This window comes from Equus przewalskii, chromosome 1, assembly GCF_037783145.1.
Source record: "Equus przewalskii isolate Varuska chromosome 1, EquPr2, whole genome shotgun sequence".
NCBI lineage: Eukaryota > Metazoa > Chordata > Mammalia > Perissodactyla > Equidae > Equus > Equus przewalskii.
Genome location: NC_091831.1, coordinates 13,954,712 through 14,026,800, shown reverse-complemented (window position 1 = coordinate 14,026,800; position 72,089 = coordinate 13,954,712). Strand labels below are relative to the sequence as shown.

The 72,089-nt window shown below is 39.0% G+C and overlaps 1 protein-coding gene across 6 annotated transcripts; it reads right to left on the bottom strand.

The window, feature by feature from the left end:
• Positions 1-14,330: 14,330 nt before the first annotated feature.
• Positions 14,331-67,976, bottom strand: FAM204A (family with sequence similarity 204 member A). Of its 6 annotated transcripts, XM_070590294.1 has the most exons (11): positions 67,755-67,976; positions 48,083-48,190; positions 47,567-47,705; positions 41,468-41,709; positions 40,832-40,919; positions 40,663-40,693; positions 40,376-40,475; positions 29,537-29,626; positions 15,926-16,084; positions 15,597-15,703; positions 14,331-15,306 (listed from the first exon to the last, which is right to left on the bottom strand). In XM_070590294.1, exons 2-11 carry the CDS (start codon positions 48,083-48,085, stop codon positions 15,255-15,257), a joined length of 1,011 nt encoding a protein of 336 aa, XP_070446395.1. In that variant the 5' UTR covers positions 48,086-48,190; positions 67,755-67,976; the 3' UTR covers positions 14,331-15,254. The 6 variants fall into 6 exon arrangements, with proteins under 6 accessions (XP_070446395.1, XP_070446613.1, XP_008523725.2 ...); XM_070590512.1 differs by lacking the exon at positions 15,926-16,084; XM_008525503.2 differs by lacking the exons at positions 48,083-48,190; positions 67,755-67,976 and adding an exon at positions 47,063-47,338 and having other exon boundaries at positions 47,567-47,617.
• Between the last annotated feature and the right edge of the window lie 4,113 nt (positions 67,977-72,089).

The window sequence follows — 72,089 nt, the reverse complement described above, 5'->3', positions numbered from 1 at the left end:
AAAGTTAGATAGCTCCAGTCTTCAACTTTGCTCTTCTCCTTCAACATTGTATTGGCTATTCTACATCTTTTGCCTCTCCAGACAAACTTGAGAATCAGTTTGTCAATATCCATAAAATAACTTGCTAGGATTGTACAGTGCCTGGCATATACTGGTTTATAATACTAAATGTATGTTGAATGAATAAATAACTGAACAAATTTTCTTCTCATTTGGCTGAATCTGGACACCACATTCCTCTGGTTCTCACTTTCCTACTTCTCTCAATCACAACTCGTTCATCTACCTGTTCTCTACCCTCAGCCAACCACAGAGCTTAAATTTGCATCTCGTGTAAATGTCTCCTGTCATCTGTTAACTCTTGAGCTAATAATTGGAATGATGGAGTGCCTGTTGGTTGCATGGAAATTCAGGGTATATTCATGCTTTTGAATTAGCTGCCATTATTTGTGCTGGCGGGGGCCCCTTTAGTCCTTTACCTCCTAGGCCTATCACAAGAAAATGGGGACCTAAATTCTGTGTGGATGTGTGACTTGCACAGGCCTTCTTTTCTCATCACCAGATGGCCCACCTCCCCGAGACCACGGCTGTGATGTTCATACAGCACTAGCAGAACTTTGGGCCTTGGCTCTGCCATTAATACAAGTTTGGTCTTGGGCAACTTCTGTAACTTCTCTGCACTTAAGCAGAGAAGGATAATAGTATCTACTTCACCAAGTTGTACAATTAAATAAGATAATGCATACGAAGTGCTTAGCACCATGTTAGTCACACAGTAAAAATATGATGGCTAAATCTCAGCCATGTGAGGATGTGCACTGGCCATCAGACTGACACCCATCATGCCAGGGCCCTGCCACCCGGCAGGCCTCACGATACAGGTCCACCTTTGTCCAAAGGTATCAGTTACTCCACAGGCCGGGCATCTGATGGGTATCGCCTTGCCTGGAGTTACTCCCTGTTAAAGGGTCCTGTTAAAGGGTAGGCGTATATATACATTCTTCCAATCCAGGTGAAGTTGCAGTTAGAACACTAAATGCAGCCTGGAAGAATAAAAGATGTCTAAAAGGGACAACCTGAAGTAGTGTTTCGCTACTGCAGGGGAACTGTATTAGGAGCAGAGGTGGTGGTAATCGTGACAATAAAGTAATAATGATAATAATGGTAACTGCCATTTACCATCCATGATATTGTTTAATTCTCGTAACAGCCCTGACTAAGTAAATATTATTACCCATATTTACAGATAAAGAACACAGGAAAGTTGCCCACGGTCCTACAAATAGGGAGTGGGAGAAGCAGACTTGGACCCTATTTGTTCACATATTCCATTCTCCCAGGCCATACACCCACTCCCACCTCCTTTATGTGGGAGTGAGAGAGCTAACTTGATATATGTGGCTTTAAGTGTTTGATCCCCAGTCCACAAAATCAACCCATTTTCTTTCCCTGAATCCCTTCCTAGACAGGTCTTCTGAACCAGACAGTGAACCCACTGGAATTTTAAAAGATATGCTATGTGCATGGTTCATGACAGGCTAGCAGAAACTCTTTCCCAATCCTGATTTTACATCCTTTTGCTGGGTACCTTCTCACCCTCTTGTAAAACTCATAAATGTATCTCTAAAACAAATGTTAATGGGTTTCTGAATAAAGACTTGTATTCTCTCCTTCCAAGTACTTTTCATTTTTATGTCCCAGAAAGTGTTCCTTCCATAAACAGGTGTTCTTTCCATGTTTCTATGCTCAGGTACTCTGAATGATATGCTTTCAGCTGTCTACAAAGCTGATCAGAGACAGAACTCCATTTCACCACCTCTGACAAACATTCTTTGCTGATAGAGAAACTTGCTTCAGGACAAGACCCAGTTTGGGGTAGGTCATAGCAGAGCACTGAGAAGATTATTCAAACTGGATCAATGTCAAAATCTCTGGCCTTAAGTTGCACAACGTTCAGAGATTATCATTATGTCTCCAGCATTGTTATTTTTGGCATCAGGAAACATGAGGTCAAGTGACGAAATGTTTAGGGGAAGAGGCTTCAGTCCACTGGTGCTATCTTTAACATCCTACCCATGAGGGATCCAACCTTTGCAAAGCCTTCACCTTAAATGCATTTTTATTGTCAGGTCACACCGGTAATTCTCTGTTGCATTACCTTTCCTGTTTAAAAAATAAATTAAAACAATCTAAGAAGGCAGATAATGTTTAATGGAAAAGGGCAGCGATGGGCTAATGGTTGCCTAGCAACCACAGGACATTGTTTTGCTGCTTCACTCTGGAGAAGCCAAAATGGCGGCTATAATCCTTCTATAGCCCCCTGGACAGTGTACATCTGAGTGACAGTTCCCTCTGGGCCCAAATCATTTTCTGCTTTGTCTTGGGCAGCAGATCATTCCTTTTTTGGCTTCCAAATGGGGAAAACTCACTGCTTAATTCTTCAATACATTAATGCCTGCACTTTCATCTTCTCAGGAAATCTATGGCTGAACTTTTGAGATTCTTCCTTTGGGCAGTTCTGCTAAAGGGTTTTCATATATTCTCCATTTCCCCCTTTGAGTTCTGCTGTCCATCAATTACCAACCCTGGTTAAGTGTTTTTGAGGTCAAACAAGGCAACTAACATGATTTAGTTCTAGAAAGTCTTCTCCTATTCTCCTCTCTGCTTCCAGAAGGTCTTGAGTGCTCAGTTCCCTAGGGCCCAGGGAAGCTTGGTAATTCTTTGATCATTGGGTCTTCTCACAACTAGAGAATGGAGAGGGAGAAGAAACATGGTTATAGAAAGTACGTTTAGAATCTTTAGGTTTATAAGCATGATCAGTAAGACTGAATGAACCTACTTTTACAAAAAACATTTCCATTAGCTTATCACAAACAAGTCTACTGTAAGGAACTCAAAATACCTGAATTGCTTTAACCCTTTGCCACCCTCAAACCACAAGTAGATTGGAAGAAGGTTTCGTGTGACCTTGACTAGAGGGATTGTCCATGATAGATTGCTAGTTTGGGACGGATAGATGGATGTGATTTCTTAGTCATCTTAGGGGGCTGGGGACCCTAGAACGGGACTGTTTAAGCAGGATCTTCCAGATGGAAGGGTTTAGGAGACCTATGAACCACTGGAATCATGTAAAAATGCAGTGTGTATGTTCACCTGTGTATTTTTTCAGAGAGAGGGTCTGTCTGTAGGCTCCAGAAAGCTAAAAGCCAGTGGCAGAGAGGAAGGTGAGGAAATGAGGAGATTGTCAAGAATCTTTTGGTTTCACAAAAATATACTGAGGACACTTTAGAGCAGAAACGTTCCCAAAGAAGAGATGAAATAAAATAATTTATTAATTAGTTAGAAGGTACTTTTGTTCATTCATTCAGTCAAAAACTTTTTTTTTAAAATATTTTTAAAATTTTTTTCCTTTTTCTCCCCAAAGCCCCCCGGTACATAGTTGTATATTCTTCGTTGTGGGTCCTTCTAGTTGTGGCATGTGGGATGCCGCCTCAGCATGGCTTGATGAGCAGTGCCATGTCCGCGCCCAGGATTTGAACCAACGAAACACTGGGCCGCCTGCAGCGGAGCGCACGAACTTAACCACTTGGCCACAGGGCCAGCCCCCCAGTCAAAAACTTTTATTGAACACCTTCTATGTACCAGTCACTGTGAAAGGTCTTAGGGATACAGCCGTGAAAAAGAATGGTCTATTAAATCATGGCGCTGCAGCCTGGGGGACTGAAGAACATTGCTTGAACATGTATTACGTGCTAGGAGTTTTATGCACATTAATAAAATCCTCACAACCATAAAAAATTCAAATTATTATATTATCATATTAAACTTCAAATTATATATGAACGCAGAGCTTTCTGACTCTAAAGCCAGTCTTTTATCCACCCCACCTATAGGAGCTTAGCTTTGGGGAACTTTTTTGGCAGAATCCAGGGATATACTGAGTTGGGGTTTGGGTGGTTTCAAGAAAAGGGGCTTCTGCCTAGAATATAGTACAGTATTGGGGTCTTACTTCCCTAAAGATCCAGGGAGAGGATAGAAAATGCTCTGGTATATCCTAAGCACATTAATAACTAATGGAAATTGAGTGCTTACTGCATGCCAGTTCTTGTGCTGACCTCACTATGTGCATTATCTTAATGTTCACAACTTCACAAGGTAAGCATTATTATTAACATCCGTTTAAAAATAAAATATTGAGGTTTACAGAGTTCCCATAGCTACTGAGAATCCAGAGCCTAGATTCGAACCCGAGTTTTACTGTCTTTCATGTCATCTTTATGTAGATATTTAACTTTTTCTGGTCATTGGGAAAGTTTTTGAAGGCTGGAGCCACCAGTTACATTTCTGTTTCTTCCAGAAAACTGGCACGTAGTGGGGAGAAATAACAACTGTAGTACTAACACACACATATACAAACACTTAGATAGTATCCTCAAGAACTGTGCAGGATCTGAGATCTCACTCTACTTACAGTCAGCAAGTTCGCCTGCCACTGTTTCCTGGATGCTGGTAGAAGACATTAGACTCTTGGGTCAGACACAAAGGATGATTTATTACTCACAAGCAGTAGCCATTATCTCAGCATTTTTTGCACTGATGCTTACAGTGTGATACTGAGAGGGCAGATGATACCTGTGCACAGCATGGCTTTCATTGAGAGAGGAACCCCGAGCTCAAGGAACTGGATCTCTCTTACAATGGGAGTAAGCATGGCTGCCTTAGCTCCAGAGGGAACGTTTTCTTTACTATACTGGACAGTATGCACGGCTGCTCCTTGCCCCAGGGGGAGACACTGTCTCAATCTTCCAAGGCTGTTTATATACAAACCTCCTTGCAGAGGCAGCTTGGAACAAAAGGGTGGTTGATGCCTTGCTTGCAAGATGTGCGGAAGCGCAAGAGACCCAAGAGAACTGTCTCCCCACAAGGATATTATTTGCTATGTGTCAGGATCTAAGCACTTTCATTTTCATTAATTCCTTTAATCCTCACAGCCGTATCAGATAGGTCCTATTATTACCTCCATTTTTCAGGAAGAGAACCCAAGATACAGAGAGATTAAGTAACTCACTTGAGGTTGTACGATTCATAGTGGCAGAGCTGGGATTTGAATCTGGGTTGCTCCAGAGTCTGGTGTGAAACCACGTCACTACTTGAACAACCTCTGGCAGAGCAACACACCGTCTGGAGCCTCTCTTTTTCTCCGTAGCTTCCCACCATGAGAGCACAGCGGTTCTCAACTTGAGTGTACATCAGAATCCCCTGGAGGGCTTGTTACAAGTTTCCAGCTTGGGTCTGGCCTGGAATTTGAGCATGTGCATTTCTGCATTTCCTGGAGCTGCCGGTCTGGAACCCCATTTTGGGAACCACTGTGATGCTGTATAATTTGTTGATTTTCTGTCTTCCCCACTAGAGGACGAGCTCCAGGGAGTTCAGGATTTTTGTTTTGTTCAGTGCCATATCCTCAGTGCTTACAATAGGGCCTGGCACGTAACAACACATACATATTGAAAGAATCAGGAAAGAAAATGGGGGAAAATTCATTTCTTCCAGGTTCTGTTATCTGCCCTTAACTTTGGAGAACTGCTCTAGTCCGTGAGCCGTCCTTACCACCACGGGCTGGAGGGAGGGGAACCGGGACGCTGAATCCTGAAGGAGGCAGCTTGCCACTGACGAAGCTGTGCGGTTTACAAAGCTTTTGACCTCAAGAATTGTTGGGGCCATTTCTGGTAATATATGAATTTCATAAAAATGCCTTCCAAGGTGCAGAGAAACATCTGAGGACTTTAATTAAACCCTCTGCCGTGGGGAATGGAACTTTTATGCACATGGACTTTGGATTTTCTTTTTTTATTTTTGAGCACTGCTGGCAAGAAAGCAAGTACTAAGTGAGGATTCCAATTGAGTTCTTTGACATGGAACCTTTCCTTTCTTTTCTTTTTGAAAATGAAAGTGGTTTACTGAGTAGAACCAGCCTGTTTGGGAACATGGACATTTATATTGATGGGATTAGACTCAGTATTTATACTACGTGATGTATTCCCTCCCTACAGTTTGTGGTAAGACATGTGCAAGTTACTCTGTCTGGCTTCTCTCTTTCCCAAGCCAGAATCCCTATGTAGGAAGGAGGTGCTACTCCAAGACCATGATTCTTCAATGTTAGAATGCATTACTCAAGAAGAGCTTATTAAAATGCAGAATCCCAGGTCCCACCCCCAGAGAGGGACCCTGGAATTTACGTTTTTACCAAATGATTCTTCTGCTGGCAGGTAGTGCATGGATCACTTGGAGAATTACCAGAATAGGGAGAAAGAGCAAAGACCTGGCCCTTTTATGTGAGGTGCATAGCTTTAGAGTTCTCTCTTAAACCCACCAGCATGGCAGTGTCCTCAGCTATAAAGCACATATAATGCGTATCTGGCTTCCTTAGAGGGACGCGTCCAAGAGCACTGTATGGCAAGCGCAATGAAAACATTTTAGTTTTTCAACCTGCTAGACTTTTATATGATGTATGTAGAATTAAGGTGTCTCTTTAAGGCAGGAGCATATATAACGCTGAATTCTCAAAGTGTTTAAGAAAATTTTCAGTAAAACAATAACAACAGTTCCAAGGTTATGTTCTAAATCAGTCATGAATATTTAATAAGGCCATCAAGACTTCAAATGATGTAACTGGAAGGACCAGGTATGTATATACCCACCCATCCACCATCCCTCCATCCCTCCATCCTTTCATCCACATAAAACGTTGGCCTGCAATCCTGCGCCAGGCTAAGCGCATGAGAATCACCTGGAGCTTTAAAACAAAACCAAGCAGTTCCCAGCCTCATGCTCCGAGACTCCGGAGGTCTAGGTTGGACTCAGAAATCTACATAATGTAAGGGTTCAGGGGATGTGGTTTCCACACTCTGAGGGGAGATGTCAAGGAAAATTTGAGAGTATGAGGATTTAAGATGAGCCTCAAATAAAGCCCGTATTCAGCTAGACAAGGGGAGAGGAAGGGTGCAGCACAAACCCAGCAGGGGGACTGCACAGAGGCCCTCCCCAGACAAGGCACCCTGGAGCAAGAGCAATGTTACACAGTCCACCACGTTACTAGCCCTGTGGATATTGTACAGTTAGATCTGTGTTTCCCAGAGTGTTATGACTAAGTAATAAACGGTAGGTGAAAAAAAGATCATATTCTTGAGCAAATTTGAGGAGCATTTGATAAACAAAGATCAGCAGGGTCCACTGACTTCTCAGAGCCCTTGACGCGCTGACAATGTGCACCACTAAGGTCAGAGTGATGATAACATGCAGTGGGTCAAATGTGCTTGACCACAGAAACTGTTTTCTCAATGGGCCGAGCTTCTGTGGAACGTATTTTGGGAGCTACTCCTATGTTTTTAGCTATATAATAACAAAAATATATATATTTATTTATCTACATATTTAAACATATATCCTATAGTAGTAGATGGTTTCAATTTTCACCCTTTCCCAGTGTCCAAACACTTGTACAGCACCTACTATATGACAGTTGTAGATGCCCAGGAGTTTTTTTAAATCTTTAAACAGCTCATTCGTTTTCAGGCTATCTCAGGGAGGGCTATTAAAGGGTTGCATGTATTCCTGGAATCAATCACCACAAAGCTCAGCATTTCGAATGCAGCAGGCTTCGAACCAGCACCTTCGGTCACGTACTTCTCAATTAATCATGACCCCAGGCGAGGCGCAGACTACTGGAGCCCTCTGACTCCGAGCCCCCACCCACACTGCTTGTCCCGATGATGTCCCCTGGAAGGACCCAGGCCCGAGAGCCATGACCAGGATTGTCTGAGCACGTGCCCGTGCACACACATGCACGCTCCCCACATCTCCTTTACTGAGTTGGCATACCCATCCTCCAGCTGCTGTTTCGGCTGCTAACAGGTCACAGCTGTCCCCCTTTCTGGAGATTGCCCGCCCCTGAGGGAGGCCACCGCTGAGTGAAGCCACCTTGCCCAAGCAGGTGGTGCGTCCAACCCAGGGGCAGCCCACAGCCAGTGACTGACCAAGAGGGCTTGGAGGCTGACGCCCTTGCCGCAAGGGGGGTTTACAGAGCCCAGGCTTTACCATCTCTTTCCTCCCTTGTCAGCTTCAGTCCCTCCCTTACAGGTTTTTCCAGAAGTGCACACCTTTATAAATAACTTTCACAAGACATCTGAGACATCGCTTCTCGGAAACCTGACCTAAGACACCATATATTGCGATCATGACTCAAATCTTTGATTTGGCCAAGAATCTCCATCTCCCCACTGGTAACTCGCTTGACAGCTCAGCGGCATGTGTTGCTCCTGACAGCCCACCTTTTCAAATCTCTTCCTCAACCTGTCTTCTGTAACAGTGCTCTCTTCTAACCTCCAGACTTCTATGTACACTGTCCATCTGACATTTCCAGAAGGAAATTCCACAGGTACCTTGATACAGTGTGTCTAAATATGACCTACATTGCTCAAAATCTTATTACTAAATGTCTGATTTGACATGGCTAAATAAGGCTAAATTACTAAACATGGCCTACATCACCTGCTCTCTACCTTCCTCATCCCACACTGCCATCCACAGGCACCCAACCCCCTCCCCCCCGTGCCCCTCCCTCCACCTCTTTCAGTCACCAAGTCTTGTCGAATCTTGCTGCACCAAACACCTCCAGAATGCAAGCTCTCCTCTCAATCCCCACAGCCTTGCTTTAGGTTCTCGTTTCTTCCCTGGGCTATTGAAATAAACTAACTGGCCTATCTTCCATTTTGCCTTCCAATCACCACTCCTCATATGTGAATCTGCACATTTCCTGCTTGTTTAATATGCGTCACTGTCCCCTCACTCCCCAGACACTCAAGTCCAAACTCCCTAGCATGTCTCACAAGCTGTGTGCAAGTGCGTTCCAGCCATCCTCTCCAGCATCATCATTCTGCTGCTCAACCTCCATAGCCCAAACTACCCCATTGCTCAACTCCTTGCTGCACCTCCAGTGTGTCACACTGCTGCTTCTGCTTGGGAGGTCTTGCTTCCACTGGTCTCCCGGGTGAAGTCCAATTACCCTTCATGACTTATACTAAGCATTGCCTCTGCCATGAAGCCTGGACTGACTTTCTGCAAGTGGCAACTACATTCTCATTTGAGCCTCACTGAACATATAATCCTATGTCAGCACTTACACATCGCAAAGCCCCTTGGGACCTCCACCATGCACATTACCTGATAATACGCGTGGCTATTTTGATCAGCTCTGTCAACATATCCAAGTAAAAATGCCTACAACAGATTGCAAACAGCAGTTCGTGCTATTCCACATCATGCCTCAGTAATGCTTAGTTACTACTTCAGGTCAAGGTCACGTGTGACTGAGGCAATGTGGCAGGCACTGCTAGCTGGTTACTAAAATTTATTTCCTCTTCTTCCTGGGAAACAGCCAGTCTACATTCTCCACCCTCCCTTGCAGTTAGTGAAGTGGACAAAGTGAGCAGAAGTAATGTGTTCCACTTCCAGGCCAAGCCCAGAACTGTCCATGATTGTTCTTCCATGCTTTCTTCCCTTCCGGTTGACTGAGATGGTGACACCCAGGGTTAAGGGGAAAGAAGGTGAGAGTTGCTGTCAGCTTGGGTCCCTGAATGAGTGCATGAAGCAGAGCACCCTGTTGACAGGAACATCCTCCTTTGTCCCATGAGCAAGAAATAAACTTCCTCTGTGTTTGAGTCATTATAGTTTGGGGGGCATATTACCTGCAGTAGTTAACATTACCCTAACACGGGCAGGCACTGTGACATTCCAACAGAAAGGACGTGCTGACAGTCTGAGAAAAACTGTAAGCTTAAAATCACTGAATATTGTGCAAAACAGCTGCATTCATTCCCGAGTCTTACATTATCAATGACCCTCACCTCTGCAGTGAGCCCAAGAAATGCGATGAAGGTCAGGGTGTCAATGCCACTCCCTAAGAGGTCAGCATGCGTGGATCAGTCACTGAGCTAGTGAGCAAGTGAACTAGCTGCCCAGCTAGGAAACAGCATCCTGGAGAGAACGGTAGACCCATGTAACTAAAATTTTTAAGTCTAGGTTATTTATTACATGTAGATTATTTCTTTGTATTTAGTCACCGATTTTCTAATAGTCCAAAAAATCAAGTTGCCCAAAACATGGTTTACATATATATATCTCCCATCAGACAGTGCTTATTCGTCTCTGCATCCACAAGAGTGAGCTTACTGTCTGACACACAGTAGGTGTTCAGTAAACGTTTCTCAGATATTATGTAGGGAGGAACTCAAAGAAACGCAAGACTTCATCATTTCACTATTCCTTATGATAGTCATAATTACTTCTTCTAGTATCATCCACAATACAAATGAAAACACTTTTTATTCCGGGCAGTCATAACTGTCTACTATCCATCAAACAATAAATCATTTATAGCTAAGCTACATTCAGCCTAAAGATGAAGTGATATATTAACTTCTTGATCAAATGCCAGAACTTACAGATGAGTATGAAACAGACATCAATAATTACAGCTTGTACTGTAGCTGTTGGTTTCTAAAGCTTTAAGTTCAATGAACAAGTAATAACTGGACAGACACACCCCTCAGAAATTAGAGGTGGGAAAAGATTACCTCATTCCATAGCTGTCACACAGCAGGCCCCCTGCAGCAATTCAGCAAGAGGTAGCCCATGGGCCCCGCAGCGGGTGTGGGATGGGGCTTCTCGAATGATGCCAGTGAGTAGGCACAGGAGGAAACCTGTCGGAGGAGCACCCAGGAGCCGAAGCCTCTCTTGGGCACTACCCTCCCTTTCCCTTTCATTCCCTTCTATTCTGTGCTTCCTTAAGAAACCTGGTCCAGATATAAAAGGCACGGACCTAAATTCAATTTTTTCAAAATACCATCTCACTTGGAAAACTTTTATGCTCTACTTGAATCTAAAAAGGGGTTACTAATACTAACAAAAGATAATTATCCCTCAGCTAATTCTTGATTTTACAGGCACATCTAAAAACATAGTGTACTGCATGGCATTTAATAGACATTCCTACCAAAAGCCTCTGGTTGTGTTCCAGGGATCAAGATCACAAAAGCCAGTGTGGCAGGAAGCTACTCTGACAGCACCGCTGTATTTGAAGAAATCCTAGAAAATGAATACATATCTCCAAAATACTCACAAGTGAGTAGAAGGAGATACCACTGAAGAAGCAATACACCTCCTCTTCACACTAGAGCATGATGGTTTGGTGGCTCCTTTCTAAGTTTCTTCATGGCAATCCTGATCTGCTCCATGCTGCCATGTTCTTGACTAGAGTCAAGAAGCCCTTCCCCAGTAAGTCTTTGCATTCATTACAGCGACAACGCTGAGAATGAGTGTGCTTTTCTTTTAAGGTGAGCAGTGTGGAGGGAGGAAAAAATAATAAAGACTAAAGAATGCAGTTCTGTTCATTTTATCAAAATCTATAGAGCGTCCCAACCTCAAAAATGGAAAATGGGTCTTATTGTCTTAGTATGCAACAGAAGTCAAAAATAGATATATATTGATAAAATAATCTTTTCATAGTTCACTGAAATTTACTCTAACATATATTCCACTTTCCAGCAAAAAGTCTCTAATTTAAATCTGAAAACCTAGAAAGATGTTCTTATTACTTCATAAAAAAATTTAATTCTTTGAAATGTATTGCCATGTGTTTATAATGCCTTAGACTTTTCAAAGTACTCTCAGATCTGTTACCATGTTAAAAGTCACTGATGCCACAAATACCAATCTACATTTGGTTTTGGAAAAAGATTTTTGTGTATTTTGTCCAAATATTACTATTTGTTTCATGAAAGTCCGGGCTAAGACTTTAGTAGAGTGTAAATTTTAAGCCAATGAATAAACAGTTGGCTTGACAAAATATTAAACTGACATGCAAAGCATCTGTTGCTCTGCCAGATACTAAAAATAAAAGCAACTTCTGCCAACATGGAAAAACTTGAATTGCTACAGTTGGCTCTGAATCTGACTAGTAGGTTTCACTAAGTTAATTTTCCAAAATGAGGTCTGACATAACATTACCTTGTTTTCCCAAACCTTATCTCTTAAAAAAACACACACAATTGGCAACTTATTTAAATATCAAGCCCATACAATATTTTTTATAGTTTAGCAGCACACCCATTTCCAAAAGGTGATATCTTCACATAACAAATGAAAACTTGGACATTTTGAAAATTAACTTTCATATTTTAAGAACTAAATTCAAGCTTATCAGAGTAAAGAATAAGCTAGTTATTATAAATATTTAAAAGATAACATTTTAGACAAAAGGCATTAGGGAAATCAGTATATTTTAACTTGAGATTCTAAGTTATTACTCAAAGTTCAGATAACATTTTAGTCCTGTCCCTGGCCCGCCCCTCCCTGGGCTGTCTCTCAAAAAAATGTGCATTTAAAATATGGAGTTTGAGATTTATGATCAGTTGCAGAAACCTGTTTAACTACTGATTTACAGTTTTGGTCAAGGTATTTAACTGTCATCAGAACTAATTATAACAAACCTGAGATTATATATTCTAACTCTCCTTTTGGTGAAAAAAATAGAATGTTCTGCTGAAAATCAGAAACATCCCGAGGGCTCCCAAACAAGAATGTACCACCAACTGTACGTCTCAGAACCAGGGCTATAAAGCTCAAAATTACTGTTCTCTAGTAAGCTGTTGTAGCCTGAAGTACTTAAACAGTAAATCATAGTTACATTAATGCCATACCAATGGCCTGAAACATATTAATCTCAGTTAACAATAACTGACATTTACATTAATTTAATTCAGGCATTCTGGTGGTAGTAAATGCACATGTTAAAGCTTTAGGAACTAAAGTTATTACTGATGGAAAAAAAAATCTTTATTTTGCTGTGACCAGATGGAAAGGACAAATGACTATACTTTTCGGGCAACACAGGTATTCTAGGAATAATGTTCCCATTTTATTGCTTTAATGAGTAAAATGTCTAACTCAAACTGAAGTTGATAAAATAAAACCGGTCCCAAATGACATGCCAGCAGGGCTAACCCAAGACCACCAGACCCTGCCTCTCCCCCACATCCTTCCCTCCCACCCCTTCTTCTGTTGTACCATAATGTTTTGGAGCTTCTCAAAACCCAGGCCCCCAAACACTGGAGACTGATGAGATGTGGCTTCCCTTACCAAATGAGTCCCCCGCTAGGTGTGGTCCCACCATAATGCCTTCTACTCAGTCAGGACACTCTCATCTACATGAGACCCCTGAGCGGGCAGTTGCTGGCACTGGCACAGGCTGAAAAAGGGCTCTAACAGCTGGACTTCGGGTCAGAGGCTCCCGAATCAGACTCTAAGAGGCTGCTGCGGCAGCCCTCAGCATGAGCAGAGTGGTGAAATGTGCCTGCAGGGGTCCCTAAATGCTCTAAGGGCACATGGGCAAAGAACAATGAGGCAGAGGCTGCAGGGAAAGGCCTGTCTTGGGGACCGATGGGCAAGAATGTCTATACTACCTGCCTGTTCAAAGATAACATTTGTAATGCTTCAGACAAAACCACCAAACTGTGTAGTGGATACTCCCTGACGATGGACTTTTTAGAGGAAAGGTTCCTATAAGTCTGTATTCAGCTATTAGGAATCCGAAATGAGATGCTATAGGTAAGCAGTATATGATTTTATCTGCAAAACCCAATAGGGGATATTAAATCAAAAAATATAAGATATTCCAATATTTGGTCTGGAAACCTTTTCATGATGAATTCTACAAGTACACACACTATCTCCTAAAATCTTGCTTTCTCTATACTGGCTTTTCTCATCTAAGTGGAAGCAAGATATGATTTTTGATCTCAAATAGCAACTAGTTACTCAATTATTCCAGAACAAACAATAAATATGCCACCATAAATTAGTAAAATTTTGTTACTAAGTCTAAAAATAATAAGAATTATAATCATGCCCAATTTCCTATGTCCCTGAATTAATATTATCAACCCAGAAAAAGGTTCTATCAGACAGCTAGAAAACCTCCGCTGAAGGCGGAGGAAGGGAGCGAACTGATGAAAATCACGATAAGCAGTTCTGACCTCCATTGAGCATCAAGTAGGGAGGCACCAAAATGCCAACGGCCTACCAAAAAAGTCAGATCATCTAGCTGTGGTCTTACCAGCTTCTTATATGATTTCTCAGAGCCCCTTCTAGTAAGGTCTATGAAACACACATATAATGAAAACTACTTCCCATGGCACCAATGCTCTTTATCCTCAGTAATTCATTCCATCTTTTAAGAAGTAATGGAGAAGAGGAGTAAAAACAAACAAACCATGTTCTCAGAAAGTTCAAAGTTATATTGTCTGGAGTTACAACCAGCTAATACAACCATACCATGTCTTCTTCTAAGAGCCATCTCATAATTTAAAGAATGATACAGCTGAGAGAGAGAGTTAAAAACATATTTCCAGGCAGAGTTGAATTTAAATCATCCTCCAAATACTACATTCTGTCCTTTTTTATTGTAATATTTTATCTGCAGGTACACAAAAATTAATCAATTGTTTTTATTATATGACTGTGAAACATTAACTCTACTGCCTCCAATAAAGAACCAATAATTACTTCCATAACGTTAAGATAAAGTCATTTGTAAGGACAATGTCAATTGGGACTTTCTTGCACTTATGATTAATCCATTATAAACAAATGCCAATCTTAAAAGCACAATTCCAACAACCAGAGGCACTCACAACTAGAATATATAACTATGTACTGGGGGGCTTTGGGGAGAAGGAGGAAAAAAAACAGACAAGAAAAGATTGGCAACAGATGTTAGCTCGGGTGCCAATCTTTAAAAAAAAACAACACAATTCCAGAATAAGTGCAGTTACACTGAGCACAGATAAGAAAGTACAAGGAGCTCACTGGCTATGCTACACCAAATGGATAAAAGTAAAATTGATCTTATACCGAAGGTCTATATAAATAAATAAAATCCCATCCTTTTTTCCATGTATGCTTAGATTTCTCGCACTAATAACAGAATGCTGCACTTCATTTACTTCAATAGGATGAGCTCTTAAGAAAGAGACTGAAAAGATGTGATAATCAACTCGCAAATTTTATGCTTATTTTTTCTACGTCTATCAATTTCCTGACACAGTGAACATAAACAGGAAAATCTTTTCAGTAAATTGAGCAATTGAAGACTCAAGGGAAAACTCAAAGACTCAAATGTCTTGAAGAACTCTGGCAAGTTACATATATCCCATGTTGCTTTTGGTTTCCCATCTCTTCTTTGCTTCAAACCTAAAATGAAGAACACAAAAATCTCAATTTATTTCTAAATACTTTACTAAAGTAACATGTTTACTAAGTGCCAAAGTAAAATAAACTTAAAAATTTTTCACATACTCCATTGATTATGAAATAAACATCAAATAGGATGAAGAAATGCTCCATATTTACAATCTGATAAACATTCAGCAAAGATATAAAGAACAAAATGAGTAACAATTACACAAACCTGGATCCACAAAATGTATCACAGGATTTCTGTGAAAAGTTAGTAGAATTACTACTAAAAATCTTAAACTTACCCCCATGCAAGTTTCTTCTTTTTTCGAGCAACCTGTGAATTTTCAGCATCCTTTTTGGCTTTTACAAAGTTGTGGCAGGCAACTGCTTTGGCAATTTTTACACCAAGCTAAGAATTACAAAAGAGAAAAAGAAAAAAAAGGAAAATAAATATTCCAGCGAACACAAGAATTACAGTAATATAATACTTGAGAACACGTGGGTAAGAAAGCCATGTCTACAAATTAGACATTCTTATGCTCAGGTCCCCTGGAACAACCAAAGTCTAACGAATGCAGAGATGTGGCCCACATTTCCCTTCCTTCCCACAGCCCCTCTTCCTAGTACCAACCTCCTGGATGGAAATCCTTCCCAAACTGAGGCCCCTCGAGGGTCCACAGGGTAGTGATGAGGATCTTGAAGCCATTTCAGCATTCAGTAGGCCGAGCGGGAACTGACCCCTGATAAGGCTGCGCAGACTGACAGAGACAGCAAGTTTCTTTGCTCTGGGCTAGAATTACAGCAACTCAGTATGGTCACACCAGCTATCTCCTGCTGATCAGAAGCTCTGATTGGCAGTCATAGATGTGATTAATAAAACATGGGCAAGCTAATTACTACTTCATAAACACACTTTGAATCATGGGCAACAGCTTTAATTCACTGACAGAAAAAAGAATCTAAGGGGTGCTAAGAGGTGAAGAGGCTGGGCGCGAGGACCACGGTACCTATGCTTCCCTCTACTGGCCCCTCTGCTCACACCCCTCCTTACAGCCATCTGCCCGAGTGCCATAAGGTCCAATCAAAACAAGGCTTCCTTCCTCACCCCCACCAAGTCTTCTCTAACTCCCCTAACACCTCTAACAGCCTTTGTTTCCGTATTTCTCCAGTCCTTCAGCTTCTCTGCCACAAGCTATAGTTACCATGCTCTGCTCCACCCAGCTCTCTTGCTGCACTGCTGTTCCTCAGCGAGTGTCTCCTAGACAGGTATGGTGATCTCCTTTTTGTGGGCTCTGATGTTAAAAATGCCCACCTATATGGATGGCTCAAAAGTATCTCTTAAGAACCCAAGTTTTTAACTTAGGGTAAAAATCACTTTCTGGTGTTTCTTAACTTTTCTCCCCCTGTACTCAACATAATACATATTAGTGGAGAGCAGATGTGTGGAAGAGAAGAAAAGACCTGGAAGCCATGCTCTAGTCAACGTATTAAAGCCCAGGTTTTAGGGATCTGCTTGTCAACAGGGAGGCACAATGGGCGGCTAGGAGCTCATGTGTAAGGAGGGAGGCAGATTTAGGGACGGAGGCTTGGCATGCCTGACATTCCTTTCAGTTTACCTTGGAGAACAGTTTCCTTTGGGATGAAATACACAATGAGGCACTGAATGGGGTTTATAAATGAGAGCAAAAGAAGGTGTGATTTTTCAGTCCAGGAACTTTATCTACAAATAATGGAAGCAACCTGACAATTAAACGAAGGTGCTGAGTTAGTCCACCCCAACAGGAAAGCCACAGAAGAAAGGAAGAACAGTCGTGACTGGAGAGTCACCTTGAAAAAGCAGAGCAACCTCAGTCTTCTCAAAACTCAAACCAGTATTACCAGCACTACTGTCATCATCACCTTTTTGCACAAGGACAACATTCATTCAACAAATATTATGAGGGCACAGGTACATTATTTTGCCAGGCACTAGAGATACAGCACTGAACAAAACAGGCTTATTTTCACACTGGGGGGGTAGGGAGAAGCCGGGCTGATTACATGGGACTGCTTCCATACTGGTCTTGCTCTCTCGGTTCTCTTTTCATTTCCAGTTCTTTATCAGAGAAAAGGCTAAGAGAATCAAAGGGCTACCGCATCATCCTCTAAGGAGAAAATGAAACTCTGGAGGGGTGGTGGCATAATTCATCATTAAGACGGATTTCCTACCCACTGAAAAACTATCCATTTGTCATAAATGTAAAAATCAAGTTAGCATCTGTCAGGTTAGGCTAGTCAAACTGCAGTATCAACAAATCCCCAGATCTCACTGGCCAAACTTTCATTTCTTTACTTAAAGTCAGCTGTGGATTGGCAGGGCTCTCCCCCATCTTGGGGCGCCAGCATCTCAACATGTGGCTTTCACGCTCGCTATGGCAGAGGAAGAGAGAGCTGGAGGGTCTCACACTGGCTCTTAAATGCTTTAGTCCAGAAGCGACACACGTCATTCCTGCTCACAGACCTCTGGTCAGAATTACTCACACAGTTCCACCTCAACGCGAGGCGGCTGGGAATACGGGGTCCAGTGGGCTACAAGGGGAGCAGTCAATCCACCTCACGAACTGTCTACTGTCATAAAACGCAGCTTGCCACCTGTGTTTAAGATGCATGCTAGGTCTCCCCACATCCATGTAAAATATTTAGTCTCCTCCCTGTCCCCCACCTCCAAAAGGTAAAACACAGAACTCTGTATTTTTCTATTTAACTATATTCCTATGTATTATATATGAAATGCAAATACAAATTTGAAATATGATCTGGTTCTGCCAAGTCCACCCCCTAGAGAAGTCCCACTCAGCTCGTGTATCTTATATTTAAATTGAGCCTATACTTTGAGTAGGAAACAAAAATGACTCGTACCATATTTGGTTAATGGTAATTATATATACCATTAACCACGTGATAAAATTATTTTCTATAACTGTTGTAAATTAAGATGTTGCTTACATTTTTAGCTTGTTGAAATTTCCCAGTACGGATTTTCTGGATTTGGGATAGACAAACCAAAAAGCACCTCAGTGTGTCTGGACACACGGGCATTTAATTTAAATTCGACTCTTCATCTCAACATGGTCACGTACTCTGAGAACGTGAAGCTTTTAGTTTTCTAGCAATGTTAAGGTCAAATCCAGCACAATCAGCATCACAGTAAAGATTTGGAGCACACGGTCCATGAGACATAGTATAAACTTGTTAAAAATTCTTCAAATACGAAACGTATTTACAGGAGAGGACTCCATCATTTTGTGGACTACATAAATATAATAAACGATAGGCAACACTTTCACAGACCCATTTGTATAAAAGGTACATCTCCTAACAGTGTTTTGCCTTGGGTTAGGTTAAGTGGAATGTTCTTCAGCTGATAAACATTAAACAAGCCTGGTCCACGTATTTTACAGAATGAATCTTTTAGCTTGGAATGATGATGAAAACTCATATCAATTTTGTGTCCTTCACACGCTTAAAATGAACGTGTTTCATTTATTTCTGTAAAGAAAGAAAAACGAATGGAAATATTTGGAAATATGAAAGGATAATAAGATCTCCTATGGAAGAGACAGTTGAGAAGAAACGCATTTTCCCAGGCAAGATGACTAACCCGAGTTTCAGAAGATAAAAGAATATCGTGCAATGTCTCAGTATTACAAACAAATAATATAGGCCGACAAGAATCCCCCTTTTGCTTCTGTAAAAAGAAAAATGCCTCTTCATGCCCAATGTAAACATCACAAAAAGCTTAGTCAATGGTTTTCATATTAAAAAACTGTTTCGGGTCATCAGATAACTATAGCAACACAATGTGGGAAGAAATTTTTTTAAATGAATAAAAATATATACAGAATTTCTTGTATGTGTAGCCAAAGTATCAGCATTTTCCATATAGAACATCCAATATTTTGCTGCATTTTAATTAAGGTGTCTAAACATTATCACAAAGAACTGCAAATTGGTCAGAGCAAGCAGTAAGGAAAATTAAGCTCTAAAGGCTTTTTATCACCATATTTCAGGAACCAAGGGTGTAAAATGTTCTAATTTGGGATATATTAAAAGCCATAAAAGGTCTTTCAAAAAGATTAATGGTACTTTGCTTGGATTTAAGATAAGGGCTTTAGCTGGTTGGAAAAGCTGGGCCCTGGCTGGACCCTTGAGGCATTCATCTTTACAGCCACTTGGAAGATTTGTAAAAGCGTCTGCATAACCTCAAGCAAATGCACGGCGACATTTTTTTAATTCCTTTCAATTTTACAGGTTTAGCATGTGTAAATCATATTGGGTTGTAAAATAGATATAATGGCACATCTTGTAACATAGTAGAGATTTTTAAAAGACAAACTTTCAAAATAAAGTTAGTTTTTCTTGCTAAACCTTGCCATTCTCAAGTTTGCTGATAATCATTTGAAGCATCTGATTCAAACAGCTTAATCTACCATAACTGTAAACTTCTGATCCATTTCATAAAATATTTTACTCATCTCAAAATTACTAGCTTGCAGCAGATTTATGAAGTTTTCCTCCCTTTTGAACACTTTCAAGGCACTTATTTAAAAATACCAATTATCATACTTTAACTTTGTATGGGATAATAGGTCTCTATGAAAAATATTTATGCTATTCTCTTTTGTTCTTTAATTAAATGAAAACAGATGTTTTCTGAAGTAAAGCGGAACCATTACGGGAGTACTTAAAGTGTTAAGGTCTTTAATTTTTATATCAGTTTGGTCGACAATTCCTGATTGTCTTTACTCAAGCTCAACATTAATGTCAAGCAAGTTACCTAGGAGACGAAAGAGATCAAAGAGACAAAAACCCCTCCAATGTCTGATTAATCAAGCCTGCAAACAGCTTATTTCTTTTAGCCTGCATGCAAGTATGAAAATGAGATTCTGGGAGCCGAACATTGTGCAGATTTGTTCATTCTTATCAGAACAAAGCCAGCGGCAGCTTATTTCATGGATCATTGGCACTGTCATCAGTGCTACACAGAACGGGTGACAGCTCCTCATTTTGAGGCTTGAACAAAATTAGCAAAAAGTCGGCACAAATTAGCCTCTCATCTTTTTGGTAATATGACATTATTCATTTACTTTTTATCCAATTTTTAATTTTTTCCTTGTCAGCTATCCCTTTCTAGTGTCTCTTGCATGACATCATAAAATGCCTTCTTAAAAACAAGCAAAGAAACAGCCAAAGTTGAAATAACACGCAAAGTTCAAAAAGCAAATAAGAAAAAGGACTTCCAATGACGGTAATGCTTTATTGTCTTATAACTTTCAAAACTTTGCACTAATATCAATAAACAGCTCAGAACACCATGCACTTAAGAGGTTTTATGAAGTGAGTAGTAAATTTCAATAAAGAATATGTGTTTCACTCAAATCACAATTTAATATGGTCTGTGCTATAGTAAATTCAGGACGTCTACATTTAGATCGGTATCTCTCTCTCCACGATCATACCTGAGATGCTGAAGCTCTGATGACAGCAAATAAGCTGTGCCATATCCGGTCATTTAAACTCTGATTTTAAATTTTCTGTTATAGGAATTAGCCTAATTTCACTGTCATCTTAAAATGTGCATGCACAGGTTTGCACCTTTGTGCACTATATATATATGAGTGTGTGTACAACTGTACAAACATCTATTATTTATTTTTATACCTACAACTTCCTATCAGTTACAGCCAAATGGTTTTTACTTCAATGCATAACCCAACAAATCCTGTTTTTAAAACACATCATAAAGATATACTGATATACACATATCACATATATCATATATATATATATATATATGATACATGTGATTCACCTTGTAATTTATAAAAAACAATTTGTATTTGGTCCATGACATATGAGAAAATATACTTTGATTCATATACTCAACTTTGAGTTCATAATAAAATAGTTTATATAACATCTGTTTTAATGATGACTATTAAGGCTTCAAATTATAGGTAGATTATAGCATTCCAAAGGAGGGAGAAAAGATGCTATACTGTTGAAATTACTACTGGATATAGACATTTATATTCAAGCAACTTATTCCATTCATAAGGGAAGAAAAGCATTAAAAAATTAACCATAAGCTGTTAGATGCTTTACACAGTTCCCATAAGAAAGACAGTTTTTTTTTTAAGAACTGTAGTACTGTTTTCAGCAATTTCTTTATCTCTGTTCTTCTAAGTAAGAAAGCTTATTAACAAGCTTTGAACTTAAAATCACATTTACAATAATGTGCCATCAACAGTTTTATAAGCTAATTAGAAAAAGATTAATTAATGACTGGCTGCTAATAAAATGGCAATCATGAAGAAAGAAACCAAGGGTGCTAAGCTTCAACTACCACCAATTAAGAGCTAATTACAAACAAATTATATATGTGTTTTGCTGTGGGCTTTAATTTACTAAAATGGTTTTAATTAAAAGAGAAAACATGCTGATTAATTGAACTGCAGAAAAAATCTACAGTATAAACTGTGCTTTGTCTGTCTCTTTAATTAGACTTGTAACATCTGAAATCTTTTTTTAAGGTTTGTTAAAAGCACAGATAAACATAATTAAAAGAGAGCATAAGGAACGCCATTCTAGGTGATCACCCAATCACAGCCCAGAGGTTAAAAGAAAACATCCTCAATGGAATGAGATCTAGGTAAGCACACCTAAAAACCCATCACTCAGTACCATTTTTATTTTTCTCATGTTAAAACGCTCCAATTTCAAGGCTGTACACAGTTTTTTATAGGAATATACAAACCTTTAAACTCAGTGTAAAGAAATTCAACTAGGTCTTCCCTTACCTGGATACGCACAGCTTATTTTCCCCACATTGTGCTAATTGTTCATCTATATGAAATAACTGAATTACCTCTAAGAACTGAAGAGAACAAGGCTTCAAAGAATTAAAATCCCCATTTAAAAGCCCCTCGCACTATGTGCAGACTATGAAATGATGCACAGAGGAACATTTAAATTAAAAAACCACTGAGAAATGACCAAAGGTAATGAGAGTGAATCAGTTCTAGATGACCCTTAACAGACACACATACCCCTCCCATGGCAGAGCACGCCCAGCTTCCCCGGGTGCCTGATCAAGCTGCTGGCTAGGAAGAGCCCACTCCGTGAGGACCCCACCCTCCCAGGGCCTCTATGCTTGCCCTTTGCTAATAAGTGAAATCTACCACAAAGAAAATGGTCCAAAACTCTACTGTCTAAGAGGAAAGGGAAAAAAAAGATAAAGAAAAAGAGACAGAAGGTAGAGCAGTCAAATTTCAAAGAGGGACATACTATATATTTTGCCAGAGAGTTTGCAGGCATTAGATGACTTTGTATGAAAAACTGTGTTCTTCATACACACCCCTGGTACTAGCAACAAAAATAATCTCCTTTTTATAAAAATAAAATGTCGAAATGCAGATATTTAATTTAAAATTTTTAATATAAAATGAGTAATATTTAATCCATTTTTACTTTACCCAATCTTCAGTGGCTAGAAATCACAATAACTAAGAAAATACAAAGTATCTGCCATCCTTTGGAGGGTCACAGGTTCCAATGATAAATACCTAGTTGGAATATACATTCAGCTTCATATCTCAATAAATTGTTTTACCTTGGAACCATAACTGTTAAGGTATTTCTACCCAATGAAAGTGGTTATGAAAATGGGAAGAAAATAATTTTGCTCTCGATTACAGAATAAAGGATTTAGAACCACAAGATGTGCTTCACTGTAAAATGTCTCTCAATCCAGCTTTTGTGTGTGTGATGCAAATACCTTTCCTAAAATATTACAGCTTTGAAAATAGCACTGATGAGAAGTAACTTTAAACTTACAAGTTTGGCAGCATCTCTATTTCAAAAATGTAAACAAATGTTTCAATTTTGAACCCTAGATAGGATAATGCTCCAGGTACTTTGATAGGTAACTCTGTCAAAATTCTATTATTTGAGGAGGTTTTTTTTTGGGGGGGGGGGGGCAGGTAATTCAAGCTCTTATCCCATCAAGACAACATGGCGTGTACATCGACATAAAACTAGTAACTGAAATGAAAAGCGTGAAGTGCAGCCAGAATCCTCTCAGGGAACCTGCAGCCTAACAATACAGTGTATGGGGAAACTGTGACTGCTGGAGCGAGTGCTGTGGCATCCAAAGCATTTCTGAGAAAGAACCATTTCTGAGATGTTAACAAAATGCAGAAAGGATCTCCTCAAACGTATATACACCCCTCTTCATGAGAATGCCTGCAGATTTTCTAGTAAATTGCTCTAAAAATAGAGCTCAAGCTACAAATTAATAATCGGCCCAAATTTAGAGAGCATTTAGCTTATTTAGCTAGAAAAGAATACAACTCAATCAATTCAAACGTTAGTTCTTAAAATAGGCCATTCCTACCTTTGTTATTTAAATATTAACAAACTATTAATATTTCAACATTATTAACCTACCTATGTTTTAGAATCCAAAAATTTAAGTAGTCTATTTAACAAATTTAACAAAATTAAAATTAAATCCTGTTTAATTCATACTGCCAATGCAGTATTTATTTACAGCTATAAAAAGCATACTATTAAAATAAGATATAATTTTTTCTCATTTATACTTGTGATACCTTGGTTAGGTTTCAAATAAATACTGTGCTCAACAGCTTAGCGCTGGAGTCACTGCCTTAGACCTCCATTCATAAGTTCAAGCAAAAGAGCTTTAAAATATGAAACATTTTGTATCATTATCCCAAATTTAAGGGTTTTAGTCTTAGCAAAGATGGCAGCAGATTATAACCAAAATATCTCAGATGTGAATATTAATACCTTGCAAATTATAAAAGAACAACATGCCTACTCTTTCTTGGTTATATAAAATGGTTATAATGTTATAACATGAAGCCTTGATGTTTTCAAGGAAAATAAGTTTAGTTGATGCTGCCAAAGCCCATCCTGTTGGAGTCAGTTACAGAAAAAGTAATCTATACAGCACATAAGCTATACAAAGCTCAAACACAATTCACCGACAACCTCTCTTCCCCACTCATTTCTGTCCTGGCACTGTACAGGTGTAACTGAAATCAGCCTGAGCAATATATCTAGTTAATGTAGGTGTGACTCATTCAGTGGTAGAAACTCACCATTTGCTGCCAAACCAAGCTGGTTTGCATGTACACCAGGCTAATATGAAGATGCTGAGAGAAAAATTCTCTTTCCAAAATATGAGATTCAACCTAAGCACTGCCTACTTAATCAAATCTAGGTTTTAGCACTTAATTTTAAAACAGTTGTTTCTACTGATTACTATAAATTGGTATGATCTGGATTGTAACAAAGATAACGTGTCAGAAAAGACTAGTGCCTAAGGATGATCTTTTCAAGGATCACCATCAATGAATGGAATGTACTTCCAACTCAAGCCAGAGGTTAACAAGTCACAAATATGCTCAAATATTTGTGTGTGTGTGTGTGTGTGTGTATGCATATATATATAGACATAATAGTTTTTACAAAACAACTTTTTTTTCAAATTAGAACAGTTTCGAGTACCACAAAAACTCAAGTATATTTTTCCACTTCATCTGTCCTCCAGGATTGTTAACAACAAAGAAGTATTTAATCAACAAGAGGGACAGTCCCAAAGCAACCATATTACTACATGGCAAAAACCAAAGATGACAGCACAATCTAGGCTTCAAACATGTGAACCTGAGCCATCCCCCAAACCAGATTATAAACATCCCTAATGTCATTGCTAATTTGAAGGAATGTGACTCTGGAAACATACGCGCCTGCAGTGTCACAATGATGTGCACTGACAGCCTTTTTTGGGCACACCGTTTTTTTTTAGGAACTGTTTTCAAGGCCCATTCTCAGACATGGTTCTACTTTTGGCTTCATTTTTCTCAACACTGATGCTGCCCTATTGGTTTCACAGGCTTATAAATGTTAAACATCAAAAATTAGTTTCACTTATTATGTTTGGAAAAGGCTTTAAGAAGTCTGAGATCTGTGCCTCTGAGCGAAGGCTTTATCAGCAGGTCGCAGTCACTGCTTCTCAAAAAAAGAAAACGATACTGATTAGAAACCAATATACCTGATTTCCAAGAGGACACCTACCATGCACGTATACATTATTTCACAGAGAGTTTCTGCTCCAAACTCACAATTACTTACTTCTCAAAATCCCATCTCTCATATCCACAGTGACTGGCACCAAGGGGATAAATATGAAAAATTAAATCTCAAACTAAACTATTTATTCAAGAATTCCATCTTGATTACTTTAGTTATTCTTCACAGCTGCTTAATTAACAGGGCATCAGTATCTTTCCAATGTCTGTGCCTGAAGAGCAAATACTTTCCAGATGTTTTTCCACTTATATAACAAAAAAATAAAATAGGGCCCAAATTATTGTTTTTTCTTTTAATCAGAATTCTTTAACCCCACACTAAATGAGCTTAATTTATTTTACTAGAACAAAGCATTATATTTGTATGGGAGTAAAAAGAACACTTGAGAAAAATGTTTACTGTCCTTACTGCTTAAAACATCACGTATTTCAAAGCAATCTCATTTGTCATAAAGTGTGACAGGAAATAACTTTTAAAATGAAAAATACCTAGTCAATATTATGCAATTCCCATTTCTAAGACAGCAGTATGACAAAACAAAACACAAAACCAAAACCTAACATCCTCAAGTGCACAGGTCTGAGGCCCCTGCGGCACTGACAGGCAGCTGCAAACGGCAGGGAAAGGAAAGCCCCCAAGTGAACACTGGTGAGGAAGACAAGGTGGGTGTTAATAAGCAACCGCTGGTGGACACAAGGCCACTGGTAACCCCATCCCCTCCCAGGGCATCAACCGTTCAGGTTTACTGAGATATTGAACATGGATACATAGAAGATTCTATAATCCAATACCTCATCTAAGCCAAATTTTAGATTTGGTTTGCCAGGTGAAGACGAAAAATACAATCAAATAATACTTTAAAAATCTAAAGTCATTTGACAGCCACCATAATAATAATTGCCCCAAGCAGAAAAAGAATCAGCAATAGATGTTAAAACTAGTGAGTAAAGTATAATAAAAACCAGAATATTTACAGTCTCAAATCATCTCCCATCTCTCTAAGCGATACTTATTAATGACGCGGAACAACAGTAATATTATAAAGAGAAACTGGAGACACACCGACTTAACCAAACAATCAAACCAACATCATCCATAAATGAGACGGACACATACCACGTTCCCCGTGCTAGCTTGCACTAAGGACACAGCATCACTTCTGTGATATTCCTGCCAAGAATGCAGAACCTGAGTCTAACCGCGAGGAAACAGACAACCAAACTGAGGGACATCCTACAAAATGTCTGGCCTCCACTCTTCAAAAACACTGAGGTCCTGAGAAACAAAGACAGACTGAGGAACTATTCCAGATTAAAGAAGAGTAAAGAGACATGACACCAAAACGCGACGTCCTAGACTAGGAAAAAGGAAATTTTCTTTTGCTATAAAAGAAATTAATGAGACATTTAGCAAATCTAAATAAGGTATAGAAATAATGCTAAAGCAAATGTTAAACGTTAACATTTTGAGTATCTGGGTGAAGGGTATAAATAGGAAATCTTTCTATAAATTTTCCAACTTTCTGAAAGTCTGAAATTATTTCAAAACGAAAGATCTTTTAAAAAAAATAAAATGTGCTCTACTCTTAAAATTTGAGCATTACTAACTACCCTCAAAGGAACACAGAACCAGCAGTAAAGAAAACGCTTCCCCTTGCCTCAGGCGGGGGTGCTACTAAACAGACAAAGACAAGAAGGATCATGTGGAGCGCACATTTCAACAGCAGACTAGGCTCTGCGCTCTTCCTCCTTCCTTCAGCAAGGCAAAGATCTGAGGAGGCTTACTGACCTGGGGTCTCTTGGCGAGTCACAGTTACCTTGTTATTTGGGAGAGATCACAAAATGCACAACTCTTGGGTCTTCCAAAAGGAAGACTGGACAAGCAATGACAATGGGACACCAGTTTGTTGAGTCCTATGATCCTGAGAGAGCAGTAAATACACAGAAGTCCATAGCGTTTCTGAAAACAACCAGGCAGCAACACCGTAAGGCCCTGCTGGTTTTTATTACATGTCTATCTTTAGCTTTACTGGAACTATCTAGTCAACTCAGAGACCAGCCGTGTGCTGATGGGTGCAGGCATCTGCTGGAGAGCAAACAGTAACAAAGACCCAGAATTTTTAAAGGGATTCAAGAGACATGTGCTCCAACATGTGGCACAACATGTATTTAAGTATCAGTTCTCTAAAGTTTTGCTCCTGACTCAAATGAGGCAGATATTCACAGCAGGCTGCCAAAATCTTCCACACTCCCTATTTAAGTGTGACCCAGACTGGTGTTGCTGCCTTATGAGCCTTTCAGTCCCTGAAAGCCCACTTAGACCTTGAGCTACTCATTACCCTCATCACGTCCTACCGTGCCTACCCTCCCGATCCTTGCAGCCATATCTACCCACTGGATCCGTCCCCACCATTCTCTGACATTTCCTAGTCAACTTCCCAAAATTTGGAGATAAGATATATTCCTGGTATAATTTACTATATTGTATATATTTGCAGGCTGGCCAAGAAACTTAACCACTACTTCTAATGGCACTTCTATTAAAAGGTAAGTTCCAAGTGCCAAAACAGTCTACTTACTAGCAAACAGTCGGTGCTATGTTTGTTGAATAGAATTTTAAAGATGAGCTTTAGCACACAGCTGATTTGTAGGGATAAGGGCCCAGATAGCTATCAAACTGAAGAAGCCACTATAATAATCAACAACTAACGCTGACATCCTACTGAGTTTGCGGCACCATTCAACAGACTGTCAAATTCATTTTATTAAAATGTAACACTTGTATCTTTCTATCTGAAAATACTGTAATAAAATGCTATTACAATCAACCCTCCATATTTGCAGATTCCTCATCTGCAGATTCAACCAACCATGATCGAAAGGCCTTTGATGGTTGAGTCTGTACTGAACATCAACAGACTTTTTTTCTTGTCGTTATTCCCTAAACAATACAGTATAACAACTATCTGCATAGCATTTACATTGTATTAGGTATTATAAGTACCCAAGATGATTTAAAGTATACGGGAGGATGTGCGTAGGTTAAATACAAATACTATGCCATCTTATATAAGGGACTTGAGCATCTGCAGATTTTGCTATCTGCTGGAGGTCCTGAAACCAACCCCCTGTGGATACCGAGGGACGACCATATATTCCATGAATGCTATAATCAATGAAATCAAAATACAGCTACTTTAAAGACGAAAGAGAGGAAATAAACTGAAAGCACAAGAAGTATCATAGAAAGGGAAGAATGAATCTTACAAGAAAAAAGCAAACACTAAATTTTTTTTTAATATTTACTTTATTTTTTGAAAAGGCCACCTACTTGCCATTTATGATACTTCTTGCCTATGTCCCAAACTCAAGCCCATAGCTTTACAATTTCCTTTAAATTAACCATTAATAAATACCCATATATATACGTACACACACACATTATACACAGAAGTATTTAATGTGACAACTGATTTTAAAAGGGTTAAGGACAAAAAAAAAGATAATGTCTGAATCCCTAAGCCTCATTTCTGGACTTCTCTTTCCTCTACATAAATACATAAACCTCACCAGATACTTACGGCCAGCAGCCAAAACTAGAAAACAAACAAATAGCCATCAATGGTAGATCTTTTGATATCTATATCTGATGATGGAAGAGTGGAACAGTATTTCCACAGAAGGATTTACTGAAATAATAATTTCATCACTAGTCTCAGATTAGAAAAAACGCTTACCTGCAGGTGAGTAGGAAGAGTGTGCATGGCCAACAGTTTACAGAGATGACCAATGATGCTCTCCACGTAATCAAACACCATGAGGAGTTATAGTTTAAGAACAAGGTCAAGGAGATAGGGATACGCTAAAAAGGAAAGCCACAGGAGAGCTTTCTTGCTAGAAAGGACAAAAAAGAACTACAAAACAACAACAGAACATACGCCAGTATGAGCTCTTTACGTGTGACTTTTCCTAGTGACAAAAGAGATCAAATATCTGAATAGCGAACTTACTCATGATTATAAAAGAATGTACATTCATTTGAGAAAATTTGGAAATACAGAAAATGTGCCATCAGTGTGACTCACCTCTCGAGTAGCTAGCTGGTTGCTGAGCTCCTCCGCCTTCTCAATGTCCCACTCTTCCACAGCCTGGTCTACGCTCTTTTCAAGGCCTGACTAGAAAGAAGAGAACCCTAAACCTTAAAGGCAGGAAAGAAGAGCAAACATTTGCTAGCAAAGACTATGTCTCAAGACGTCACCAAACACACTGCCCACTTAGACCACTGAATTCTCACCGTGACCTCACATCATTTACTGACGAGGAGAAGGTGGCTCAGAGACATTAAATGGCTTATCCAAGGTCATATAACTTCTTAAATTAAGGAAAAAAAGAGATGCAAATCCAGATTTTTGTGACTCCAAGGCCTAAGCTTCCTCTTAATAACAATAATAATAGTAGGAAATTATGGCTGCTTATTATGTGGTATACCCTGGGCCTAGTGCTATAAGAAAGCTCATTTAATCTTTAGAACAACTCCATGAAACAATACAGCTATCCTGTTTGGAAGAAGAGGAAACAGAGGCTTAGCCTCAACAACTTGGCCAAGGTCACAGAGTCCCTAAGTGGTGAGGACATTGCAGGAATCCAGGTTTGCGGAGAGCCTGTATTCTCAACCATGATCTTCCCCTGCCTCTTTTCTCTGCTGCCCATTTCTGTAGCTTGAGACCCTCATTCAACAGCCTCTCCCAGTCTTTGACTGTGGCTATTAATTGGATATTAAACATTGGAGGAAAGTTAATATATAAGAATGACTTTATTTTCCTACGGAAATATTTTTATTTCCTAGCTGAAGATACTTCAGGAAATCATAATTAAAATTTTCATGGGTTTACTAAACAGACTAAGTAGGACTCATCATACGCTTATGGAAAGACGCTTAGTCTTAAAAAATTGAGTTTTAGCTTGTGGAAATAGTTACTACAGAAAACATAAATTTTAAAAAGTAGTCTAATATATGCTTCTTGCAAGAAACTTTCAACCTAACCATGGCTTATCTACTGCATCTTAGTAGATGGATACCAGGAATGAAAATGTGGAAGGGACATTTTCAGTTAATTGACTTCTCCCTCCTCATCTAATAAAAGAAATCCTGGGAATGCCTCCTCCATCAGTGCACTGCTTGATTATACCAGTCACCTAAGAGAAATTTTGTTCCGCTGTAGCACTTTGCTGAAATGAGACCTAAAAAACACACACACATAATTTGCCTAAAAAGATTATGGAAACAAGGACCAGTGAGGTTGTCACTGATGTCTGTGTCAGGTGAAGATTTTTCCTTCTCACAATCCCTCAGCCCACCTAAGGACCTGAAAGGATGATAAACAACTTTTTCTTATTCCCAACAGAAGCTTGAAGCTTTCCTTCAATTATCTCTCAGGCTGTGACCCAAGGCCACACAACTCTACGTTTTCCCATTCTGGCTCTGTCTCCAGAAATTTCTCTCTTGTATTTCTGCAGAACTCTTTTCCTGATGGTCCAAACAACACCCTGGACTCACTTTTCCAACATCCTTCATCTTCAAGGACCTCTAACTCCACCCGACTTCGGTAGTCTATACTCAGGCCAATGTCACTCTAAGCATGGTCTGTGTACCAGTCTGGTCTGCAAATAGTGCCAGTCCATGAATGGAGCTTGTGCCAGCTACCCATCGCTGACTTTTGGGAGTGATGGTAAGGGAGGAGAACAAGACTTTCTCAAAGAAGGAAGTAGTACAGAGTTACATTCAGGCACAGGCTCCTTATCTCTTGGAAGACCAATACTGTGAGTAGACTTGATCTAAGGCCATGTAGTAGACATCACCTGAAAGCTCCATTTGCAAAGCTTTATAATCTAGAATTCTTCTCTCTGTCCTTCACTAATCCCAAGTCTTCAAAGTCACTGAACCTGCCTTGTCTTCATTTGGACCCCATACCCTGGCACCACACATTTATTCTCACAGTCCTTCAGTCTCTTCCTGGATTCTCTTATCCTCTCTCTCTGGCCTGCAACCCATGATCAACCTTTTCAAACTAGACTCTAAGCCACAGGTTCTCAAAGTTTGAGTTTGGACCACAAGCATCAGCATTACCTGGGAACTTGCTAGAAACACAAATTCTCTAAATCAGAAACTCAGGGAGTGGAGGCCAGCAATCCATCAATTCTAAGCGTGCTGAAGTTTGAGAACCACCGACCTGAGCAGTGCCTTCAGTGACCTCCAACATCTTACCTTGTTTTGGCTATTCCCAACCATTGTTTCTATTATGTCCTTTAACATCCAGGTGTCCCAGCAATGTTCGAGGAAACCAAATAACTCAATTCGCTGGCTTCACTAAAAGCTATTTTTGAAACTCAGCTGAGTGGGCTCTCAATTCTGCCCTTGAAAGTTCCCACCACATTCCTCTAAGAAGCTGTTATACATCTTTTCCATTTTTCCAAATACCCTCAACCCTAGCTCCTTCTCTCAGTAGATTATAACTCTACGCCCTACTTTATGGGAGGCCAAGGAGGGGGGAGGAAGGGATGAACCAAGGATATGTAAGTCCTCTCTACTATCTTCCTCTCATCCACCTCAAAAGGTGTTATCTTCACTTACTCTGTTCCCCCATCCTTACTGCCTCCAAGAATCATCCTCCCTCACAAGACTAATCCCACCATCTGTGCTCATCATAATCCCATACGCTTACATGCTATCCAGAATCCTCCTCTTCAAATTTTCTCCTCTCTTTTCTTCATCCTTCACCCTACAAATAAACTTGTCCCCCTCAATCTGCACCAGGCTAGATGAGTTAACACAGCCTACTTTCCTCAAACAGATTTCTTATGTTGGTACTTCATCTCTCTCTTGTGTAACAGTGTATCAGATGCCTCCACATCATCTCCCATGCAATCCTCTCTCCCTTCTGTCTTCATCATTCTTCTGAAACTGCTCCCCCTACCCTCATAAGTGACATCGTTTGTCTTCCTATTTGATCTTCTATTATACCAACTATATCCCCATTCTTAAAACTATCTCCCCAAATATTTATCTTAAATGTCCTTTGATGCCCTCATCTCCTCTTGTTGACCCTTAACTATAGTAGTCCTCAGTTGTGTGATTGGCCTCCTTTTCTTCTTACTTTTCACTCTGCCCAGTAATATATTCAGTCCCAGGGCTTCAATTACTTCTTACAAGCTGCTTTATATCTCTAAATAATTCAAAGCATCTGACCTCTCACCTGTATCAAAATCTACACCTCCAGCTACTTGCTGGTTATCTTCATACTGAAGGCCTTGCAAAGGGAGGGTCTTCAATTTTTTACAATGGCTACAAACAAGCTCATCACTTCCTGCCCTGCTTTCCTTAGGAGCTGAGCACCCACTTAGTTCCCCCTGACAGAATCCTCAGATATCTATCTTCAATGCCTCCAATCCTTTGCTCTTATTTCAACTCTTTTTTGTAGTCTCTCATCCCTCCCTTCTGTGCTTCTTCAGGGCCTCATCATCTCCTGTTTGGAAGATTATAACCATCTCCAAACTGGTCTTGTATCTTTCCAAAGCAGACACCATGGCACTACCCAGCTCAAAACACTATCACTTCTTTACTCCTCTTGAATAACATCCAAATCCCTTCACAATAGGGTCCCAAAACGCTTTCTCAGCCCCATCTTGGGCAATGCTGTACTCACTAATCTCTAGCCAAATTTACCATTCTCTTTATGTTCTCTGTGCCTCTGATGTGTTTCCATTTGAAAAATCTTTTTTTTTCTTAAAGATTGACAACTGAGCTAACATCTGTGGCCAATCTTCTTTCTCCTTCTTCTTCTCCTCAAAGCCCCCCAGTACATAGTTGTAGATTATAGTTGTGAGTGCCTCTGGTTGTGCCATGTGGGATGCCACCTCAGCGTGGCCTGATGAGCAGCACCATGTTCACACCCAGGATCCAAAACAGTGAAACCCTGGGCTGCCGAAGCAGAGCGTGTGAACCTAACCACTCGGCCACGGGGCTGGCCCCTGAAAAATCTTAACCATCCTTTAAGTCTCATGTCAAATGTCACTTTCTCTATCTTTGCAGGTTCCCACATCCCTATAAACCCAGTGACCCTGCCACACCCTTCCCCATGCCCAGGACTTAACTGCCCTGCACTCTGTGCTGTCGCTGCACTCCACATCTCTCTTCAGCGCTCGCTGGTCTGACACAGCACAGTGGGTTGCTTATCTGTCTCCCCTCTTGGGTTCTATGCTAAGAGCAGACATGTGTGTTACTAGTTTGCTGTGTTCCAGCATCCAGCCCTGTTCCTCTTATACCAGAGGCATTCAATCAGCCTGTGTTACTGAGTTAATATTCACAGTGCAGTAATCCATGGCTGCATTAGTATTGAAAGGACCCTACCCAAATGGGGACCACTTATTACATATCCACCACTTTGAGAAGTTTCCAAGAGAATTCCATAACAGTAATATTGGGGTAATAATACCCCTAAGATTAAAAGACGGATCACATTTTATTCACTTATTTATATATAAATTTCTCCCACTACTAGGATATACAATCCTTGAGGGCATGAAGAATATCTTCCCCATCTTGGCTCTCAGAGCTTAGCACAGTACCTGCTCCTGGAACTTTGTATTTATATATTTTTATAGAGGAAATAAAATATTCTATTTAAGAAATGCTAATACAATGGTCTCTCCTTCCTGTGTAAAGTATTAGGTATCCCCTCAAATGCCACTGAGATATATGAAAACAAAATGCTAATAGCAAACTTCAATTTTTCCTGTACCACAAATTCTGGAGTAGCCAGACACAACAACCTACACATTAATCTGCTCCAATCTCTCATCTCGGTAAACTGGCCACTAACAGCATCCTTTCTTGAGCTGTTCTGCTTCTTCCGCATAGCAGCCGTTTGTTTCTTTCCAATTATCTAGGTTTCCTGAGATTATCTAAGACCAAGGTGCTCCATTCCTTTACTCTAGAATCCAGAATAATCGTAGATCAGTGAGTAAAAAGGAACCCCCATTTTTACCACCAATGCCCATGAATAAACCCGTGGTCTACTTATTAGGTCATTATGCTACATCAACTTGGTAAGTTAACTTCCCTTTGGTTACCTTGGAGCTTAAAAATTCATGTCACAAAGGGAAAAAGAAAACATTCTGCTCTTCTGGAAACTTATGAACTGCTGAGCTTATAAGTAGAATTTTCACTTAAAAATAAATCAGCTAAAATTACAAATCTCTCTCTTCATTGTCAACTACCTCCCATTCCCCCAGCCATTCAGAGCAGCCCAAGAGATGGCCCGACACTAGAGTAGAAAGAGCAGTGGGCCAGGAGTCAGGGAACGTGGCCACGGCTCCAGGTAAATGAGGTCCTTAACTCCTAAGCCTCAGTTCCCTTAAAGAAAATGAGAGGATTGGCTTGGATGACCAAAATTCTCCTCTAGAAATAAAAACCTAGAATTTCACCTACATGTTCAACTTTGTTTTTAGCTCTTTAAAAGTTTTTTAAAAATTTTAACAAAGTTTCATTAGATATAACTGTTACTTTTTTCTCTCCCTTTTCTTTTTTTGGGGGCAATTTATTTAAGTAAAATATAATAGTCCCTTTGGCTCTGAAAAATTTCTGGTTCCATATGCACACCCAAACTTTCTGCTTCTATAAGATATTAACATCCCAAATATATTCAAGTGCTCACAATAGTAAAAAACATCCTTAGGAAAAACCTTTCCATCCTCTTAAGAACATAAGTTAACAACAGTTTACAAAGAAGATGGTTGATGAGGTCAGACTTGGGTTCAAATTCCAGCTCCTCTACTTACTAGCCAAGCAACCCTGGGTGAGTCTCTAAACCTCTAGAGGTTGCAGTTATCTCACCTGTAAAATGAGAAGAATACCACATTCTTTGCAAGGTTATGGCAAGGGTCAAAGAAAATATACGTAAAATACCTACAAACTTTTTAAAATATAGTCATCATTCGATAAATAAGTTGTTCATATTATTCTATTGAAATATCATGATACCATTAAAACAAAGAGAAGGCTTAGCTCTACATAGCTATAGACCTCATCACAGTGTGTCAAGTGCTCAGATCCAAGCACAAGACCCAAGCATTCAACTTTGAGTCAGTAAGCAGTCTCATGATACAAGATCAGAGCACTAGGCTTTTAAAAAGTCTTAAGTTGAACCAAAGAGTAATCTTTTTTGGAAGTACCGAGGCTGTCTTTCACACTGCAAGAGTGGCAGGAAGCACAGAAGCACTGTTGATAGTCTGCAGGGCCTCGGTGTGCTTCCAAGACAAGACGCCTTTCGGTAGGAATCAGAATTTAGCTTAGGATATATCTCAATACAGACAAACAAACTGAGGGATGGCAATTTGGCTACAGATGGAAAATTATCCAAGGCCAGTATCTAATAGGTTCCCATGAGGCAATAAGGAACCTCTAATTAACAGTTTTGCTGCAGATGTCAAAAAGGCAGTACTATAAACATCAAACAAATTTACAGGTTCTCAATTTAACATTAAGGACCAACCATCCATATGTGCATAGCAAGAAACTCTTTCAATATGTAATTAAAACACTTTAAGTCCAACAGTACCACAATATATTTCTACAGGAATTTTGCTACTAAATATTTATTTGGATAATATATTAGATTTTTAAAGCTTAATACAGATGAATTGTCCACTAAAGTTTGCTGTGCTATGATTAGACCTAATATCTAGGGAAAAAAAATTAGGTAATCCCTCCATAAAGAAGGGGGGGAACCCTAAGAATTAGCATTGTTACCTTTATATATAAATCATACCTACTTAAATTATTTGAGTCAGGTAAGTAAAAACTCAGTTGGGGTATTAGTTCAGAAAAATCTAGATTTGGGACCAAACGACTTGGGTTAAATTCTCCTTTCACTTCTTACCTGTTCTGTTTGTTTTCTTAGACAAATCACTCTAGGCTTCAGTTTCTTCATCTCTATTATGAGAATAAAACTGCCCTACCTGGGGGCCGGCCCCGTGGCCGCGTGGTTAAGTTCACGCGCTCAGCTTTGGTGGCCCAGGGTTCGGATCCTAGGCACGGACATGGCACCACTCATTAGGCCATGTTGAGGTGCCATCCCACATGCCACAACTAGAAGGACCCACAACTAAAATACACAACTATGTACTGGGGGGATTTGGGGAGAAAAAAGCAGGGAAAAAAAAAAACTGCCCTACCTACCTACCCCACAGGGATCACATAGGGATCAAGAGAGAATGCTCTGTATTGATACCTGGGGAATGTCACAGTACCCCTATGACTCCCCCAGCCCCCCTCCCGCCGCTCCCCCACCCTCCACACCCCTACCCCACTCCCACCCACTCAGGGCAGTCAGCCTTTTAGCCGATCTGTATATTGGAGTGCCACGTAAGATTCTGGTTGGAAACTCCATTCCACTAAAAACATAAGTTTGAAAAAAGCTACATTATACAATAGCAGTCCTCAGATAAACAACTAAAAAACAAAAACTTATCAAAGACGTGCAATTACTCTAAAAATTATTGAAAGTATCTCTGGTTTTTCATGCCACAAAGTATCCATTAAGAATACATAAAACTACGTCAATAATGACTGCTGACTAATCAAACTGATTCAACTAAGGAATACCTGAGACATTTATAATGAAATTAACGAGTGAAATTTATTCCAAAGAAATTCCCTCATAGATTCAAAATAATTATGTTATGATTACAGAATTATTAGTAAGTCCCAGAACTGCTGCCAGAAACACAATTATGCCTAAATTTAATACAAAGAGCACTTTAAAACACTTTAGATATTACATTTTAAAAACATAAGCCTCTCTGTATTGTCAGGGAAGCAGGAGACAGCAGTGTTGTAAATACACATCCTTGGTTGAGCAAGTTTTAGCTTGGCAATGTTCCAAAAAAAGGAAAAAAAAGGACTTACGATAGACACAAGATTAAGAAGTTTGTTTTGTTTTACCATTCTTGAGAGTTAAGTGAACGTAGAATAAAAAGGCTGAGATATGGTAACAGATCAGCCTCTGCTCCAGAGAAATAAAATAACGAACTAGAAATCCTTGCTATTTTTGTTCACACTGCATTAAAGATTTTCATGATCCTCTCTAGATTCCTTGAGCAGCAGCTATTATCTGCTGGACTTACATTTACTCTTAGCTTTTATCTTGGTGCCTCCAGTGTGGACATTCTTTCATGTCTATTTACTTTGCTGGATTCACAGGAGACTTCAGCATGACAGCAAAGGGGTGCATGTAAAACAGTGATCCCAAAACAAAGAATGAGTGTGAATCTGCTGGCATGCAATGATGCTGAACTACCAAGAGAACATGAAATAATTTGGTTGCACTAAATCCTTCCTTTGCTTTCATGCTTGCATTTATTTATAAAATATTAAGTGTTAGCAAAATCCTGGGCAGACACAAGCCTGGCAGCACCAGTTTCCTTATTTAGAAGATTGCCATAACTTTCTCAGTTAGATGTCATTCATGTAGAGATATGCCTCTTGTCAAGAAAATACAAACTTAGAAAACACATCAATTGATGATTACATCAATTGATGATTCCCTTAAACTGAAATCTCTCTTTTAAAATGGTGCTTGACTTATAATTATTTTTCTAGAATACATCTAATGTATAATGTGAAACAGAATTCTATTTCTAAAACTAAGTTGTTTAAAAGAGTCTCCATAAAGAATCCTAGTATCCTTTATTAAAGTTACTCTCCACAAATTCCAAATTTTAGACAATGAGTAAGAGTTAGCCATATCTGGCCACTATCAAGAAGGGACAATTTCATATACGTAGAGTAATAATAAAATTCTAATACAGATAGATTGTAAAAATACTCTCAAAATTTCTACTTTTTAGAATGGCTAAAATTTAATTTCATGGCTTTAACTTCCCTAAAAAATAATTTAGACATTCTAAAGTCAATATAGTTATGAGAAAACACAACAAATACTATAAATAACTGAAGATCAAAGACCACCTAATTCACAAGCAAAACTTTAAAACATATTTCCTATGAGAATCAATATTTAGCCATTCTTCCCTCAGAAGAACAATCTAGTCAGCTGCTGGGACTCTAAAGCAGGTTGGCAGAGACAGCCTGCGGATCAGGGCTGTGAGCATGACCCTCCTCTTTCCGGCTTAGAACAGGTTTGGTCAAGAGCATTCTCCTCATGAGACCCTCCTCCCAGAATCACAAAGGTCAAGCACATGGCCAGCACACTTTAAAATGCTCATCAGCCCCTTTTTGCAGTGAAGCTACAGAACTGAGAATGGTGTAATGAAGCCTGAGTTTTAGTTTCAACTCCACTAGTGATCTTTCTTTATAAGAAATTTAGCATTTCTGCGCCCGCTTGAACATTTGTCAAAAAGAGACTGCTCAGCAGCAGTAATTAGTTGCAGCAGAAAGTGACCCTGGTTCCCATTCCCCGGTGTTCTAGGGACTAGATGACAAGAATTCTTGGCGAAGTTGAAATCAAAAGGTTCACAGGCAAAATTCTGCTGTGTCAGTTCCTTAATGCATGTGCCCTCAATGCAATACCACCCAAAAATGAGTTTAAAATCAGAGGTTTTTCACAAGAAATACTGATTAATCAGAAAATGGTAATGGTCTCTACGTACACACAGTAGTCTCCAGGAACAATCTGTGAAGGAGGCATCTGTCTGCAAATGCAGGCTATAATATACTTGGGCTTCACCCAGCAGGCGCCTGCGCCTCTGGCCCTACTGCTCAGTACCCAAGTTTCATGCTCCTGGAGTCTGTCAACATTTCCCCAGGTGAATATGTCAGTTACTCATTCATTCAAGCCTCTACTAAGTATTCATATCATCTCTAGACTGATGACTCCACAATATGTATGTCAAGCTTGGACTCTCCTCCGAGCTCCTGCCTCATTTTATCAACAGTTTACTCTATTCCTGCTTGCTGATCCCACCGTGCCCCACGGTGAACTTTGGAAAGGCCCCACTCTAAATCTCCCCCCGCCAAGCTTTCCCATCTTCGTAGCTAGCATAACTGTTCACAGCATTGCTTAAGGTAAAGCCTTGAATAGCTCTCTTTCCCTCCTTATGCCCCAAATCCTCCCACCACCTCACAAGCAATCCAGAGGCAAACACTGTCAAGTCTACTTCTACAGTCTACCTCAAATCCATCCACTCTTCTCCATCTTCAGCAGCATCATTCTTGTTCAAGCCACCATCATCTCAGGCCTAGAAGTCTCTTAACTTTCTCTTCTCATCTCCTTTTGCTGCCCTACAGTCTATTCTCCACATAAGGGCATCTTTTAAAACATAACTTAGATCATGTCATTCCCTTAACTTAAAACCCTTGAATGACTCTCACTTGCATTGTGAGACTAAAACCCAATTCCTTACTCTGCCCCTTAAGATCCTACATAGTCTGGTCCCTGCCTGCCTGCCTCTCCAATCTTATCTTGGGCCACCCACCTCCTCACTGACTCCATTCCAGCCAGGCTGACCTTCTTACAGTTACTCAGATATCCCATGATGACTCCTTTTTCCCTAGGATCTTCATCCAGGTTATGACCGCTACACTAGCATTCTTTATATACATGGTTCCTTCCCATCCTTCTGGTCTCAGTGAAATGGCATCTTCTGAGAAGGGCTTTCCCTGAGGACCCAAGCTAAAGTGGGGCCTCCATTTTAATTTCTTCACAATACCCTGCTCATTTCCTTTTTAACCGTTTTTTAAATTATTTGTAACTACATATTTACTTGTTCATCTAGCATCTTTTTTGGCACAGAGTAGGCATTTTAACTTTTCCGGTGAATCAATTAATGAGGAGAAATACCTTAGGTAAGGCCAATTACAAATATTTCCCACTGGCTAATATAAGATGCAATAAAAAAGATCTTACCTTGTCAATTTTTTTCTTTTTAACAGGGGGATCGAACCTATCATTGACTCCAAAATACTGAGTAAGCTCCTTCCACTGGGTTTCCCTCGAGGACTGCTCACTGCAGGAAGAGAGAGAATTACTTATGTTTTACACAAAATGTACTATTTATATTTTTATTGTTTTTAACTGGTAACTACAATTATATAGCAACAACTAGTTTCTATGTTTCAGAGGTAAGTAGGTCAACTATTTGTACAAGCACTACAATACTGTCTAGAATAGACAATATTTCAAATTCTACCTACCTCCGAGATTCTTCTTCATTCTTCAATTTACCTGAAAAGAATTCACAAACTGTCAATATCTAAGTATTTGATTGTTGCTTCAAAATTGTTCATCAAAAATTGTTGAGCTAAATTAGTCACAATTTAACATTAGCAGTATTGACAATTAGCCTGAATTAAAACAAAACACCTTTTCTGGATCGTTTTCTTTTTTTCTTTCTGAATCTTAAAGTTGAGGTTTTCTGTTCAGAATGTTTTTTATGCAATTCTTGAAATCTCTATATAAAAGTAAAAAAAAAGTGAGATGCAAATATATTCTGAAGCAAAGCATACATTCAAAAAACACCAAACATATTAAGTAACAAAAATAATTATATTCTAGCATTTATAAAATATAAATTTAACAAAGGCAGCTGAGTTCTTCTTGAGATATGCTATTCTTCAAAACTCTCTCAAAACCTGAGTTGTTATCTTCAATTATTTCTAAATAAATCAATCTGATAATCTGAGAGTAAAACTCAATGACTCATACAGACGACAAAGAGATAAAATTAATATATAAACTCCTTATGTATTATGTTAGGCAAAGTAGCTAATTCTACTAAATGTTTTTTCTTCCTCTTTTTATGAAAAACAAAACAAAAATGAAACCAAGTATCTGAGTGGCCAGTGGGTTGACCACAGACCCAGGGAATAATAAAGGCATTCTGAGCCAATCCTCCCTAACTATTCCCTCCCAGGAACACACACATTCTGACTGTGGCAGAGACACCCAGGAGCAGGCACAAACGCACAGGCTTTCACAAGAACAGCAGAGAAAACCTACATTCCACGTGCTGAAAGGAATTCCAGAGGGACACTCTTCATATGCATTCACATTTGCTTCTCCTTTGGCTTCCATTCCATCTGTAGGGAAATCTGAGCTCTCTGTTTTTGTTATGGTCCCATCTTCTTTATCTTCCTGTAAGTTAAGTCCAGAATTCTCTAACGTGGCTTCATCTTCAGAACTCAACTCAATATCACTTTCATTTAGGCCAGGAGGTAGCAGCCCACTCCACATCTTTTCTTCTAAAGGGAAAAAAGATGAATTTAAACATATAAAGAAGAGATGGAAAGAATTTTAAAACCATTAAAAGACACCCCAAGAGTCAAATAATTATACCAATGGTTTGGGAGCAGTCCATCTAAACTTTTTTAAGATCTAAAATGGAATGTACCCTCCATATTAAAATAATTAAAATCTTCACTTGTATAAATAAAAAAAGTGTAAAGCAGTTTAAGCAAGTTTGTGTAAAGACATTCCTCCAGATGAATGACTTAAGGAAAACAGCACTTTGATTCTTTAACAAATGGATAATTTTGTCTAAAAAAGGAAATTCAGTAAAAATATTCATTGCTCAAGAATGTTAAGACCCTAACAATATACACTGCAGACAATTTAAGAATTATACTACTATATTTCAAGCTATAACAATTTGAGAAGAAAATAAAATTAAATGCTTCACCTGTATTTGGTATAAAATTTTCAGGGGACTTATTGTCTAAGGAGCAGGAAAACAATTATTCAAAGGAAAATTTTTAAGCCGTGCAAGTAGCTTGAAGAAAGTATGATGATAAAAAGGATGCCCTAGTTTTAAATTTTATGTTTGCTAAAATAACACTAAATGGAGTATAATCCTAACAATTTAACAAAAATGTACAGCTTTTCTGTAACAATACTGTATTTGGGAAACAAATGTTAAAGTTCAGGATAATATTTATCACAGATATATAGTCCATTGGTAGAGGGAACCATTAACTACTGTTAATAAAAATGATTTAAAAAATTAGAGTTGTAATCATTTGCTAAAATTCAGATAACTGCGTACCTTTTCACAATCGAGCTCCACAGCACAGTCTATTTTAGCATACACACTGAGCTAAAACCATCTGAACTAAAACCATCTTAGCTCAAAAGATGTCTAAAATAGAGAAGCTGGTTATACTGCTCATGATTTACTCTTCTGAAGAAATAAAATGGAAAGATAGAAATCGTTCTTGCTGAGTTTTCTGCCTCCTAGTGTGATGAACCAGTAAGAAAACCACCCCCATTCTCTCTGAGACAAAGGCATCAGGATTTTGCATTACTCTGAATAATGGATGCCTGAGATCTTTTAAGGACCTCCTCCCAGGTCCAAAGAATCAGATCTTACTTTGTGAGGTTTGGGTCCAGCCCCATCAGTTGCTGGCTCTCTGAAACATCCTCATCAAAATATTCTCTTGGCTTTTTAAGAGGAAGGGCTCTGACATCTAACTGCTCCAATTGGAATCCTAATTCCACATACACTGGTGGTGTAAGGGAGTCATTTTTAACACCTCGGCCCCTCAGTTTTTCCTCTGGATGCAGGGATAATTATACTGCGTACAGGGTTGTCCTGAGGATTAAATCAGATAAGCCAGGAAAACAACACAGGTTTAGGATGTTGTAGGGGCTCGATCAATGCTAAGTTCTTTTCGCTATTACTATTATTTCTGCGGCCACGGACTGCATTTTTACCATTTCTGTCATGGGTGGCAGCATTCATAAGGTAGTTTTGAAGTTTCTAATGTTTCAGGTGCATTCACTTAGCAAATGATGCAAATAATTTTGTTCCCTGAGTTCCAAGTATGACATGAAGTTTGTATAGAAAATGCTGGTGTGTGGTTTTCTGAAAGGAGCAATAAAACCAGAAACAAATTACCAAGAAGACAATGGAGCCGAAGCTTCAAAAGGTTACTCCCTTGCACAGGCTTTCCAAAGCACTATACTTAATTTTCTATTTAGGATCTGTATTCCTTTTTTTAAAGAGGACACCCAAAATTATATGAGCTGCAGGGCCCATAAAACCTGGATCCATCCCTAAACCCGGTCTGAAGATTTGAAAAGTTGTAACGGAGGAAGTCTTGAGATACTTTGCTAGCACATACAACAGCATGTAAAATATGCAATATTGAAAAACGGATGTTATGCTATTAATAAAAATACCTCTATTGTTCTGAGGAGCAAAGAGAGGGGAGCAACAATAAGCTCCAACATGACTTTGACACTGGCATATAATATACCTTTAGGCTCATTATCCATTTCAGGACTTAAAGATTGTAACAAATTTCAGATTTAGCCTTCTCAGCATAATTGGGGTTCTATGTTTGAAACCAGTGTTCCCTTTCCCTGTCCATAGTGTCTTTTGCATACCTACTGTGTGCCAGGCACTCTTCAAGACACGAGGACAGCAGTATACAAAACAGGCAAAAACACCTAACCTCACAGAACCGACATTCTACACACATGGCAAGCTTCTGTCCAGCAGCGGCCAAGCACCGCTCAGCTGTGGCTGCTCATGAAAGACGTGCCTCTCAGACGGGCACAGGTCTTCCACTCGACCACTGCTTCACCAGCTCTGCAGGGTGAGTCTATGCTTTGGGCACCCAAACGTGCTGCACCTTCGGGAGCAGTCTTGCTTGCCCTGGACTCAGCCCTCAAGCAGTTCTCCATTTTTGATCCCTTTTTGGACTTCCTCAAAATCATCTATTTTTAGCTCTTGCTGATGTGGCATTAAAAAAATGCCTTCAGGATGGCATTGGCTGGTATGATAATTCCTTGTGTGTGCCCATGGAAAAAAGAAAAATTAAAATAACTTTTTAAAAGTGGACTCTATGTTCAAATCCACAAAATAAGGCAAAATTCAAATAAGGTATGTTTCTGAACTCAGTTCCTGAACATCTTTAAAGTGATGTGCTATTCTCTTAAGACTGTAAAAAAAAACACACAAGGACAACTTGGTGGCCACTGATAAACACACAGGACTCACTGAAGAGGCTGCAAAGTGGAGTTGCCCACGTGCGCAATGGCTCGACTGCAAATCAGCCAATATGGAGTGGCTGCTTTGTGACTCGCTTTGGGCTCATGTTTGAAAACACTGTCTGTCTCTTCATAGCATATACACGTCGTTCACACATGTACAATTGTACTCCGGTATCAACTGGTACTCTGTTAGGCCTCCTGTCATTCCTGTTTTGGCTGCTCTGGAGGACGGTCCTCTATTTTTTTGAAGTGTCTCTCCCCCCACGTCTTTCAGAGTGTACTCCTTTATTTGAAAGCCGTTCACTCCAAATTACCCCTTAAATGTGAAGCTTACTCAGGCATTCTCAAGACATGTGATATACCTGAGAACTGGAAACTAAGTTTTTTTAGTAAAGATTATAGTCAGGTCTATGTGACAGTTGATATATTAATACGGAAGCTTTCATTTTTTAGTCTGTAACTCAAATAATTTTTTAATTTAATCATTTTAGCCCCAAAGAAGACGTAAATGATTTAGAATTCCCTTTTTTCTCTGTGGTTTTGAATATCACCTTCTTTATTTCACACACTCTCTACCTCTGGAATTAAGATTTTTTCCATTCCACAATTATTCTTCAGAAAAATTCAGTGTATACTATGTAGAAAACATCTTTTGCGCTAGGTTGACACAACTTTCTGTGAACTGAAAATATTTCTGTGTCATCCTGGCCTGAATGGCTGGGTTTTCTTTCGCCCGTGAAAACCAACCACAGTCAGTATTTAGCACGCTTGGGCAGAGCGCAGTGCATCAACGACACGACACAGTTCAGCAGTTCCTAATCTAAGGTTTTTACAAAGTTCTATGAAGAGACTAACAGAGGTCTCTAACCCAATTTCAATATTCAAAAAACCTGACATATTTTATTTTTCCTCAGACAATATCATCCACTTTTAGGCAAAGGGACTTAAATTCAATGTAGTATTATTCTTCACCACATATGCGTTCATCAGAGGCTCTGATTGGTAGCCACAGATCTGACTTTTATTAAAAAAATAATAACAGTGAATATATTTCAGTAGACACAACCTTTCAAAATATGGCATCCATGGAGATAGCAAATTATAAAAGGGGTTCTGGGTTGTAAAAGGACTGGGAAGGACGGGGACAGCAGGGAAGAACGGTTTTGAAAGTAAGAAGATGGGTTTCTAGTCTTGAACAACATAATTGTAGGCAAGCCACCACATCTGTGTGGGTCTCCATCCTTAAGCTATAAAATGAAGAGCTTGATCAGATGATCTCTGAAATGTACTGCAACTCTAAAACGTTTCTTTATGGATCGTAACATTGTATGCGCTCAAATGCCCAGTCACCTCACTCTCTGCTCTAACACTCCATTTTCTCCCTGGCAGATGCAACACTGATTAAACCCCACCAGCCCAGGAGATAAAGTTCTTTCCTCAACCTAGCTGCCCTGGCCAAGACTGCCGGTCTTCAAGAAGACTGTACTTCAGACAGGACACCTGAAAGATGTTCTGGAGAAAGAGAAGGATACCCCAGTCACAACAGAAGAAACAGAACCAGAAAGAGGAAACAAAGCAGGTCATTGCTATACACGGCATACAAACAAAGTGACAGGCACGGATGTACCATTAATCCTCATAACAACCTTTCCACTAGGAACTGCTCTCTTCTACAGACGAAGTAACTGACTTGCCTAATGGACTGTCATCCACTTATTTTACAAAAATGGAACTCTATGGCCTCAAATTATAAACTTTTAGACAGCAGAATTTCAAGTAGTAATATATTCCTGGAGACAAATATCGGAAAGTGTGTCTGAAGAATGATTCTAGCCTGTAATTCCAGACTTGTTAAAATTTGATGAAGAATTTTTTTCTCACTTTTTAAGTGCAGAAAGCTAGGTAAGATGCTCTACTAAATTGCATGCATCAAGGTCACATTCAGAAGTTTGGGTAAAAATGTCACATTTTCTGGAAGACCAAGCAGCTGCTTATAACCAAAACCCAAAATACATAATCTGAGCAGCATAATAAGAAAATGTCTTCTGTCTCTAATATTCCAGAATTTCAATGCCATTTTCACCAAACGATGCTGTCTTATTTCCCGCGTTTTGTACCCAATTAGAAATAATAGAAATCTCAACCTTGTCTAATCTGAATTTAGTCTTACTTTACAATAATCACAAATCACCACCCCTCACCAATCTGACGACTGTCAACTAATTTAGACAATAATCAGTTTCTGCGACTTGGAATTAATACTTAACTAAAATACTTTTAAGCATGTTTCACCAACATTAATGTAAACATCCTATTTACTTTCATGACTTGAAATAATAAAAATGTTCCCTTTTCTCAAAAAGGTAGGGAAAGTACAACTGAATCACAGGCCTGACTTCGGATTTAAGTTACCCATCTGATTACCCAGATAAACTATTTAGCAGGATTTTGCATGTATACCTATGTATTAATTAAAGACAGTGTTTGTTTAGCCAAGGCCTGGAAAACACTTCCCCAAACACAAGACCCTGTAGGGGGAGATTTACAGTTAACCAATAACATTTCGAGGTTTAAGTCTGCTGCCGCTGTGAGAATACTTACAAGGTTCAAGACTGCAAGAGGGTGGCTCTGGAAAGGTCCACCTTTTCCTGCTCAGCTCACAACCCGAACTCTGCAGGCTCTCCGGCGGAAGAGCCACCCTCCGACCCCCAAACGGGAAGCATCCCCTCCCCGGCACAGAAGCCAGCGCCGCGGATTCCGGTACAGGATGTCTAGCCCGCTGACACTTCATCAGCCGCAGCTCTTTTCCAGGATACAGCAACAGGAAACAGGAGGCTGTTTCCCGATCGAAAGCCTTGTCGCCCTCTCTCACTTTGGCTGGGGTGGGACAGAGAACCCCACTCCGGTCCACAGGCCGGGGAACGCGTCGCGGCGCCCCTTCCCAGCAAGCGGAGGCCGGCCCGGGCCGGGGGCTCGGCAGGCCCGGCGGAGAGGCTGTGAGGCCGCCCACGCCGGCTCCCCCGCTCCCCGCCCCAGACCCTCCCGGACCTGTGCCCCCCGAAGCCCGTGAAGCCCCGAACCAGCCCCGCAACCAGCTGTACTCACGGCACAGGAGCCGGCCACCCGGCAGCCATCTTAAGGCCCAGCCAACATCGCGCCTTCCCATTGGCTCCGGCCTCTCAGCCAATGGGCGGGGGCCGTTCTGGTCCGGGGTCGCCATGGCAACCGACCGAGCTCGCCTCGGCTTTAAAATCAACAAAAAAGGAGCAGTTCGTTTCTTTCTGCTGGTTTCCTATCCCTTCTCTATCATCGTTTCCCGCTTCCTTCTGGACGGTTCTTAAGGCTTTGTTCTTTCCCCGTGCCCTGCCGTCTGCCGGTGCATAGCGTGGGGACAGCGTTGGCCTTAAACCGTGAACTGAGTTCGTTCCTCAAGGAGGAGAAGCGCTGCGGTTGCTCCCCAGGCGCATGTGGGAAGGTTTCCATTCATTCCTCCTTTCCTCCTCCTTCCCTTCTTTCCTCCCTCCCTTCCTTTTTTGCTTTCTGCACATTTTTATCTAGCTGGCACCCAGCCAGCCCCTGTATAGAGGAAGATGGTCCCGACTCCTGCTCTCGTGGGCTTACCATCTGGTGATCGTCCAGGCTGCTTCCCTGACCAGCTGTGTGGCCTTGGCCGAAAGCTTACTGAGCTCCTTTTCCGTGGCAGCCACTGGCTTAGGCCCTGAGGAGGGGCTGGGGGGAGCGTAGAAAATAAGCAAGGAGACAACAAACTAAGAAAAAGGCGCTATAAAGAAAGTAAAACAGAATAATATGATCATGATGGGGGTGGGGCTAATTTAGAAATGCTTCCATTTTCTGAAGTAGTGTTCTATAATAATAATAAGACTATGAATACTTTCCTAATTTCTGGTGTTGTGATGATTATATAAGACAATACACATAAATACCTTAACACATTACCTGGTCCACGTGATGTTCAGTCATAGCTATTGTTGTTGTTAACATTATCAATAACGCCTTTCTTTGAAACATCCTAAAAGTGTGTAAAACTTTTGCATTGCACTCAATAATATATCACAGTTTAGTATAAACAGATGTTTAAGCTTATTACTTATAACCATCCACTACTTCCCCCCCAGTGTCTTCCAGAAGATGTGTCAGGTTTATGGAGGAGTTTTCTAAAACCCCAGAATCATAGTAAAACCTGAATTGGGATGCTAGGGTCCTTTCTGTGCTCACGTTCTCTGATTCTAGGAGAGACACAAGGCTGGGGGATTTAATGATTTGTATGAAACTCTGCTGGCCAAATGGGTCCCCTTCTCAACAGTGTTTTCCCTGAATCCAAATCCTTAGAAAGTTAAGCAGTTAAAGAAAGGATGTGTATGAAAATGCTCTTGTAGCTCTTGCATTGGGCCTCTTACTTGCTGTATTAGTCTACTCAGGCTGCAACAACAAAATACCGCAGATTGGGTGGCTTAAACAACAGAAATTTATTTCTCACAGTTCTAGAAATTAGGAAGTTCAAGATTAGGGTCCCAGCAAAGTAGGTGTCATTCTGAGGCTCTTCTCTTGGCTTGTAGGCAGCAGCCATCTTGCCGTGTGCTCACAAGTTCTCTTTGCACATATGTGTGAGGTGAGAGAGAGAGAGAGAAAGGGCCATCTGGTATCTCTTCTTAAGAAGACACTAATTTTATGGGATCAAGGCTGGATCCTTAAGACCTCATTTAACCTTAATTAATTCCTTAGAGGCCCCATCTTCAAATATAGCCACACTGGGAGTTAGGATTTCAATATATGAATTTTAGGAGTACACAAACACTCAGTCCATAACAAATGCTGATGGTGGAGGTGTAACCAGAATGGGGAAGGAGAGGGCAGAGGGGGAAGAACTGAGTCATGGGGTAGGAAGGAAGTAATGTCAGCCTGTTTAACAACTATCTGGACTGTTTCTACATATATTCTATCAAAGAATACTCATTATTTAGTGCATATAAATGTGCAAGGGATAGGGGAAGAATATAATTATAAGTACTTCAAAGGCTTACAAACATCACATTTCTCATTGAAGGTTTTTGGAAAGTCCTACTCCAAAAATATTTTTAAATTGTTTCTCAATGTTAATTTGAAAACTCTCAAATTTCTGATTGTTTTCTCTATCATATTATTGGATTCCTATAATAAATGCAAATAGCTCAGACTTTTCTTGTGATTCTGTTTGTAAGACTTTCAGTCTCTGAATATTATTGTTTTGCCAGTTTTCTGAGAGAAATGTCAGTCATTTGATTTATTTTAATCAATAAATTTACCTTCCCTTCAGCAAATTCTTGCCCTGGAAACCTGCCAAACCATGCATTTTGTGAATGAAATACTTGTATTTGTGAGATCTCTATGAAACATAGAATTATTGAATACCTTTTACTAAATCATAGTGAAATACCTGATGCAGCTAGTGAATTGTGTTTGAATGGTGTTGCATCTGGCACTAATTTCAAACATGTAAGTTTCATTTAAATTCTCAAACGTATCTTAAAAAACATAAAGCGGTTTTTCTTTGCCAAGAAATATTATAGTTTATGAATAGTTTTCCCTTATATTTAGTCATTTTTTTTCCTAGTATAGGGATTACAAGTCACACTCATGTTATAAAAGATTAATTGCGGCTTCCTTTTTGGTGGCTGCTAAGTCTCTGATTGATGAAAATTTCCCCAAATATAATGAAATCCCTTAAATAGTTCTCAGTTGGAAAAAGTGAATACGACTTTGTTGAACATATAATAAATATGCCTCTTGCTGAAACTGAGAAAGAGAATAGTTAATTTCCTTCTGTACAAAATGCCTCATTTTCTGCATGGAAGAAAAAGTGGCCTCATGACTTTGCAAAGGAATAGAAACAAGGGAGTTCTGAATTTTAGGAATTGTGTTGATATCCTTCATGATTAAGAAATGACAGTTTCTCTATCTGGATTCATTTTTTTAAATTTGCAAAATGAACCATCTATAAACAATGTTGTCTTCCAGGAGTGTGTTCAACAATTGACACTGTAGCATCGGCAAGAGTTGACATTTGAGGAAACAAAATTTCTGTAACATAGGATGTTGCCAAAGAAAAGCGTTCTCTTTATCGGTCCTGTCTAGTACTTTCAGACTCTTCAAGTCCAAGAAGCTGTACATAGGAAGAGAGGGGGACAGGAAAGAGAGGCTTACTGAGCATTTCTGTCTGCTAGGTGTTTTGCATCTGATATCATATAATGCTATGAAGTAGTTATTATTGTATCCATTTTACAGATAAGGAAATTAGGGCTAAAAGAGTTTAATGTCACACAACTAGTAACAGAACCAGGGTGGGGAGGTTTCACTGGACTCTGAAGCTCATATTTTTCCCACTGTCACACACTGCCCCTTTTAAGGTGAAGTTCCTGATAAATCCCAGCATGGTGCAGTCAATAAAGTATAGACATCATTATTACCCAGTGGGATGTGTACCCAGTGGGAGCTCACAAAAAGATAGGCTTCAGGAGCAAAATGTGTCTTCTCTCTCCATCCCCTCAGTACCTAGTGAGTGATTACATCCCATCAGAGGCATCTTCTTCAATCATTCCTGCTTTGCTACATTGAAATCTATGTTAGTCTTCCTTTTCCTAATACCTGCATCTTCCAAAATAGCCCACTACCTGAGCAATCCCTCTGAATGAAGGAATACATGTAAAGCTTTTAACACAGAGCCTGGCATGTAATCAATGGTAAATAAATATTAGTTTCCTTCCCTTACACACTAAGGAGTGTGTGTGTCTGCATGAGTGTCTGTGTGTGCGTATGTGTGTTGGGGGAAGGAGGATTGAACAGGCAGGCCGCAGAGGATTTTTAGGGCATTGAAAATACTCCATGTGATACCATAACGATAGATACATATCACTAAACATCTGTCCACACTCATAGAGTGTACAACACCAAGACTGAACTGTACTGTAAACTACGGACTTTGGGTGATGATGATGTGTCCCTATAGGCTCATCGGTTGTAACAAACATACCACTCTTGCAGGGGAGGCTATGCATGTGCGGGGAAAATGCATGTATGGAAGAATCTCTACCTTCCCCTCAACTTTGCTGTGAACCTAAAACCTCTCTAAAAAAATAAAGTCTTAAAAGATCAAAAGAAGAACAATAGTTCATTACCTAAGAAAATTATATGAAATCCAAATTTTAGTGTCCATAAATGAAATTCTATTAGAATACAAAGAACTGAGTACATAAACACTGACAGATTATCAGATTAATGTGTCAATGTCTTCGTGGTCCTTGCCATGTACCCAGTGCTCAGCACTTTGCTAAGGTTTAAGGGGGATACAAATGAAGTAACTGAACTGGCCTGTCAGGAAGCTTGTAGTCTGAGACGTACAATGTGGTTATAAATGATATATTTCACACCATAAGTACTAAAACTGTGAGGTTCATGATGTAAGCAGAAACTATAGAATTCCTAAGAATGGAGAAGCTAGATGGAATTTAGCGCATGCTATTTCCTTTGCCTGGAATAGCTTTCTCTTTTACACCTGTTGAACTTCTTGTCATCCTTCTTGCCATCCTTCAAAACCTAGATCAAACATTACTTCCTAAATTAAATCTTTCCTAACTCACGCAGTTCATGCCTTTCTTCTCTGTGCCTTCATGATAGTTGACACATAGCACAACTAGGGCTTTACCACATTGAAATACAATTAGTTGTCACAGGTCGATCTGCCCCAATAGATTGTGAAGGCACAGTCCTTGTCACATAGCAAGTGTTCAGTAAATGTTTGTGGAGAAGATGGGTGAGTGATAGAAGTGACAATGTCAATGCATGGGATGAAGAGAAATGGGGAAGGTGGTTTTGAAGCATCACGTGAATAATTGCAGAGTGACAGCAATGCTATGGTTTAGGGAAGACATAAGAAATCAGCTGGGGTCAGACTATGAGGGGTTTCCCTAAGGCAAGCAGACAAGTTCTTCCTTGATACAATAGGGGGAATTATAGGATTCTGACCAAGGGAGTGATCAGATGAAGCAGTTGCTCCAGGAAGATTGGTGTAATAGTCTTGTGAATACAAAAGATGGATTTGAAGGTAGTTGAGCCAACATGAAAAGTGTCTTCCTGGAAGACCATAATGGAGTAAATGATTAGCATCTGGACAAAGGCAATGGAAATGGAGAATAAAGGGCAAATCTGAGCATCAAATCTAGTCTTTTCCTCATTCATTCACTCATTCCCTTTCACTTTTGCTTTCATGCCTTTACTATTATAGCTCCCTGCTTCCGACTCATTCATATTCTGTATTCAGTTTTATGAATTCAACTCAGCCTTTGGGGATACCTCCTTTACTATGAACTCCAAAAAAAATCATTAATTAAATCTGATTTTGAAATACCCCCACAAACAACCTGTTCTATGTCACCTCTCATCTTCTTTCCACCTTGAGCACCACATCGTCTATTTATTTTATACATAACAAAGGTGGTTCGGGCAGTGGTGGACTTGTTGTGGCCTCCTGGTGGTCTGCTTGGAGGCTGACCCAACACATTTTCCTCCTGGTATTGAGAGAATGTAAAAAGTACTCTCTGCCTCTTCTTTGATTCTTACAGCTGAGAGTATGGAAACTCCACTAATCTCTTCCTCACAGATACAGGTACACCATTTGGAAAACTCTTTTCCAGTTTTAACCCAGTAACTTTGGTGTCATGTTCTCCATCATCTTTTTTGTGACCCATAAAAAGCCACTACTCACCACACTAATCCTAACTGCCAAGTACAAGATGATGATATGCTTATGAAGAAAAAGAAGGCTGTAAGTTTAAAGTGAAATTACTAATTAAAGAATACCATCTCACCTTGAATATGTCCAAAAGAACCCTTCAGAATGTATTCCAAACTTTTCACCATTCAAAGTAGGGGGAATCATTTCTCACTCAGTGTTGTTTTTTAATTATTTTGTCTGATTTTATTGCAGTGTGGCATTATCTTCTATGGCCTGGGAATCTAATCGGCATCCAGGGTATTGTCTCTAATGGAATAACTATTCTGAATTCCCTACAGCTATTTAGAACACTTTATAAACACTTGAAACCATGTCTTTGCTCAATTGAGGACATCCTGAGTGATCCACCCTCATACAATCTTACCTTTCCTAGGTTCTGTCTCGGAAGTTTTTTCAAAATGCTTTCTATCTTTAAACTTGGAGTAAGTTTACTTATCATTCCATTCCACTCAAGAAAGCACACTTCACTCTTGCATTATAGACATGTTCTCAGCCAATCCAACCAAATCAGATGCTGAGCCACTAGACCCTGCTGTTCTGCCCTCCCAGCTCCGAGCCTCGCCCATCCCTAAGGCAATGTCTTCTGTCTTCCCGAGCTCAACTCCTGGGTCCTTTCTAGAATTCCATTTTGGTTTATATATTGGCTCCTTATTTTTACCTTTTTGTCTTGTATTTCAGTGGTCACTCTAGAGATTACAGTATCCATCCTTAACTTTTCACAGACGACTTAAATATTTTAACAGTTTACGTAAAATGTAGGAAACTTGGACCTGTACAGGTCCATTTAATGTTCTTGACACGTCCTTGATGTTGTCACACACGCTACATCTACATAGATTGTAAATCCCACAATGTAGTGTTTTGTTTTGCTTTAAACCATATATAATTTTTAAAGGAAAAATGAGGGGGAAATAGTCTTTTACATTTACTTATGTGTTTACTACTTGCGATGCTCTTCATTCCATCTTGTGGGCCTGTGTTTATATCTGCTTTCATTTACTTTCATTATAAAGAACTTCCTTTAGCATGTCTTGCAGTGTAGGTTTGCTGGCAATAGATTTTCTTATCTGAAAATATCTTTCTTCTACCCTTACTCTTTTTTGTGTGTGTCAGGTTTATTGAGGTAGTATTTACATATGATAAAATTTACCCCTGACAGTGTCCACTTCTATGAGGTTTGACAAATGCCCCGACACAATCAATGTACAGAATATTGCCATCCCGCGAGTTCCCTCGCACCCTTTTGCAGCAAACTACTTCTCACACCTTCAGCTTCTCAAAACCACTAGATGTTTTCTGTCCTCGTAATTGTGCCTTTTCCAGGATGAAGTCATATAAATGAAATCAAATAGTGTGTAGTCTTTTGAGTCAGGCCTATTTCATGTAGCGTAGTAGTGCACTTGAGGATCATTCAGGTTAAATGTACCAGCAGCTTGTTCCTTTCATTGCTGAGTAGTATTCCTGTACGCAGCCACAGCGTGGTTTGTTTACCCATTCACCAGTTGAGGGCTATTTGGATTGTTTTCAGTTTCAGCAGCTACAAATTATGAACAAAGATGCCAAAAACACTCACATACAGGTTTTTGTGCGCACAAAATTTTTCATTTCTCTTGAGTCAATACCTCAGAGTGGGATTGGTAGGTTTTAAGGTAAGTTTATGTTTACCTACATGAGGAACTGCCAAATTGTTTTCCAAAGTGGCTGTACCATTGTTCCTTCACCTCAGCAACGTCTGAGAGTTCCCGTCACTCCACGTTCTTCGTAGGGACATCAAAAGAAAGCTTAGCCCTTCAAATAGTTATATATTGGTATCTCATTGTGGTATTAATTTCAATTTTCCTAGTGACTAATGATGTCTGTGACTTTTCTCTTGATTTTCTTTTTATTTATTTATTTTATTTATTTATTTTTTTGAGGAAGATTAGCCCTGAGCTAATGTCTGCCACCAACCCTCCTCTTTTTGCTGAGGAAGACTGGCCCTGAGCTAACATCCGTGCCCATCTTCCTCTACTTTATATGCGGGACGCCTACCACAGCATGGCTTGTCAAGTGGTGCCATGTCCGCACCCGGGATCCGAACGAGCAAACCCCGGGCCGCCGAAGTGGAACGTGTGAACTTAACTGCTGTGCCACCAGGCCGGCCCCTTGATTTTCTTAACAGTGTCTCTCAAAGAGCAAAAGATTTCATTTTGATAAAGTTCAATTTATCGACTTTTTTCTTTTACAGTTTGCGCTTTTTGTGTGATGTCTAAGAAATCTTTGCCTCACCCAAGGTCACAAAGTTTTTTCCTCTGTTTTAGTCCAGACATTTTTATAGTTTTAGGTTTTAGATCTATGATCCATTGTGAGTTGATTATGTACATGGTGCAAAGTATAAATCGAGGTTTTTATTTTGGCTTTTGGATGTCCAACTGTACCAGCACAATTTGTTGAAACTCCTTCATCCATTAAATTGCCTTTGCACCTTTTAGATTTTGCCTGTTTCATGGTTTTGTGCTATATTGTACATTGTACTGTTTTTAATTTCAATTTCTAACTGTTTATTGCTATTAAATAAAAACATAGTTTTAAAATTTTGATCATGCACTTGAAAAGAATGTGGATATTGCTGCTATCCTGTCTATTGTTTTGTAAACATCAATTAGAGCAGGTTGGTAGATAGTATTGTTCAGGTTTTCTATTTCCTTATCGATTTTCTGTCTACTTGTTCAGTTGATTACTGAGACAGGAATGTTGACATCCCCAACTGTTATTGCAGACATGTTTCCTTTCCTTTATATCAGTTTTCTTTTTGTGTTTGAAGCTGTTTTTAGGTGCATATATATTTGAGTTTTTATGACTTCTTTATGAATTGACTTCTTTGTCATTATGTAATAGCCATCTTTATCCTTGGTAATATTTCTCGTTATGAGGTCTACTTTGTTTGATATTAATATAGCCACTCTAGTTTTTTTTAATTAGTATTTGCATGGCATCTTTTTCCACTATTGCATTCTTAAAATATTGATGCATTTACATTGAAAGTGTGTTTCTTATAGACAATACCTACTTGGATCTTGCTTTTTTATCCTATCAATCTCTGTCTTTTAATTGTTGTATCTAGACTACTTACATTTAATGTAATTATTCACATGGTCAGGATTAAATCTCCTATCTTTCTAGCTATTTTCTATTTTTTCCATGTCTTCTTTATTCTTCTTTCTATGCTTTTCTCAGGTAAGCCAGCGCTCCCATCTCACACCTCCCTGATGGGGTCTCTCGTTCCTTGGATTTCCAGTTACTCATTTGTCCCGTAAACTTAGTGTTCAGATGGGTTCAGGGAGGTTACAATTTTGTCATGTATACAGTACTTTCTTATTTTTAGAGTATGAATGATGCTCTTTCCAGCTTTCTGCATCCTAGGCGGAAGTGGAACTCACTTTCATTCTTGAAAGATATTTTTGCTGGATATACGATTCTAGGTAGATGGTTTTTCTTTTCATTATTTTAAAGCTGTTGTTCCACTGTCTCTTATCCTCTATGGTACCTGATGAATGTTAGAGGTCCTTCAAATCATTGTTCCCCAGTATCAAATGTGTCATTTTTCTCTGGCTGCTTGCCAGATTGTCTCTTTATCTTTGGTTTTCAGCAGTTTGACTATAATGTTTCTAGATGTGCAGTTTAGATTTTATTTTTTGCTTGGAGCTCACTGAACTTCTTGAACTAGAAAATTTATGTTTTTAACCAAATTTCAGGAATTTTTGGCCATTATTTCTCCAAATATTTTTTCTAGTCCATTGTCTCATTCTGCTTCTCAAATATGAGATATTTTGATATTGGTCTATGGGATCCTGAGGCTCTGATCACTTACTACAATTTTTTCTTCTATTCTTTAGATTACATCATTTATAATGGTGTATCTTCAAGTTCTCTGATTCTCTTTTTTGTCATATCCATGCTGTTGTTAAACCATGCAGCAACCTTTTTATTTTATGTATTTTCTTATTTCAGTTATATAATTTCTATTTGGTTCTTTCTGACAGTTTATATCTCTTGACTGAGGTTTCCTATCTATTCATTCTTTATGATATTTTCTTTTCAGTCCTTAAGCATAACTATTTTAAAATTCTTATCTCTTGATTCCAGTATTGGGGTCTTCTCAGGGTTAGTCTCCATTGATTTTCTTTTCTCTTGAAAATGGTTCATGTTTTCCTGTTTCTTTATATGACAAATTTTGGATTTTATTCTGTAAATTGTGAATCTTGTAGAAACTCTAAATTCTATCACGTTTTCTCCAAAGAATATTATTTTTTTTTAAATCAGGCAGTCAACTTGGCTGAGCCCAAAGTATTAACTCAGTCTTCCCTGTGACAAGTGGCAGCTCAAGTCAAATTCAGTTATTTTAGCCTCAGCTGTACTGCTTGGGGTCTGCCCTTCGCTTGCATACTTCAAGGCTCATCCAGAGATTAGAGCATAGTTTATATAGAGAATTGTGGCTCAACCTCTCAAGCTCTCTTCTTTTCAAGAGTCTCCTTCACTTTCTAGCAGCTGTGATTGACCCAAATTTTTTCCCCAGTAAGAAAAGATTTCTCTTCCAATTCTAGCCTCGCTACACAGTGTTGTTTATGGTCTTCCCTCAGGATAAGAGCTGGAAAACAATGATAAACTCATCCTTTGCTGTCTTAACCTTCAGAGTGTCTGACCTCTCCAGTATCTGAGTGCTTCTGTTCACTTTCCAGTGCCTTCAAAAGTTATTTTGCTTCTTCCAGAGTCTAGAGTTCTTATCAGCAGAAAGGTTGGTCAGACAGGAGCTTACTTGGCCGTGACTGGAAGTGGAAGAATTTCTAATTCAGATACGTGCATGTCTTTTTAAACATCCTTGTGTTTTTCACAGAATCTTACTGTGTTGTTGCCAGAGTTTATTCATTTTAGGTTATAGTGTTTAAGAGCAAGGACTGATACTTTTTACATATGGCACTACCTCAGTGGTTGCATATACTGGGCACTTGGTAAATATTTAAATGATGAATAATGACTAAATGTAGCATAAATTTTTCCTTAACTATACAGAATATATTCTTGCTGAGAAAAAAACATTCTATATAAGAACACCTAGTTAATAATTGCTATTTTTCATAAAAATTGCCATTAGAACTAAAAAAAAGCCACTTAAATTATTTTTGAAAACACAGGACCCCACTCTCTTCTCTTTTAAAATGGAGTTTTAATTCCATTTATCCAACATTGATTTAACATCTATTAGATGGAAAGCATTGTGGGAAACACTGACTGTTTTAGGATGAAAGGGAAGGATGATTAAATAAGACAGATAAGACATGGTGCCTGCCATCCAAGAATCCAAAAAGCTAGCTGGGGAGACAGACAGATGTAAATAATCCTAATATAAAGCAGACAATGGTAAGTGCCATCTTGAGATTAGGGCAAAGTGTTAGGATTGCTGTAAATTGGAAGCAATGAAATCAGATTGGGATCCTAGGACAGTTTCTTGGTAAATGTGGGATATATACTGACCTTAGGAGGATGTAAAGAACTTCATAGGTATATATGATGGGGAAATTCATTCCAGGAAAATTTGGGAAATTATACATTATATTTAGGAAAGAGTAAATGGTTTAACGGTAAGACTGGACTTTGAAGTCACAAAAATGTGTGACTGTGTTCAACTTCTTAAACTTTCCTGAACCTCAGTTTTGTCATCAGCAACAATGGGAAAGTTGAGTAGAGATCAAATTGTGGACAGCCTGAAAAGGTTGGTAAAGGCATGTAGACTGGAGTTGGGGACACCTGTTTGGAGGCCATAGCACTAATGAAGGTGGAAAGTGCTTGCAGTAGGACTGAACTTCAAAACAAAAAACTGTGTTTTCTGTTTCAACCGGAGATTCTTGGAAAAAAAATGAAAAAGAGAGTATAAATACAAAGGATTTGACAATGGCTTCTGTGAAGGGAAGAAAGAAGTGAAATTCAGGGAGTTTAATAGAATAGCTAAAACCAGATTGTATATTACAGTCATTATGTTTGTATGAAATATACCTAGGGTTGCTTTTTGTTGATATAAAGGCAATTATCTGACATATTATATTTTAATATAATCATGAACTATTTTTAAATGGCAATGGGACTTGAAAGATGTTGAGAGAAAAATAATTTTCAAAGTTTTTAAATTGTTCAATTAAAAAGAAACTCAAGGAACTTTCTCCACAATTTTGCTTAATAATAAATTGATAATATAGCTAACAAGTGGCAGAATCTAGATCTGAGCCCAAGATCACTTGATCCCCAATCCCATGTGCTTTCTACGCCACATTGCCTCTTCCAGGAGGAAGAGGAAGCGAAAGAAGAATATCCAAAAAATGAACTGAGTACTTCCTAAATGTCCGCACTACTTCCAATCGTTTTTACACAGATTAGCTAACTAAATCAACATAGCAATCATATGAGAGGGATTTCTTTTTTATCATCATTTTGTATATGAGTAAACTATTCCATCAAAAAAAGAGAAGATGTCTCATGGACCAGGAAAGGAACCCAAATCTCCCACATGGCATTCAACAATTTTATAGCTAGAATATCCCTAACCACCAAGAACTTGGATTTAAGTCACCTTATGGTCACTGTGAACGTTTACCTTGTGTCTAAATATTTTTTCACCAGGATTTGTCCCAGTCAAAACGAAGATAATCCTAGGAGTAAAAACACTAGAGGAAGCTCAGCTAGCGAACCGCACTGCATTGTCACTAAAGGACCAGCTGATTTCAAGACAGTGGGATTTGACAAGGGGAGAGAGGACTAATAGGACACAGGGTCACCCAGAAAGAAGGGGCAAAGCCAGTCTGGGAAGAGGAAGGGAGGAGGCACAGAATACCAGCCTCGCCTACTTCACATTTCTCAGGGCTTGATTGGAGTAGAACCAAACTTGCCTTTGAGATTCATAAATGGAGATGAGACAACTAAGTGAACAGACTGCGTCCCAGAGAAGATGCTGAATTAAAGCACATTTGGTTTGTATTCACTAAAGAACATATCACACTTGATGTGAGATTAGATGTTAAGAGCTGTACATCTGGCTCTGCCAAATATTAACTCAAGTTAATTGCAGGCTGCTGAATCTATCATTCACATGATGGTTTCAAATTTTAAAATGATGTATTAAATTGTTCCTCTAGGATGATGTTCCTCCCATACTGTATGTCACATGTGACATACCATCCTAATGGCTTGGGTAGGTAATGCTGTGAGGGGCCCTGTGGCAAAAAGGGAAGCACAGAGTGGGGAAGGACTCAGGTTGGTTCCTAGTCACCTATGTCCAGGTGTGATATTGATTTGTTAATCTGTGAGTATTTTCTTAACCAGGGGCTGAAAAATCTCATTCCCAAGGAGTTGTTTTGACTTTTAAGCAGAGGATACTATAAAAGGTAGACTATTATAAACTCTCCTGAAGGAAAATATTTGCTTTATGTAAATAGCCTTCTCAAGGTAATAAATAATTAAAGAACCTCAAAATAAAATAATGTATGAAGCTCTGAATTTCTAACCAAAAAGGTTTCCAAAGATTTACCTTTGGAAATGATCTGTCTTTATGGAGAAACACTGAAAACACACCAGAAGCCTTAAGTTCCAAAGTCATAAGAGACAATTAAGGGCAAGAATTAAAATGGAGTGCACTTTGTTCTAGGACTCACAAAGACCTGGGTGCTAACTCTTTTCTCCCAGGCAGGTTGCTTAGCCTCCCAGACCCTAGATGTTCTCATGTGTGAAACAGGAATCCCCGCACCTGCTTGGCCTGCTTCCACAGTGGCTGTGAAAGTGCAGAGGCTGCAGTGACTGTGAAGCAGGACCCTACCAGCAGGACACTCATGTAAATGATGTCCGTTGACATCTGGCACGAGGACCCAGCTGTCAGACACAAGGCACACTCTCGCGCCTTGCTGTGCTGTTCGCCAAAGTTTATTTGGGCAGGTGGTAATTACCAAGAGTACATTAAGGCTAAAGCAGGGTGAGAACTTGCTTGAATGTTCTGTTGAGGAAAGATGGGTGGAAAGAGTAAGCGGCTCCACACCTGAAACTGGGAATCACTCAACGTTAGAAGACACAAATAACATTCTCAAAGTGGCCTAACTCGGAGACTTAGGGTCAAATGGGGCAGGCACCCTGTCCTAGAACCTCTGGTTGGAATAGGTTGAAGAGGAACATTAGACCAGTGATTTCGTTGCCACCATAAGAGGGTATGTCAGTAGAGAACTACTCTGTAAAAATTAGATACTAGACACTAGCAGTGACTGTCATGGGAGGGTGGGACTATTGGTAAGAATATGTGTGATTTTTATTCTTTTCATCTATATTTTCTAATTCTTCCATAATGAGAATGTATTCTTTCTGCAGTAAAAATGTTATTTATATAAAAAGTGAATATAGACTTCAAATTTCATATTATATGAGAAAACAAACCCTAATTTTTTTCAATTATTAGGCACATTATTTTACAGATAATTTCTTTTAAGATGGAAAACGTGCTTCTTGATCATCAGCAACTGTTTAAGGTAAGCAGTCCTTCAACTCTCATTTCATAGTTACACTGCCCCACGACTTCACGTGGGGCCTGTTCTGCTCAGAAGGGATCGGTTGTGTGAAGGGGTGTGGCACGAATAACCCTTAGGAATACAGGTCACAGAGCTAATGAAGTGCGCCAAGGAAAGAAAGTCTTACCTATCAGCTATGAATTCTCCCCCCCCATGCCAGAGACCTGAGGGCACGTGACCTAGGAATGTGCATCCCAAGATAATACTACCTTCAGAGAACTCTACTTATAGGTAAGTAACTCTCCTTTATAGAAGGTATCTTTGTGTGGCAGACTGTTTATGGGAGCAATTTGAATTGAACTTTAAATGAAAAAGGCATATCTCTGTAAGTGGTAATAATTTTAGTCATCTCGCTGTGGCTAGGGGTTGTGGAATTCATTAGCACAGATTAACATATAAAGTGGGTGAGATATCTAATAGCAAACGGAGAGGTTTAGGGGCCTTAATTCATCACTGAATGAACAGCGTGTACAGTATTAGGGACTATGAAATTTTTAATTTACACAAAGTGTCCAAGAATATAGGGAATAAATTTAAACCCAAAACAGATAATGGAGCTATGCCCTGCCTGGCTGGCAAGTTGAATTGTTTTTACACTGAGTGAAGAAAGCTAATTATCCCAAGCACAAGGAGACTGCTAAAAATAATAAGATTATAAGGAATAATTTGCTGATATAATTACAACAAAATTGGGTACACACAATCGTCAGATACATGTATTGCTTGACCTGGGTGAGAAAGTGAAATAAATCCTTCTTCTATAGCCTTCGTAAATTTGTTTTTATCATCTCCAAGTGGTGTTTGCACAGGCAGCACAATTTGCATGTGTAATGTGGCTGTACAAATTGACAACAAGTAAATTATTCAAGGAAATAGGCTGGTCGCGGGTCTGAACTATCTCGCAAAGCCTATTCATTTTGAAGAATCACTGAGACGTGAAGCTCATACATCAACCGTTTTCTGACAATCCTCAGACTTATTGTCTCCTAAAATGTCATTACGGCTATTATTTATGAAGCTAATTCATTTATTAATATATATTTAACTCTGACTTGTCATGCACCTTAGCAGACATTCTGTGCACTGCATATTTTTGAATAGATGAAAGACTTTTGCAAGCTTTAATGATTACTGTAAGCTGCTATAGATTTATAGAATGCAGCTTTATTATCTACTTGCATTAATACCTTTTTATAACTTTCTTTCTGCTTAAGGCCATCAAATATAAATGGCAAATGACATATTCAAAAGATTGTATGGAGTAAGATTTTCCAAGAGTTTGTTGAATTTTAGAACAAAATGGGTTATCTGTCAGTTAAGGCCTAATTCACCTAAAAAGATGGGTATATACCAATTATGTTGAATTTTCCTGCAAAATATAGGCTGCAGTTTTTCAAGAAAAAAGGAAAAATGCATGATTCATTGAGCTCTTTCCTTCTGAGAAGACAGCCCATCCTTTCATGTGCTGAGGTTGGGCAACGGTTCCCATGGAAGCTGAATTTCAGGTGTTCATTATTACTTGGGGCCTTGCACTGTGCCCTTTACATTGTCTTTAATCAATAAATGGGTGTTGCATGAGTGAGTGAATAGATGACTGACCTCGAGGTTTTCTGATAGTGCCATGAATAAAATCAGTAGAAATAAGAATCAACCTCGAACACTATTTTATACATTTCTGCTTTCTGCTTTAGCACTTCCAACCTCTAGAGAATGTTCTGTGACTCCCACCATGATTTAGAAATAAATCGTGTGTATATGCAATCAAAACACACGTGTTATTTTTATAGTGTGCATAAGAATATATCAATAGTGGACATGTATTATTGCTCCTGGTTGTCGCTGTGTAAAGTTTGCTCACCAGCATCTTCCACCGTAGGTGACCATGACTATTCTGTGTGTGTGTGTGTGTGTGTGTGTGTGTGTGTGTGAGGTAGAAGGAACTGGAGAATAAAAAGGAAGAACAATAGAGTTGCTCGAGATATTCTGGTCTGAGTGTGCTTCATGCTAACCATTTAAGTATTCACCGATTTTCTAACCCAACATTTCTGCATTTGTGTTGGTATAGAAATAGAACTCTTACAACACCAAGTGCAAGGGCTGCACAGGCAAACATGCTACTACTGTCATTTGCTAATGGATTTGAAATTATTGCAAACCAGATGCTTTGTTTTAACGATACAAATGATAAGACAAAGAAAAATGTCATTGCCTGAGTATTGTATTGACTGCATTAGCTTTAATGATGTTGCAAAATCAGCAACATTTTTAGATAATTAAAATTTGTTTAAAAAATGCTACTTAATCTGTGGAGACAGAAGGCAGATTAGTGGTTGTCTAGAGCTGGGGTGAGGTGGAGAGAAGAGGGAGCGACTGCTGATGGGCACAGGTTTCTTTTTAGGGTGACAAAAATGTTTTAAAATTAGATTGTGATGATGCTTGCACAATTCTACAAATAGACTAAAACCATTAAATTGTGCACTTTAAGTGGGTGAACTATGTGGTCTGTGAATTATATCTCAATAAAGCTGTTTAAAAGGGACTGCGTGATACATGCCCAAATTAAATATTGTACTGTATATAACCAACAGCATTATTATGAATAGTAGCATAGGACATAACCATTTAGCAAACTGGCTTATGAATGAAACTAAATTGAAATATAAAATAATCTATCCACAAGAGCATGGGAAGGAGGCCTGCCTTTCAGAGATGCAGCCTTCAACCTGAATGGTATTCGTGTCACGTGACCTGACAAGAGAAAAAAAATTCCTGCCTCAGAAACACTGATATAAGCCACCAAATGTAGTCAAGAAAAATCTTTAGGAAATGCGTAGGGAGACACTATTTTTCATTTAAAATTATTGTGTAAGACCAACAAAGCATCAAGAATCTATTTTTAAAAGTAATTTTCTTATATTAAGCCTTCTCTCAAAATGGCCTATTAGGTATGGAAAGCAAACCACACACACACACACACACACACACACACACACTGCCTTTCTAACTGCATAACCCTGGCCGGGAAGGCTGATGACATTTTTATTAGTAATATTAATCACATACTTAAAGAGAAAAATGTCTCACTTTTCCAGGAACCATAATATTTACCTATTTACACCTTTTAAAATTTCAATAACTCCAACTTAGAACCCTTAACCCCCATAACCTTCAAAAAACAAGTAAAATGAAAATTAATAAATGTTCCCTAGTGTGCTATGAACCATTAATTGTACAGACTGAAAGGCTTTAGCCTAATAAGAAACATGCCTTCAGCAGAAATGTGAAAGTCATCAGGGATGCTCATGATTTAATGATAAAAATGTGCAGTCAATTTTCAATGAAGTTAAGACCTATAACCCAGGAATATTTTAACTCACAAATTTTTGCAGATACCTGAGGAACTTTGAAAGGTGAACAACCTGAAGTACTGAAATGTTCTCAGCACGAATTAAATAATTCATCTCTAAAGCGGTCTGAAGATAGAGGCAATAGAATTTCTAGCAATAACAGGTGATCAGAGATGGACTTGGCCCACACTCCAAGAATGCACAGGCATTTCATTAAACTAGCAACAGCATGATTTTCCTAGGAAATTTTTAGAGAAGTATTATAAAATTAGGAATAAAGACATGTTAATGACACCATTGACCGTAAGTCTCACGTAAGTTTTGAAAATCAGTTCTAGGTTAAGCTATAGAAGTCCCAAGCATAATCCATTCACTCAAATAAGTACTTACTTAGTTCTCACTATGAACTAGGGGAAGCCTGGGGTATGCATTCTGGAACTGAAGTGGGCAGATTCTGGGGGGATATAAAGACGAATAAAACAGTCCTTGTCCCTGAGGAACTTAAAGTCATGAGAGCAGTGTGATTTGTTTGCAAAAATTTTGCCCTTCTTGTTTGAGTTATTTACAATGAGCAATGCTTTATTTTTGTAATCAGGAGGAAGAGCGTATAAGACGGGTTTTTTGAAAAGACACTTAAGTGCTATTGAATGAGTGCAAAGTTTTATAGATATTCATAAGAGATCCCTGCCAAGGAAAATTTTCAAGGAAGGGTTAGCGTGTGAGCTGGGCCTGGAAGGATGGCCGACATTAGATAGATTGAGTTGGAGAAGGCAATCTAGGTGGAAGAGATTGTGTAAGCTAAAGCTGAAAGTAAATGTAATGTGAAATAATGCAATATGGCTGCAGATTAGGGTGCATGTAGAGGAGATAAAACTAGAACATTGTGTTGGAGCTGAATCACAGGAGGCCTATGCTGTCACACTCAAGAATTCAGATTCATTTTGTGAGGTCACATGTGTAAGGTACTTAGCACACAGTACAAAGTACATTGTAAGTGCTCAGTATATATGAACTGTTATTACTCTTGTCCAAGGTCTCAGAAGGAGCTGGAGCAGAGCAAGGGCTAGTAGTCTCCTGGGTAGCCCTTCTTTCTGTCCCATAGGTTGACTCTAGATGAGTGCTGCCCAATAGATAGGTCTATATTGAGATATAACCCACTTTCAGATGGCCCCTGAGCCATCTCCACACAGCACTCCTCATACCCCTCACGGGCATGCAGTGACTAGTCTGAAAGTTCCTTCATGCAAAGGCAGTGTCCTTTTCCCTCTTTGTTCCCAAGGCCTTAGCACATGTTGGGTTTTATCAAATGCTTGTTGAACTTCCCTCCCCCATTAGATGTAAATACTCCAAGATAAATGAATAAGTTGATACTGAGACATTTGTGTTAGGGCATATGGCCTGTTAATTTAGTAGTTGAGTTTGTCATTACTGGACATACTAATCATATCTCATTTCTGGACCTGCCAGATTCCCAAATGAGGTGTTGTCCTGAGAGAACCTTGCCTGCAACCCCCTGGGTATCAACATCCTATCAATTCTCCTCCTCTACCCCCAAAATACCACACCTACTCACAAAGGATTATTATGCATGAAATAAGGCTGGCCAAGTGCCTAGCATTGCACCTGATGCATACTAACATTCGCTAGGCATGCTCTTTCCCTAAATATCAGAATTTCTGACTTATCCATCCGTTGGCTCTGATAGAGTACACCATTTAGTGTACTGTTTTAGAGGTAAGAGCAGTAGAAGGCTCATTCACAATTTTCATCAGAATCTCTCTAAATTATGGCCCCGGGGGCCAAATCGTACCATCTATTTTTATAAAGTGTTATTAGCAGGGAGCCATGCCTGTTAATTTAAATATTGTCTATGGCTGTTTTCACACTACAACAGCAGAGTGACTAGTTGTAACAGAGACTATCTGACTTTCAAAGCCTAAATATTTACTATCTGGCCCTTTACAGAAAAAGTTGGCTGACTCTGGTTAAAAATAATGGCTTTGTCAGTCAAAACTGAACTTAAATCCTAGTTCCATCTTGGGAACAAAGAGGCGAGTTAACCTCTTTACACTTCAGCTTCCTTGTCTATAAAATGGGAGTAATGATAGTAACTACTTCATAGGATTATTGTGAGCATTAAATACCCCAAAGTACCTAGCACAGTACTTATAAGATGATAAACATTAAATATGAGCAATGATGATGATGGTGGTGAACATACAGATAAAATTATCATACAGGAAACACCATACCTCAAAAAGCTTTTAAAGTTGGATGTTGAAGGCCCGCAATGTAATGTAATACGTATATACACGCATACATGTATATAAGTCCACACACATACTTGTACACACATACAATAAATGCGAAAAAGATATATATGGATATTAATGCAAGTAGAATACACACATACAAATACACATATATATTACATATAATATATATGAAAAGAAAAAATAGGCATTAATGAAAATAGAATACACATACATAAATACACACACACAAAATCCTGTGCTAAAAAAAAAAAATTCTTTCTCAGTTTCTGGGCACAAAACAACCACTCTGTGATGAAATTACTCTACCTGATTGTGTGACCTTTGCATTCATGGGAGGTGAGAGGTCACCCGGAGAGTTGAGAGTAGGCTGAATCTGGCAAGGATTCAACAATCGTTTTTCCTTCGCCGTCTATCCCTTTGCAATCACTCTTCAGCTCCTTTCATTTTCGCCCCCAGTGGTGAAACGGAGACACTGCAGCAGCGGAAGCAGGTGCTCATCCTCCAGGGCTCGCCGCCTGTTTCTCGGTTCTGGGAAAACAATTCAAACGAGTCAGTAAAGTCAATGGAAAGGAAGATGTCGGGAGGATTGTTATTCCAAAGAGCCAAAACTGCTTCGGAAATGAGAACAAAGGTGGCCAATTACCACCTTCTAACATCCTATAATGCTTATTTATTATTTGTATTGTTAATTGTCTGTGTCCGGCTTCACAATGTCACTTCCCTAAGGGCAGGGAAATTGGACTGTTTTGCTTATCACTGTATCTAAAAGGCTTAAAACAGAGTCTTGTACCTTGTAGACACTCAGTAAATATTTGCTGAGTTGAATAAATAGCTGCAGGTCTATAGACTATGCAGCTTTGAAGAAAATGCTAGAGTGTGGTCTAAGACAAGGTCATCGATAGCTTATCCTCATTCCCTGTCTGGCCGCTTAGACTCAATTTGAGCCTCTGGGATTAGAAAGATGAAGCCTGTGGAACGGTTTCAGGAGGGCCTGTGAGACTCGGCACCAGAAGAACTGCCCTGCGGTCCAGAGGGGAAAAAACGATAAAGAAGAAAAAAAATCCGTGAGATACAAACAAACTCAAAAAAGAAATAAAATGAGCTTCTGGCTTCTGGTAATCTTCCTGCACAAAACAGCTATAAATTCTGGACGAAATATAAAAAGCTGCTGTTCAAAGGCACTAGCGAGAAACCAAGGAGGAAAACGCAGGAGTGGAGTCTGCGTGTGGAAGAAGGGAATGGCAGCGGGCAAGTTTCTTATTATTAGTGCTTTTTGCCAGAAAGTAGGACCCAATCTGTGCCAAATAGGAGTGAGGAAAACTTGGATAGAAAACCCCGTAGTCTTACTGGCATGAAAAGACAGAAAATAGAGTTCAAGGTGATTGCAGCAACTGGAAAGTGAGGGGGAAATTTTGGAAGAAAGAGAGCCAAAGGTGGGGGGGTGATATGTTCTGTGTTTAAGCTCTGTACAAATCCTTGCTGACAGCCCAACCATGTGTGCAGGTAGCCCAGCTCAGGCTAAAGGAACTGGACAGAGATTTCTCTTGCTGCTCACTACAAGGGAGCCAGTTTGGAGTTTGAGATCAGTTAAGTTAGCCGCCTGCTTTTAAACAATCAATCCTCTTCAAAGGAACACAACAGAATCCAGAGGCTCTACAATATATTGCTCACAACTTCTTGGGTGCCATCCAAAATACTAAGCACATGAACTAACAAAGGAAATGTGAGCCAAAAGGCAATCAGTGGAGATGGACACTGAGATAACTGAGTGGCTGGAATTAACAGACAAGAGTTTTAAATCAGCTATTATAACCATGCTCATGAATATAAAGGAAAATATGTTTGTAAAGAATTAACAAATATGAAATCTCAATGGAGAACTAAAAACTATTTTTAAAAAACCAAACCGACATTCTAAAACTAAAAATACAATATTTGAAGTAAGTTTCACTGTATGGTTCTGACAAAAAGGAAGATGACTGAAGAGTCAGAAAATTTGAAGATAGATAAATAGCAATAATTCTATGTGAAGAACATATAGGAAAAAATATCGGGGAAAAGTGAGCAGAGCCTAAAGAACCTGAGGAACAATATCACAAGATCTAACGTGCATATAATTAGAGTCTTAGAATGAGAGGGGAGAGAGAATGGGATAGAAAAAACTTTGAGGAAATTTGGTATATGTAGACGTAATGTATATAACAAGTGTCGTGGAGGGGATGAGTATATTCTAAAATGTGGTTTTATATTTCATATGAATAAATATATTCAAATATAAATTATATATATTATATCAAGAAGGTATAATGATTGTAAATATATGTGTGTCTTAAAACAGAGTTTCGAAATACATTTTTTAAAAATTGACAAGTAAAAGGGGAAAATGGACAACTCCACAATCGTAGTTGGAGATTTTAACCTTCTTTTCTCAAGAATTAATTTTTTAAAACTAGACTAAAAAAATCAATAAGGATATATGTGATTTAAATAGCACAACCATCTTGACCTAATTGATGGTTATAGAATTCTTATACCCAATATCAGCAGAATGCACATTTTTCAAGCACACATAGACCATTCAGGAAGGCAGACCATACTGGGTAATAGAAGAGATCTAAATGGATATAAAAGGATTGAAGACAGAGTATGTGTTCCAACCACAATGGAATTGTTAGAAATCAATAGTGAAAATACATCTACATCCCCTCCATCCAATAGTTTAAAATTAAATGATACATTCTGTGTAACTCGTAGATTAAAGAAGAAAACCTAAGGGGAATTAGAAAATATTTTTAACTGAATGATAATGAAAACATAACGTAGAATTTGTGGGATGCAGCTAGAGCATTGCCTACAAGGAAATTTGTAGCTTAAAATGCTTTTTACTAGAAAAAAGAGTGAAATAAAATTAATGACCTATGGTTTGACCTATAAAAATAAGAGCAAAGTAAACCCAAATTAATTAGAAAAAGGAAAAAATAAAGAGCAGAAATTAGTGAAACAAAAAACCATGCAAACAATACAGAAAATTAACAAAGCAAACAGTTGGTTCATTGAAAGCATCGACACTCTGACACACTTTCCTGATCCCTTGTCTTTGCTATACTGCCTTATTATTACGATGCTTGTACCCTAAGGCACTTTTTCCTCCTATCCTCACCCATGTACAGGCTCAGGGAAAATGTCAATTTCTCCAACACATTTTCCAAAATTCTGCCAACTGGAAATAACCTCTTTCTTTGAAACAAATACTTCAATAGTCACTTTCATGTCTCTTTCTATGATAAGAATGGAGAACATTTGGTATCTTATACCTCTGAAATCCCAGCCTGATTCACAGAATGAGCAGTACGTGGTCAGGAACTAAAATTTTAGCCTTTAATTTTTCTGCTCAGCTCAACAAAAATATCTGGATATTAATCAAAATCTAAACAAAGAAACTGATCTTTGATACATTGTTAGGATAATGGTAAAATAAAACAAGATTCTGATCAATAAGGAAAACTTAAGGCAGTATAAATTAACAGAAATATGACTTGAAGAGAATTTTCTCCAACACGAAAAAAAGAATTAAACATTTTCCAGTCATAGAACACCTTAATAAATCTGATAAAACTATGGATTTCCTCCCCAGATAAGAAATCACAAACATAAATTTTGCACATGATTTCAGATATTTCATGGATCTCAGTTAAGAATCCCTGGCTTAGAAGTAAATCTAATGTCTGCCATACATGTTTTTTATGGCAAAACAAAATTTAAATAGCTGGAATCTAGTTGTAAAAGAGTTGAAAATTTTTACAAGATGAATGATGCTAGAAAGTACAGCAAGGAAATAGAAAATAAACTTAAGAAATATATCTGGGGGCCGGCCTGGTGGCATAGTGGTAAAGTTCATGTGCTCTGCTTCGGTGGCCTGGGGTTCACAAGTTCAGATCCTGGGCATGGACCTAGCACTGCTCATCAAGCCAGGCTGTGGCGGAGTCCCACATAAGGTAGAGGAAGATTGGCACAGATGTTAGCTCAGGGCCAATCTTCCTCAAGCAAAAAGAGGACGACGGGCAATAGATATTAGCTCAGGGCCAATCTTCCTCAAAAAAAAGAAGAGGAAGAAGAAGAAGAGGAGGAGGAGGAGGAGGAAAGAGAAAGAGAAGGAGAAGGAGAAGAAAAAGAAGATATATATCTGGAAAGTGATAGAAATGAAAAATTCAAGGAAAGATCACTGATACAGGGGATAATAACATGGAGATCCAAATTACGTGAAGAATAGACATTCTGGAGATCAAACAATAGGAAAGGCACAAAAGATAATCCCAGTCACATGTAAGTAAAACCATTCAGAACTGAAAAACTATTAAAGTCATAAAACAAAAAATATCCTTATACTCACTTAAATTTAGGACATGAGAGTTTCCAACTTTCAAAGAGAAAGGTAAAGTTTACATTCCTTTTAAAATGTAATATAATTACTATTTTTAATTTATTTTGAAATATTTCATGTATCAAGAAAAAACAGAAATAATATAGCAAACATTTGTGTACTCTCCACCTAGTTTAAGAAATAAAGCCTTATCAAATATTGTTAAACTCCACCATTTGCCCTTTTTTGAATGTGTTTCTTTTACACACTCCCAATAGTCA

What these genes read in the sequence shown, in the direction of transcription:
- FAM204A (XM_070590294.1), bottom strand. An exon ending in GGGTGGCCGGCTCCTGTGCC is followed by an intron (nt 41,710 to 47,566) that starts GTGAGTACAGCT and finishes TTTTCCCTTTAG; the next exon opens with AAGAAAAGATGTGGAGTGGG. An exon ending in AATGAAGAAGAATCTCGGAG is followed by an intron (nt 40,476 to 40,662) that starts GTAGGTAGAATT and finishes CTCTTCCTGCAG; the next exon opens with TGAGCAGTCCTCGAGGGAAA.